General features: G+C 37.1%; 7 protein-coding genes and 1 long non-coding RNA gene across 12 annotated transcripts in view; 4 read left to right on the top strand and 4 right to left on the bottom strand.

The window, feature by feature from the left end:
• Positions 1–11301: 11301 nt before the first annotated feature.
• On the top strand, positions 11302–16944 carry LOC136253653 (solute carrier family 2, facilitated glucose transporter member 8-like). Its single transcript, XM_066046313.1, has 3 exons — positions 11302–11610; positions 14093–14317; positions 15811–16944. The coding sequence occupies exons 1-3, from the start codon at positions 11302–11304 to the stop codon at positions 16849–16851; spliced, it is 1575 nt and encodes a 524-aa protein (XP_065902385.1). The 3' UTR covers positions 16852–16944.
• Positions 16945–20522: 3578 nt separating this feature from the next.
• Positions 20523–31106, top strand: LOC136254163 (ATP-binding cassette sub-family C member 4-like). 3 transcript variants are annotated; one of them, XM_066046839.1, is made up of 30 exons: positions 20523–20623; positions 20672–20728; positions 22379–22488; positions 23454–23571; positions 23636–23926; positions 24098–24187; positions 24239–24402; positions 24650–24775; positions 24829–25078; positions 25199–25390; positions 25447–25494; positions 25540–25584; positions 25639–25830; positions 25880–25974; positions 26023–26109; positions 26868–26964; positions 27026–27397; positions 27454–27588; positions 27639–27676; positions 28292–28542; positions 28669–28748; positions 28802–28952; positions 29001–29231; positions 29377–29477; positions 29865–30065; positions 30117–30272; positions 30321–30410; positions 30471–30643; positions 30697–30802; positions 30858–31106. In XM_066046839.1, the coding sequence occupies exons 1-30, from the start codon at positions 20609–20611 to the stop codon at positions 31032–31034; spliced, it is 4239 nt and encodes a 1412-aa protein (XP_065902911.1). In that variant the 5' UTR covers positions 20523–20608; the 3' UTR covers positions 31035–31106. The 3 variants fall into 3 exon arrangements, with proteins under 3 accessions (XP_065902911.1, XP_065902913.1, XP_065902912.1); XM_066046841.1 differs by having other exon boundaries at positions 20532–20623; positions 20672–20765; XM_066046840.1 differs by lacking the exons at positions 20523–20623; positions 20672–20728 and adding an exon at positions 22081–22226.
• Positions 31107–31911: 805 nt separating this feature from the next.
• Positions 31912–33061, bottom strand: LOC136252906 (uncharacterized). Its single transcript, XM_066045498.1, has one exon. The coding sequence runs from the start codon at positions 32935–32937 to the stop codon at positions 32077–32079; it is 861 nt and encodes a 286-aa protein (XP_065901570.1). The 5' UTR covers positions 32938–33061; the 3' UTR covers positions 31912–32076.
• Positions 33062–33201: 140 nt separating this feature from the next.
• Positions 33202–37324, top strand: LOC136254442 (uncharacterized). Of its 3 annotated transcripts, none has more exons than XR_010700483.1 (3): positions 33202–33302; positions 36781–37027; positions 37127–37324. It is a non-coding gene; the product is annotated as an uncharacterized lncRNA (long non-coding RNA). The 3 variants fall into 3 exon arrangements; XR_010700484.1 differs by lacking the exon at positions 33202–33302 and adding an exon at positions 35198–35284; XR_010700485.1 differs by lacking the exon at positions 33202–33302 and adding an exon at positions 35786–35852.
• A 1529-nt stretch (positions 37325–38853) lies between these two features.
• LOC136254166 (solute carrier family 2, facilitated glucose transporter member 8-like) lies at positions 38854–45404 on the top strand. The gene is made up of 3 exons (XM_066046843.1): positions 38854–39192; positions 42653–42877; positions 44162–45404. The coding sequence occupies exons 1-3, from the start codon at positions 38920–38922 to the stop codon at positions 45200–45202; spliced, it is 1539 nt and encodes a 512-aa protein (XP_065902915.1). The 5' UTR covers positions 38854–38919; the 3' UTR covers positions 45203–45404.
• LOC136254167 (nicotinamide N-methyltransferase-like) lies at positions 45175–49015 on the bottom strand. The gene is made up of 2 exons (XM_066046844.1): positions 48909–49015; positions 45175–46480 (listed from the first exon to the last, which is right to left on the bottom strand). The coding sequence occupies exon 2, from the start codon at positions 46474–46476 to the stop codon at positions 45670–45672; it is 807 nt and encodes a 268-aa protein (XP_065902916.1). The 5' UTR covers positions 46477–46480; positions 48909–49015; the 3' UTR covers positions 45175–45669.
• A 3026-nt stretch (positions 49016–52041) lies between these two features.
• Positions 52042–57277, bottom strand: LOC136254177 (small ribosomal subunit protein uS17-like). The gene is made up of 4 exons (XM_066046854.1): positions 57117–57277; positions 56927–57058; positions 53447–53652; positions 52042–52247 (listed from the first exon to the last, which is right to left on the bottom strand). The coding sequence occupies exons 1-4, from the start codon at positions 57126–57128 to the stop codon at positions 52124–52126; spliced, it is 474 nt and encodes a 157-aa protein (XP_065902926.1). The 5' UTR covers positions 57129–57277; the 3' UTR covers positions 52042–52123.
• A 13005-nt stretch (positions 57278–70282) lies between these two features.
• LOC136254176 (E3 ubiquitin-protein ligase TRIM71-like) overlaps positions 70283–71920 on the bottom strand; it is a 17691-nt gene continuing 16053 nt past the window's right edge. The window contains exon 2 of the mRNA XM_066046853.1: positions 70283–71309. Within this exon, the coding sequence (XP_065902925.1) occupies positions 70466–71309 (844 nt within the window). The 3' untranslated portion in view covers positions 70283–70465. The remainder of the gene's footprint in view (positions 71310–71920) is intronic.

The raw sequence follows: 71920 nt of genomic DNA on the forward strand, positions 1-71920 counted from the left end.
AACCCTTACACCTGCATAATCAAGAAAACTGGATTAGATAAGAAATAAAATAATACTTTTTCCGATTTACATATGTGGTTTCAAACAGGCATATCTTGTAAAGCATTCATCCAATTTCTTTAGAAAAACAGATTTACAGATTTTATTAATTGGCAAAGAGTAAGCTATCTAACTGTTTAACCATTAAAAAACATGAACTCACCTGCTACAAAGTGTTGAATCATTTTAGATTCTTTTGCTTTATATCGTCACCGTGCTTGTCGGACATTTAATTAATCAAGTGATACCTATACACCAACTGAATCACCACAACTTGAGGAGCAACATGATGTCGAGCAAAAGTTGATATGATGAAGTACAGCCAAGGTATTTTGTACATCGTTATGTGAAGAAGAAAGATGGAGAAATGGTTCTTCTGTACCATCAAAGTATAGTGCAAAGTTCTGGGTTGAAAGGATGCAATGAAGGATGGGCCCATTTAAACCAAAATTTAATGGTGAGTAAGATGGTGTGATTGTTTGTCATTTTTAGATAGCTTTAACAGTTCCTGTACCATGGGAGTTTGTTTCAAAAGGCATCCAAACAAACCAGTTTACTGGACAATGCATTTTCAGTGCTTGCATTTATTAAAATGACTGCAGGTTTAAGGGTTAAAAGCTTTAAAGCTACAGGTAGTTCAGTGTAAAACGCCAAACCCAAGAGTTTGTTTACAGTTGCTAATGGTCAACTGCAAACCGTAGAGCTACTGGAAATTAAAAACGTCTAATTTAAATGGCAATTAGAGTTAGTAGGAATAAGTGGAATGTGGGGAATGATAACGCTGTGTCCTACATACTTACTATGTGAAATACGTACTAGCCTCCATAGTGTTTGCCAACAGTTTACTGAATACACACCTGCAACTCATAGGGGATCCAGAGAACATAAAATCAAAATTGGTACAGCGATTTCTAATGAGAGTAGGTGAAAAGGCAACCCTGAAACTTCTAATAAATTAAGAAATTCTATTGGAAAGTTGATTGCTTCTGATTCATCAGGTACAGAATCAACTGACTTATACTCCACACACACACACACGCATGCACGCACACACGCGCGTACCACCCATTGGTCGACTATTACCCCTCAAATCTCTCAGTGTGCTTCAATGCATGCCTACTTGTCATCAGGACTTCATCAACCACAACTTTGGTCTCCAGTACTGTAAAGAGTGTAGCTCATCACCTACTAGAACGAACAGGAATGCCAATTGCTTTTGGTATTATGAACGTACTATGTAAAGTACAACCATCCATCAATAATGTTGCAGCTATTCCACTTGAAGCTGTAGCTAATGCAAATTATGTACCTTCATCCCTAAAATGAAATTGATTAGATACGTAAGTCTTACCTGTTCATGCCATCAGGGGGATAGCTACACCTGGGCAATCATTGCTGCATAGGTATTCAAGCCTTGAATCTCACGTATAATCTGCAATTCCAATGATTATTCACCACTCACAACAAAATGCTGTTTTGTACTTTTGGCATTAATACTAGTGCAACATACTGTAACATTATATTTAGATCACATGACCACCCCATATCACATAGTAAAGTGCCATCAGATAATATACACACCATGAAGTTGTCACATATTTCTGGATTTCTACCAGTTTTTCATGGAATTTATATGTAAAACAAAAACAATTAACCCTAGCTGATTGTACAGAAAAAAGAAGGATGATCTTGGACCTTGATGACGGCAAGCCTGAGGAAAGTAGCAAAGCTGATAAATTAGAAAATGCAAGGGAAAATTACTGTATCATGCCAATTGTTGAGCCAATTGTAATAGACAGTAATGATGATGACAGTTGTGATATGTACCTCGAATAAGCTTGTGGATGATTTGGAATCATGCAGCAGCAATGGAAAAAAATCTCCAGGTGTCAGCTCTCAGCAGTTAAGTTAGAGTACTAGTGATGTTGTTGATATAGACACTCCTTAGATATGTCTGCAAGTCCACAAGAAAGTCCCACTAAACCACCACAACTACAATCCCTATCAACATTTAATTTGATGGGAAGAAAGGAGATTAATTCACAACGGTAGTTACAAAGAGTACTGTTGGCTAGAATATTCCATAGATCAAAATGCAGCCATTTGCTATGCATGCTGTCATATTAACATCGTATGGAGGATGGTAAATCTGAAAACACTACCATCAGTTTAAAACTGAAACAGGGAACAAAGGCACACTCCTGTCTGTCTGTTACTCATATTGATGCAATAAAGTCCTGGCATGAATAGAAGGTCAGTAAGAGCACCATACACAATTAATGATTGTTTGAATTCTACAAGGTACATGCCAGGTAAATATTAGACATTATGTTAAATGTGTGGCAGAAGTTATTCTTTTGTGCTGCTATTTAGACATTGGATTAAGAGGCCATGATAAATCCTACATTTCTGCCAACAAAAGGAACTTTAGTGAAATCATCCTAACCATGACCCAATTATAAAGCAAAGGCTTGAGCATGGCCCCCAAAATGCAACTTGTGTTTCTTTAAATTGCAGTTGACATCTGCTGGTTATGAGAAAAATGGCACAACAGAAGTTCCTAAAGCTGGCACTGCTAATTGCAGACAAGTCAAAAGATATAAACAAAACAGAACAAATGGCAGTGGTAGTGAGGTATACAGATGAAACGGCTGATGAAAGGAATCTTACTTTTGTTGAAGCAAAAGATTTGACTGCTGCAGGATTATCAAGTAAATCGCTCTTTGTTCTCAAAAGTTTAAAATTAGATTCAAGCAATATACATATGATTTCACAATTTCACAAGGCTACAATGGTGCTGCAGTATTGAGTGGCCAGTGTTCTGGTGTATAATAAGAACACAAGACATGGTTCCAAGTAAAGGTGTACCGATAATCGGATTGGCTACAATATCGGCTGTCGATATTGGTAAATTTAGCCATATCGGGTATCGGAAATAAGCGTATAATTGTACGGATAAACCCGATATGAAGGCGCATTCGTATATAGCTATTTAATGCGTATAGCACGTTATAGCATGAATAAACAAGTGAAGCATGGCTTCATCGCCTGAGTCACGAGATAACTCACTTTCACCGGAACCACCTGATTTGACATCGTCATTAAGTCTAACATCATCATTAGGTGAATCATCACAGTCGGCGGACTCTGGTCAGTCGTCACGGCTCCGGCAACTCCGCCCTGTCTGGAGATCTCCAGTGTGGGCTTTCTTTGTTATTTCAGAAGATTCCAAGTATGCTAGGTGTAACAAATGCCTAGAACTGGTTGCTCGTGGTGGTAATAATGCAAAGTCTTACAACACCAGTAATCTTGTTCATCATTTAAGGTCGCATTACTCGAGAGAATATGCCCATCTTAAAAAATTAATAAAGTTATGATGTGTTACCACACGTCATAGCGTAGCTCTGCTTCTTTCGTGAGCCACGCCCACTTACATAAATTACATTCTGTAGACATATGGTAGCCATGTCCATTCATCAGTGTGTAGGTATGCACGAATCCAAGCCCACTTATGTAAATTACTGTCTATAGACATATGGTAGCCACGCCCATGTAGATATGCACGAATCTACGTCCATGATTGTCTGCAGGCTTATGTAGAGCCACGCCCACTGATCAGTTGTTATTTTATGAGTCATAATCTAGTATAATAGTGCTGTGAGTAACTCAGCAGATATTTAGTGGTCATGAGCTTGCAAAAAAACTTCACAAACAAGTATAAGAAAAAATTGGGAATTTTAAATTGAATTAGGGACAATGTATAATGCTGCAATAAAAAGTACTGAAACAAGCTGGATCGGAGTAGTACGTAATGTCCAAATACTATAAAACAATAAGAAGTGAGTATCCCTACTGTGCATTGAGTGTAGCACAGTAGGGATATTCACTTCTTATTGTTTTACAGTATTTGGACATTACGTACTACTCCGATCCAGCTTGTTTCAGTGCTTTTTATTGCAGCATTATACATTGTCCCTAATCTAATTTAAAATTTCCAATTTTTTCTTATACTTGTATAATTTGCAGTATTCGATGTTTTTCACATAATCAACAGGTGCTAAATTCAGAATTGGTACAAAACAATGTATGTACAGGTGTGTATAGCACTTGGAACTAAAGGTGTACCGATGTAGGATTTTTTACTGTCTCGATGACCGATGTATATTTTACAGATTAAGCCGATAAACATCATCCGATCCGATATATCAAGTACACATATGATGAGCGTTGACATACTGATGAACAACTTCTTATATTATGCATTTTACACTGTATAAGATGGCATATGGGTCATTCCATGCACAATCACCAAAGAATTGTAATGACCCCCCTCGGATTTTGATGAAATTTGGTGTGTATGTAGTACTTATGGTACTTATTCACCATACCAATTTTTAGCCCCCTGCACCACATGGTTTCTGATTTATGACCACAAAAATTTTGAATATTTTATGAAAAGTTGGTACGACTTGCATTACAAAATCAACTGTAGCTCACCACTGTATTAATATTTTGAAATAAAATTTTCGGTGAATAAAGATAATTAATTGATCAATTTAAAAATCCATAAATTATGGGATAGCAGCTTAATTAAACTTTTCAAAGTTGCATAAGAAACTTTGATCCTACATATTTCAAAAAGTGCTGCTTCAAATTCTTTGAATTTTTTACTGAATGATTATTGTGTCATGGTCTATTGTTGATAAAATTTTTGTGGTGGGGTCACAATGGGTTCAGGAGATATAATTAAAAATGTTGTAGCTTATAGTGAAGTATTGTAGTCTATTATTGCTTTAAGGGAGTGTACACCAGTATTAACCATTCCTAATAAGGTCATTTCAGATCTGTCTTACATAATGAAGATTTTGAAATGCAGTGTAACCTGTATTAGTGACCACCTGTATTGAAAAACCATCCTTAGTTTACGAAAGTTTAATGCATATTAATAGTCTTCGGTTAACAACCAGACACATCCTCTAATTATGAAATCAAGACCATTTGAACTCTCTAAGTTTTTTTTTTTTTTTTTTTTAAATTCCATAGCAACTTGTTGAAAGGGTTTCGGGTCAATCTGAAAACTTGTTTGGGTTTAGTTTTACCTAACCAATACTGCCTCATCGCCATCAGAGGTTGGTTTTGGGGTGATTTATCCCATGGGTAACATCTACTCCTTTGTGGTCCCTGCCATACAGTACTATTGTACTGCATGATACATCAATGTATAGAGTAAACATACTCAATAGTCTATACTGGTTGTAATAATGTATGCAGGGCTCCAATGTAAAAATTCGGCTAATCTGCTAACTGCTGTAACATGTTGGACTAATTCTCACTTGAATACAGCTGCAATGGTGATAAATTCCACTGCTTTCTTGGGTAGAAATCAATCGAAATGTCTGCAAAATCCGAGATTACAAGCTGTAATTCTCAGAAGCCTTGATCCTTTATTCCAATACTGGAGTTCAACCTTCCTCTGTGAGTAAACCTTCACCTAAAAGCATTGGTAGTTTGATTGGTGAGGTAGGTTTCCTGTCGCTGCATCATTTGAGCACGATTTTGAACTCCAAAAACAGGTTTTCATCTACGGACACCAAACGGTTGATAGTCCAACCTCACACCACAGTAGTAATCATCCATCGACAAAGAAATCACATACAATAATACACATACAATGTATGTTGTGACATCTCTAACCATCTGGGTGAGCATGATATAGGGCACAATTTACCCAAAATCACATCTTAACTACACAACTTGTCCACTCAACTGCTTAAAAATAGATATCTCGGTGTAAAACAACTGTATGATCCACAAAGTATCAGCCACATAAACTTAATTATTAGTTTCTCATCCCCACCCGCATTGCAATTTTTCTGATTTTTTTTGCACCACTGATTGCATAGTGCAGCCATTCAGCACCTTTTAAAGTTGGTACCTTGCTAGAGTAGTTGAAGACAACTACATTCTGAGTCATTTTAACTAGCTAATTCAGCTATCTAGTTAATCATACAGTACGATACTAACTGTATAGTAGGGACCACAAAGGAGTAGGCGTGGCCCACGAAATAATATCACCCAAAAATCAGCCTCGATTTTCCCTTACGACGATGAAGCAGTATTGGTGAGGTAAAACTAAGCCCAAACAAGCTTTCAGATCGACCCAAAACGCTTTCAACAAGTTGCTACGGAATTTTTTTTTATTTATTATTCAACGGAATTTTCTACTGACTGACTGAGTGAGTAACTGACTGACTGATGCCTTCAGACAAGCGTAACTCAATAACGGCTAAGGCTACAGGCTTGATTTCTTCACTGTTCGACATCACTTCAGCCCGACAGGTGACTTTTGGCATACCGCAGTACGTACAATGCATTCTTCATGGGCTTACCAGTGTCCTCCTTTGTGTCCCATTCATCTTTGCTGACAGGGAAAGGTGTCGATTTGGCACGAGCACGTGATGGCTTCCCTTCGAAATGGAAATCGTCCGTATTTTTCATTGTGGCTATTTCGATTGCAGAGGTACTTTTCAAACAGTTCTTGATTCGTACTGCTGTGTAACGGGTTGAACATAGCCTACAGCAAAGCGTAACAGATACTTCACTTTTCAGACTATAATTAATATGATTGGGGCGTGCGGCACAATTTCTTTCTTTTGGTATGCGTGGATTGTAGAGGTGCTTTTCAAACAGTTCTTGATTCGAAATGCTGTGTAACAGGTTGAACATAGCTGACAACGAAGCATAATGGATACTTCACTTTTCACACGATAATTGATATAGCTGGGGCGCGCGGTACCTTTTCAGATGCGGTATGCGTGGGTTCACCAGTCATAATAAAATTATTTACAAAAAAAGTTAACGAACAAGTACACGAAAAAATTTGGAATTTTCAACTAGAGTAGGGACCATAGCACATCGATAAAAAGTACTGAAACAAGTTGGAGTAGTCCATGATATTAAATCACTGTAAAACAATAAGAAGTGTTATATCCCTTTCGTGTACTTGTAAAAAATAAAATAAATATCTGCCCTCCTGCACTGCTATTTTGAGTACAGGAGGATGAGAAACCAATAATTAAGTTTAGGTGGCGTAACAGCAGAGTTATGTCGCTGCAATTCAGCTACAAATGCACTTAGCCTGTTCAATCAGGCTCACGTGACTAGGCTTGGGTGTGGTCAGTAATGATACACCGCCTACATTTATTTGCTTATTATTACTGGGCAGGCAATATTTGTATTGAGAGATGAATCACAGTTGTCGTAGCACTCGTAAGACATCAAATGTTTAAATGGCAGAAATTACGCGAGTTTATTAGTGCCGTTTAATTTAATTTTACATGAGGTAGCTCAACTGCTTCACTGGGCTGCTTGGGAAAGGTTAAACACTGTAACAGTGGAGACTTACTTGTCATCCATTGATAAAGAAGTCACATACAAAGTATGGTTAACCCTTAAATGTGCAAAAGCCTATATATAGGCAAATACACATGGCTGTAAACAAAGTGCTATAACTTTCGAAGCATACCTCCTATGACTAAGCAATTTACTTCATTCTACTCATAATGTAAAAGGCGTTACAATGACACCTAGGGCTTTCCCTTTCTGTGCTAAAGCATGATGTCAGAACTCGCCATGTAATCAACTTTTCATTAAATACACATGTAAAACCTTTACATACCTTATAAAATGATCCATAACTTGATAGCGGTTTTTCCAATCGACTTCCAATAAGGTTTGTTCGCTTCAGCATTAAATTTTGCATTAGGCCATACTAAGTTCACGTGATTAAACCTGCAATCGAAGTTTAACACGTGGCAAGAAGCTTGGTTGATGGATAACACTGTGTGAGGAAGTTTAGGCTATCAATTCTTTGGTTCCGTAGGCGAAAAGCAGTTATAGAAGCCCAAAATCGTGCTCAAATGATGCAGCGAAAGGAAACCTACCTTAATTACCAATCAAACTACCAATGCTTTTAGGTGAAGGTTTACTCACAGAGGAAGATTGAACTCTAGTATTGCGATAAAGGATCAAGGCTTCTGAGAGTTACAGCTCATAATCTCGATATTTCAATCAATTTCTACCCCAAGAAGGTAATGGAATTTATCACCACTGCATCTGTATTCAAGTGAGAGTTAGGCCATATGTTACAGCAGTTAAAGACCTACCAAGTCACACACATTAGGCATGTGACACATGCATTTTAAGCAAATCTCCAGCTCACACGAATGCTCACCTAAATATCCAGTATTTCCAGTTACCTGATAAGTCAAACCCACAATCGAATCTTGTATCTTATAAATGGACATGTCATAGATTTGCAAGAGTGTAAACAACCCATACAAATGCCTATGTGGTATGTCAACCACTGGGCATACCTTTTCCATAAAAGGTATAAAGTTGGTAGGCATGTGATCACACACTATGGGTTTATTTGAACTTTGTCCTCCAGCAGTAGAATGCGTGTGATGATAGGTCAGATAGGATGTGAATCGTTCCTCATAGTTGAAGTTGTTACAGTGGACGTGGAAGATGGTACGGTAGCCAGACCATTTATATGGAGTGAAGTAACTATAATATATAGTTACCGTATAGCCTAAATATTTTGAGGTACAAATTTTTCAAGGTTGAGCAATGTTGCTAAAAAATAAAATTTTCGTGGATTTGCAAACACTCCCAAAATGTATTAGACTATATGGAGGTCTGAAATGTTTCAAGGATAAAATTGTTGCTGGTAACCCTTTCTCCCTCAAAATATTTAGGCTATACAGTGGTACTAGAGTGTGAATCTCAGCAGTTGAAAGCAAGGTTGTTCTAGTCACAAGCAGCCAAGATTATGCCATACATAGCCAGCTATAGTGAATGAGAAGAGTATTACATTGAAGTGTCCTGCATACCATTTGAAGGTTCTCTGATAAGTTAGTTTTCTGATTGGTGAAATGGATTACAAGACTAAGGCAAATGAATATAATTAGCTACATCACACTACATAGCTAGCATAACATCAACCTGCATAAACAGCAGTGTACGTAGTGCTAGCTAGCTAGTTTAAAGGATTTCATACTTGCACTTTAAAATTACTGTATGTATGGTTGCCCAAATACATTGGGTAATTTCAAGCCCTCATGAATGTGGCATCACCACCATACGTTTTCGCAGTGAGGTAGGCTTGATGGCCCAGAAGAGTTGGACTTTCAGTATTTTGATCCTCTTCACTTGGAAGCTCTGCAGTTAGCAAATTATTTTGAAGTAGTAGTGGAAATCCTAATGTATGATAGTATAGTTTCGACTGGATGTACAGTGTATTATTGTTTTAGTTGTGACTGGTTGTACTGTGTATCATACATATATAGTTGTTGTGAGTTTTCGGACGCCATTTTGAGTACCAAACGAATTGAGAAAGCGTAATGGTTGCTATCACGTTACTATGATTTAAACACTACAAAGGGCGAATACTGATTGGCGGACAACTTCGCAACGAGTAATGAACTGTTACGAAATTACTACTACGTAACATTGTAATATTTCAACAGGGAGTCCACTCAACTTACTTGGTTCAACCTTGTCACAATAGCTCAAATCCAGGGTAGGCTTATCCATCTCTAGGTCTTCTCGGATCTTTTTCACCTTGGTCAGAGACGCTCGGTCAGAGATGAGCAATTTAGCGCCCCCCAAAATAATTACTCTATTTGATAAGGCCATCTTGCTTGTTTCCCGTCAGTCCGTCACCTAGTGCAGCAAAAACTGATGCAGGCGGGAGGTGATTATTGATTATTAATTATACAGTTGACTGCTCTGTCTGATTACATGACTGCTCTATCTCGATCTTGAAAGGTGGAAGATTATTCAGCCTGTTCAACAAGAGTGGAGGGACTCCAAACCCTTATAGCTACCATACTGCTATGTTTATATGTGTTTACCTTAACAGCTGAGTCATTTTGTGTCTTCCTCAATCCTAATAGTGCATTCACGTGATCAATAATCAAATAATTAAAATTTGATGCGGGCGGTGACGGGAAACAAGGAATAAAATAATGATGGTCTAATGCACCGTAAACTTCTTTGTCCAACTTACAATCGAGAACCACTTGTCAAGAACGCTTATTGTAAACAGAAGGCGTGGTCCGAGACTACAGGAAATCGTACATGAACTATATTGACTAACAGATTAGGCCACACCAAGTCAAACCTTAGTTTCTGGTCACCCGCCCGCATGGTAAACCTGAAACCCTAGTTTATGAGGACTATTATTAATATTACAGGTGCTTAAGTGCACGTGACCCAGCAAGACACTTATTTTTTACTGCAAAAGATCGATATACTCTAATAGAGCATTCAGGGATTCCAATAGAGCAGTCACACTACTCTTAACTCTAATATTAGGTATATATGCCACACTAATAAAATGTTTCTAACTATAGCTAGTTTTGTCCTTGATTATATAGCTGTTCAGATTATAACTGTTACTAATGCTTCTGTAACCAAAGTAATTTCAGTAGCATTAACTATACTAGTCCATGCAGATGGGCCATAGCTTTAACTTTATAATTCAAATGTAGTCCTCTAATGATTAGTCTAATTCCTTATCACTGAACACTACAGGGGTATGGAAAGCCGGCAACATTCGGTGAGCTTAAACTTAAACTTTTCCATAACTAAAATTAGATTGGCAAGTAGAAACCCTTATAGTTTAAACATTCCCAGATGATCACTAAAAAACAGTAGTCTGGAGCACTCAATGACTCAAAACTTTGACAGTCACTTTTCTCAAGGTTACTGAATAGAAGGCTGGAAACACATAGCTAGTGGGCTAAGACTTTACATTTGAATGAAGAATTTCTGATGTGAAAATAGAAGTTAAATTTCATTGTGTATCATGATCATTTGAACAACTTAGCTATAAGTCATAGTAATACTTTCCTGACATAGCTAATGAGACATTTATTTCACTTGGAAAGCATAAGTAGCTACATGAGCAAAACATTTCCTATAGTATATTCTAAATAAATAAATAAATATATACTTAAATGCTATACATCAGTGTATAGCTAGCCATGATCCATCAACAACTTTCCTAGTGCATTTTTTGCCGAAGCACAACTACTTATGTTGTTGGTTAAGTATAAAATCAACATGAATTTGCTAAATTGAGCAAATAATAATACCATACAGTATATTGTCACAGTAGAGTCTATAGTCCTGAAGTCCTGATCATCCGCCCGCCCGCATCCATTTGTAGGCTTGGGAGTGACCAGAAACTAAGGTATGACTTGGAGTGGCCTTAAGGATATTGAACTACAAAAACTGACCACAGAACTGGAGATGAGCTCGGCAATGAGTGCTACTTCAGGAGATGAGCAAGAGTCTACGGAGCTTTATGAAAGACTGCCCTCGGGAAAGCCTACTCCTCATCATACTCGCATTTGGCCTGCTACGTACGTCTGCATTGTCGCTGCGTGTGGATTTCTCCTATTTGGTCTTAGTAAAGGCTTCAATTCACCGGTGTTGAGCGAGCTTAAGAGCAGGACGGGATACACCTCGCTTCATAGGACACTGGATCAAGATCTATTTAATGTATGTTACTCTCTGTAATAGTTTTGGTGTTGTTGATTGATTGATTGATTGATTGATTGATTGATTTATATATATTTAACCTCCGAGCAATCGGCTACAGCCGTTCTTCCTTGCCCGGAGGGACACATTACAATACATAAATAATACTCACAAAACTAAACAAAGCAAGGTATATTTGTCGGGGATTATACAGTGTGGGTATCCATGGTACTCTTTGTATTAGGCCACAGATTTCTTCCAGTTGGTACACTTGCAACCAGAATCAAGAAATAATTTTGCCGTGATCACTTGATTTCACAAAAACCTTGATTCTTGATTGTCAACCATAAAAGCTCTAACAGTTATTTGGGCCATGTTTTCTGGACTCCCTTGATTACCACTTTGTGGATGTCTTGATTGCTTGATTCACTGTAAAATTGTCCCTTGATTGCTTGATTAAATCTTATTCCTGGTTGTAAGTGTTTCAACAGACAGTATAGAAGTGACTGAATCTCATGCATGCACTATTTGCATGAGATTTCTCATGTTTGCTCTATTAGAGTAAGTAGGACTTGTGCAACTGATAATTAATAGTCGTTCTTTCCAAGTGTTGTTAATCTTGTGCCTATAGAAAGCCTCCCATATGACAGAGCATGAAATGTGTTTGCTTAAAATGATAGCAAAACCAAACAAACTAGTTTAATTGTTTCTCATTCCTGTATGTCTGCATCATTTTCATCCCACTGCCTCAAATTTCATTTAGCTGCTGTTATCTATCACATAAGTCTGTATTTTGAGACTGACCATCATTTAATGACATAGAAATGTCTCCTTGATGTTATGTTATGTTGTTATGTTATAGAAGGTTTAAGCTTGCATGCTGCTACAATGATATATCCCAGTAGAGCATTTCCCTCAATAATATTATTAATGAATGATGAAAAATGGCCTCTTGCCCACACAAGAAAATCCCAAATTTCATGGATGAGAAACAAGTAATCAAGCTAATGGCGTGTACTCAGATGTGATAGCACAATACAACATATTTGTGCTGGGAATAAGGTCATGTTGACCTTTAAAACTTCTTGTAATAATGCTGCTGATCTTAGTGTTCAGTATGGATGAGAATATACTGTACGTTGTACATGGTATCACCATTTGTTGCAGCTGTACATAATACAGACCCACTAGAAGTAACTATTTAGAACATAATGGCAGTTGCCTCAAGGAAGCACACCTGCCATTGTTTATGGTTACAAAATTTTGGTGACATCAAAACATTTGTCAACTTTTACCATACATTATAAAAATCCGTAACGTAAAATATACACGAAAATGACACCATCTATTAATACGGTGCCATAACTTCTGCATACTTTAATTTACGGAGATATGGTATGGCTCATCAAAACCCTTGATCAATGGCGAATCGAGTGATATATTGGAGTTTGTGAAGTTACGAAGAAGAAAAAGGCAGGATAGAACCTTGTATCGCCAAATTACGCATTCAGATACGTAATAAAACAGCGGGAAAACCCTGTTTTTTCGTATGTTTTATAATGTAACTCGGTATAATAATTGGTTAGACACTTACTTCGGGCGGATTCTTAATCAGCAAGTGTTGACATGTAGAATGATACCAAGTTTAGCGAATTTGGTTGAGGGTAACAGGTTGCTTTTGGGGTTTCCCACCCGCGTAATTAAATTCTCCAATATAAATTGCGTGGGGACGCATACTATGTCATAATCATTAGTAAAAAATGTTACTATGGTAATGCTAGAGCATTACTTCAGGCGAAATTGTGTAGAGCAATTCAAGGGCTTTAATTTTTTGCATAATGTCCTATAGAGATTATGGATGCTAATGATCTGCTTTTTTGCAGTTTTGTAGTAAGTACAAAATGCATGTATTTTACATAGGGCAAGAAATAATGGCTGTCAACAAGGTTTTTCAACCAACTGGTTTGTCTAAGCTAAGACTACCAAGGAGTTGATTTTTAGCTGTTATAATACATAATTCATAAGAACTAATAGTAAAACTTGATGTTATGTAAAATTTTATTTTTACCACTTCGGTTTACAATTCCCAATAGCAAGTTTTGATATGGACATTCAAAGGTTTGCTCAAACAATCCCAATAATAATATCTAACTACTTTATACCCCCATGTGCAATTTTAAAATGGTTCAAACAAATCCTTCTTATATACAATGCTTGATTCCAAAAATAGATATGAATCAATTATTGATTAACAAAATTAAGCGAGTCAAAACCATAGATACGTAAGTTTTTAGTCATTGACTGAAAAATGTACAAAGCCACCAAAGGTTTCTGAACCTTTGTCCCAGCACTAGTGCATACAGTACATATTATGTCAAGTAATCTTGTCCACACTGTTGGTTGGTTGGTGACCCTACAGTGCTTACAAAATAATATTTAATACAAGTATCAAGTATTATTTTATAAAACAAAATTTGTAATTTCCTAATGTCTTTTCTTCTAGTTTGTCTATTTGTTTGGGACTACTCTCATCACTCCATTCAGTGGATACTTGTCAGATCGTTTTGGACGTAAACTGTCCATTATTTTATGTTGTATTCCTTACACCTTTGGATGGTTGATAGTAGTTCTCACTGTGTCCACTGATGGTCCTGCATTCAGACCACTCCTCTATATTGGACGTTTTGTGGTTGGTGTTGCTGCTGGATGGACTACTGTTTGTTGTAATGTACGTAAATTATGTGTGTGTGCATGTGTGTGTGTAGTGTGTGTGTAGTGTGTGTTGTGCGTGCGTGCGTGTGTGTGCGTGCGTGCGTGCGTGTGTGTGTGTGTTTGTGTGTGTGAAAGGACTATGTTATATATGTGTACAAATTATTGAGGGATATAATTTTTGCTGATTTTGTGGTTGTCCTTTCATCCTCAAAATTATTAATTAGTTCAATGCTAGGTAGCCTGAGTAACCCATAAAAATAAAACCATGAAAATTATGATAATTTGTTTCTTCACAAAATAATTGTATACCGGACAAGTAAGTTCTTCGCTGTATACTGTAGGTCAAGAATGACTGACACTTCCAATAAAAATATTTTGGTACTCTGTTTGGTCAGCAACATTTCTTACAATTATATTAGATCTATTACAAAGTGACTGTTCTATTAGAGAGTATCGATCTAAGGAGCTACTATTGCAGTTGCAGTTTCCACTGACTGCTCTATTAGAGAGTATCAATCTATTTTCATGGAATTAAGCTCCATAGTTTGAGATATGCTAGCATTATGCTGACATAACACTCCAGCCTATTATACTTCTTATTATATGCTGGCACATTTGACACTGGCCTAATTTCAGATAGACTCATGCACTTGATTATATATAGATACATCTGTTAATGAAGACAGGTTGAATAAATCGCATTAGCCAGAACCAACTTATACGTTTCCACTGAATGTTCTATTAGAGTAGTTAGGTGACTACTCTATAGGGGATTCCATGAATTTACTAGAAACAGTATACTAACCTGCATACGCTAAAAAATTTTGAAGTTGAGGAGACTGGACGTTCAAAAATTTCCAGCTCCCTCCACTCTTCAAAGTGTGTGTGTGTGGGGGGGAGGGGGGGGGGGGGGGGGGAATTGCCTCTCTGTCCCCCTATTTCTCCACCCATGTTACTTACTTCTAAAGCACTTAATCACTTCCAACATCCTCTGATGTAGCAGTCTCAATCTCAGAGTATTAAATTTTTGTTGGAAGACATGCAGGATGATGCAGCCTGCACTTCCAATGTCAATTTGATCATTGACTCTGATCTGAAACAATAATGATATAACTATAATATATTAATCATGACAATTGGCCTCTTCACCATCATGATGCTTCTATTTTTTTTTATTTTTTTTTTATTGTTATTATTATTATTACTGCAAACTTGATAGTTTATGGGAATAATATTATATGCAAACAAAGCAATCCCATGTATGGTGTAAAATAGATTGTGATGTTCTCATTGTACAATGTGCAGTGACATGAAACTATATACCTACCATTCAAATATACTACTGTTGATTTGTAACACTGTTGATCGTCTTACTTCCTTTACTTCCATAGTAATGAATTTACATTAGCAATTAGTTATGATTATAATTAATTAAGTCTTTTGCTGTAGTTGTAATGTAACATCAACTTGTCAGTAAACTAGCCATTTTGTATTCTGTATATTCTGTAGGCATATGTTGCTGAAGCATCTCCCAGTCGCTATCGTGGTCCATTCATAGCGGTGAATGGATTGATGCTAACAGTTGGATTGTTCCTTGGCCAACTAATTGGAGTATATGTTACCTATTACTGGTTGGCTAATATCATTTTAGCACATACAGTGATTTTTGTAGTCTTCGCCATAACAATCAAAGAAACACCAAGATGGCTGCTGACTCAGGGTAGAAAATCAGAAGCTGCTAAAACTTTAGTATGGCTAAATGGACCCAATTGTAATGTTGGTGGAGAAATTCAAAAGATTGAAGATGGAATTTCATCATTAACGAAACTATCAGTATCGGAGATCTTCCAAGAGTTTAAGAAGAAATCTGTTTATCATCCAGTAATTCTGGCATGTCTTATAACATTTTTTCTTGAGTTCAGTGGGATAAATGCCATTCTATTCAACATTGAAGATATATTCAAGGAAGCACAAGTCAAGTCTCCAGGACTGACATCATCATTTGCAGTAGGAGGTGTTCAAATTATAGCAGCTATATTTGGAATACTTACAACATCCCTACTTGGCAGACGAAAATTATTAATCATCAGTTATAGTGTAGCAAGTCTAAGTCATGCAGTGATGGGTGTTTATGAATATTTAAACAATGAACCTTATTGTCATCCACCAGGTGATCCTCAGTGTAAAAGTGACCTCTACCCACTGGCTATTGTCTGTGTGGCATTGTTTATAGCTAGTTTCGCAGCTGGAATATCTGCCGCATCATTTATACTGCTAGTAGAATTGGTTCCACGTCGTGTAAGAGGAGTTGGAATTGGTTTATCCTTTCTTGTTAATGGAATCCTTGCAGCTCTTATTGCTGGAATCTATCAGAGTTATGAAATTCTGGTGAAACCTTATGGTGTGTTTTGGACTTTCAGTTTAACATGCTTTATTTGTGTTCTATTTGTGGCAATTTTTGTGCCAGAAACAAAAGGAAAAACTTTGGAAGAAATTGAACATACTTTTGATAACAGAAGGCAACAACGTCACTTAGTTTCTATTAGTTGATTTAAAAATGATTATACTGTCAACTCTAAAACAAGTTCTGCTTTATCCGTATTATATGATTATATCCAAAATTTATTAATTGCACAGTATAGTTTCTGCAGTATATGAGATGCTCGATAACCTGCAATTCTGTAAAAAAAAATCTTATCCATGTGCTGTGGACATAGGTCATTTCATATTTATTTGTAAGATTGAATGCATATTTAAGAACAGATGCCAGCCACTCACAACAGTATGTTATAGTTTTATGAATTGTCTAGTGTTGCAGACTGATTTAAAAGACATTAATTATATAATCCATAACCCTGACATTCAGTCTTGCATAATATGACAGCTGTTGTGGCTCACAAAGCTTTCATTTGATGGCTAAATGGACACAAAAGCATGGAGTAAAGATATTTTATGAAGATTTTAGATAGAGGTATATATCCCTGCAGGTTTAATTTACCTCTGAGCCAAATTAAAGTTTGTAATGAAAGTGGTCTTCTTTGTCTTTATTTCCCTAATTTGAAAATTGCAATTATGTAATAACTTTTAGTCATTTTCTCTGCTTGTAACCCTAGCTGATAATTGCTTCTGTATGGCACTAAAAGATTTACCCTCCCACACTTTAGCTTGATAGAACTATATAATGTGAGGTTTGTATACAAGGACAGATTTAGGACACTGCATGCATGCATGTGCACTTTTGAAGATCTAAGCAGTCTGGGTAAACGTGGTACTCTAATGAAACAGTCATGCAGATGTGTAAGTATATTGTGAGAAGGCTGAAACCTAAAAATGAATTAGTGGAGTATTAGTTAGTTAAATGTCAGCAAAAACTGAGTAGCTATAGGTATACCATATAGATTCCAAAGAGATGCTTCAGAATGAACACTAAGTTATATCAGAAGTCCTTCCCATAATTATTGTAATTAAGTGATTTTTAAGGTGGGCATGCACCCCTGGTGAATGGTGAAAATAAATTGAAAACTCTTTGGGAATGGTTGTAACATAAATTGATATTGCCAACCACAGTTAGCAATTATTAAAAGTTTTAGCATCATTCAAGTTATAAAAATCATGCAACTTCAATTCTTGCCTATACGTACAGCCCTTTGAAATTGAACTTTAATCTTAATAAGTCATCCTGCTGCAAGCATCCTCTGTATGACTAACCACTATCTATAGACTGACAATCACTATTAGAATTAAGTGACTAGTCATGTCATTTTCTTTACACTATATAAATTTTGTTGCGAAATCTTTGTCGCTAGCATCCCATCCATTGTGAAATTCTAGATCACATGTATCATGCATATAGAGCCTGTTCTTCATACTACTTTATTTTACTACTTCATGCAGGCTAAGTTGGGCACTAGATAGAGCTATATATGCAAAGAATACCTTATTGTACTTTACTTGCATCAGTATGCAGGATATTTTGGTCATTTAAGTGATTTACTAAACATCGAGTAGAGGAAGTGCTGGCAACTTAAGACATAGTATAGTTATTTTTTGCCAGTATAGGTCAAGAATTAATGGATGGTCAACCTTTCTTAGGTTCATATAATGCTATTAGCATGCCACACATGCAGCAACTTGTCAATGAGCAATAGTTATAAACTGATGAATATGCATGCTTGCAATTGAGTTTAACTAGGGTTTGAATTTTTGAACAAGCTAATGCACATTCTTACTCATCTACTAGTATATCAACTACAACCAGGGCTAACCGTTTTTTAAAGCTCACACATTTCTACGCTAGAACAAACTGTTGCAGTTGCTCTTTTTACCAAGGACAATTCCCGACTGGAATAATTTAGATATGATGGATCTAGACAGTTTATAGCTATAGATTGGAGACTTCTAAGGATCAGTTACATTATTTAATTACTTGTTTATTTTACACATAAGCATTTTACTCTTAAAGGTCTTTGCTACTTAGCTACCAAATAAATTATTCTATGACAAGTTTGTACAACAAATTAATGCATGTGAGTCCTTGGACACATGTGTACAGTCCTAAGAAACAACCTGCATGTGTGCGCATAGATATAAAAATAATACATGCAATTACAAAGATTTCTAGCCAATGGTATTTTCTCAGAGGCTATAGGATACTTTGATAGGTAGCATCCGGCATCTAAACATAGTTTAGGTAGAGGTGGAAATTTCAGAAAATTTCCAATGGAGGTCAGTAATGGCCAAGTGCTGAAATTTCAATGGTCCCATAATAACTGGAGATGTGCAAATTCTGCAAATAATTGCAAATATTCAACTTTCAATTGCTTTTTATTGATTCCATACTGATTGTAAATGATCGACATAGTCTAATGAACATGTCAATGCCAGCATATAGCAACACACTCGGCAACACATGAACAATGGACTTGCGAGTTGTGGTGATATGAAGTTGTCAGAATGGATGTTGGGATGGTATAGCTTGAGGTGCTTCACAGGCCCGGTGGTTACAAGTCAGCATATACGTGAACAAATGGATAGCTAATATTATAGTATGTTGTCTATCCTGTCTGTTGTCTATCATGGAGCACCTGATTGTGACGACAGTGTAGCACTGCTGAGTCAATGAAAGAGGGCAACCATTCATGACATGAACTGTTGCAGGTCAGGTGGAATCACTTGGCATCAAACTGACCACTACCGACCACCTCTGAAGGTTGACAGCAGTGCGTGGGTAGAGTATTGGAGGCAGCACTAAGCTCATAGGAGAAATGATAATTGACCAGGGGTGAAATCCTGCCAGAAGTCTATTCCAGGTCTTGCAGAAGCTTTCCAATTCACCAAACATGGATTGAACAAAGAGTGCCTGCAAGTTATCTTCGCATATTTTATTTTTAATAGTGGAGACTTAAACAAAATGCAATAATTTAATATAGTTATATGTCAGGTGGTTTTTGACTTTAAGGTACGGCAGGAATAGAGCAGATGGTAAGGCAGATAACTGCTTCTGGGCTGATTCTTCTGCTTCAAGTTAAGATGGACAGGAGTACTCATTATCGTTTAATATTTGCAAAGCAACATTTCCAAAAAGGATAGTTGCATGCAGAACTGGGGATCAGAAACTCTAATTTCTACCCATACAATGGCTTTTTTTCAGAATGGGAGATCAAATATAGGCAGCTAAGCTTAAAATTCCATTTTAATCATCACATGAAGCATTAGTATTATTTCATTGTACTGTGGACAGCCAGTAATTACTGATGAGTCCAGGGGGATCAGCCCCAACTAGAAAAAATCAAATACACAAATACACTACTTACATACATGCAATAACAAATAATATTATGTAGCTACTTAGCTATACTATAGTTGGTGTCATGTACCGGCAAAATCGGTTTTCTTTTTGCGTCCTGGACAATGCTTCATAGGCAGTGGATACTGAATCAAAAGTCGGTTCAATAAGCCGGGCCGGATCGCTATTGAACCGACAGTATTCACAGTAAAACTTAGACAAAAGGGTCACCAAACGAAAAAAAAACACAAAACTCATCTGGGGCTCGAACCCTGGACTGAACCCTGGACTGAACCCCACCCTAACCCTAACGCTAATGCTACTTTTCGCGTCCCCTAAAGTCGAATGCTAGGGGAAACTACTGGACGCGAAAATAAAAATCTTTCGGACCAAAAAAACGCGAATGTTTCTTTCACGCGGATTTAGTCTACTCGTTTAGCGCACGCGCTTCATTAACGGGGTAACGACTATGCTCCAAGTGGCTGTATGCTTTGACTGGGGGGTTTTGGCGGAGGTCGAGGGATGAGAGTTCCAACGGTAAAACCATAAGAATCTTAATAGTTCTCATGGAAGATAATAACACAGAAACAGAGTCGTTCACTCGTGGGAGTGAACCTCGGATTGAACTTTCGAAAGATCCACGTAAGAAAGCAAATTTGATATCAAAGCTGCTCTTTAGGTACAATATTAGTACTTTACATACATATATGTGTACATTCATATGAATTAAGGCCGCTTGTTCGTATGCTCAGTGACTACAAAAAAAATAAAAATTAATTAATTTCCTTATGCAGAACTTCAGACAGTTAATCATTTTAAAAAGAGTCATCATTTATAAATTTGGTATATAAAGCCTAAATGCAAGCCCTGTGACCTGTACAGCAATCGGAGCCTTGCACTGAGCACAAACTGGAGTGGACAACTGGCATGAATACACATATTGCAGACCATCCCATCTCATTGCGTAGGAAAGACTGCTGGTCACTCAAGGGGTTAATTAAATGAGTGGATTGATTCTCTACTTCATGAGCTCATTGTTGGTATTTACATCTCTTCTCCCTATCATGATGTCAGAGGGAGAAAAGCCATCATGACAACAACATCCTATCATAACTTCCTTGTGTAGTGACTCAAAGGTCAAGGGTGCTTAGCTAGTTATCAAATTAGAAATGACAAATTTCCTAACAAAAAATAATATTGTTCCAGTAGCCTACATTCAACGAATGAGTACAAACTTTAGCCTTTGTGGAGAAGCCTCCTCATGACACCATGCATGCCTCCTCATAGCTTATATAGCATAGATTGTACACTATAGATATATCAACGTATTTTGTATCAATTGTACGTTGAAGCCATGATACATATCAATATGTTTTTACACTTTTGCATTTTGGAAAAGAAAAATGGTTTCATTAAAAAGTAACAAACGTCTATGTTTATACTCCGCTTTGTATCATGTGATATACGTATCGCTGTATCATGATACAAAGGAGATGATATATTGATATATCTAAATACTGTATTGTTGCAATTCTAGTAATGAGCATCTATCAAGGCGTGCATAATCAAAGGTCGATAAGTGGGACTTCTCTGATATATTGCCTGATAATGATTGGTTGTACTGTTCAGAATGCGTGAGTAATTTACCACTGAAAGCAGGCTATTAACCTGCAAATATGCCTGGCAGTTCTATATAGGACTGTGAGTCAATCAAAGTGTTTTATAACTGTCCAATATAGAACAGATGCATTCTGTGTGGCTTTTATAGAACAATTTTTTGCTTTGATCCTCCCATGCAAGGTTCTTTATATGTATGATCAGATTCATAGCAAACTTAGTACATTCATGTTTATGTTCTTTATTTGTGCTGAATTTCAAGGCAATCAAGTTATGCATTTACATTTTTTACGAAGTGAAGAAGGAAAATCTTACCCCCATTAACCCCTTAAGAAGAAGTAAAAAGTTGACATACGTATTGGCTACCTATATTTCAGAAATGGCTGAATTTAATCAAATTGGTGTAAGGCCTTCACTACCTGGTGGACAGCTATATTGTAAATATGATATGCTTTGGAGTTTGGACTAGGGACCATGGAGCTACGTGAAAATCATATTCTTTCTTCCTGTGGATGTACACACGGTATGGCATACCAGCTTACTTGTTTGATAAGTAATTTTAGTGTGTTATGCTATAAACTTGAGCGTGTATGTGTTCCGTAATGAGTTGCCATGGTAGTCTCATTCATGAAAGGGAAGGACTATCAAATTATGACATTGTTTACTTTCTACTAGCTGGCTAGACAAACTGATCTGGATGGGATACAGAAGGGAGTGACACAAGATGATCTGTACTCTATGCCTGAATATGTCAAATCACAAAAATTGCTGGAGCATTTCAACAAGTGAGAGTGATATTAACACTAGTCATGGAGTAGCCATTCAATACCAGCTAATACAAAGTGTATATAACACAATGTGTACCTTAATATAAGATTGTAAGTTTTAAACTACCCAACTCCTTACTGTTTTTGTGACAGGCTTATGTATCAGTTGCGTTTTAAATCAATGTTTGTCAAATTCTTTTCAGGTGCATTTGTGTACATGCGTATATTATGTGCACGCGTGTGTGTGTGTGAGTGAGTGTGTGTGTGCGTGTGTGCGTGCGTGCGTGTGTGCGTGCATGTGTGTGTGCGTGCATGTGTGTGTGTGCGTGTGGAGGCAGCATAGCCAAGTGGTTAGGGCATTATCCTGGTGATCGAAAGGTCCCAGGTTCAATTCCCGGTTACAACACTTTAGTGTTGTTGTTTCCTTGAGCAAGAAACTTTACCCAGTCCACCCAGCTGTTATATGGGGGAGCTGGTAGCCTGGTGTCAACTGGGGAAGCAGCCCACCTAGCTGTAACATCAATGGGTACCTGGTGTAAACTGGGGAAGCAAATGCCCAACTGTCCTTGTCCCACTTAGTGGTGTTGGGGTCTCACTGTGGAACTTTAGGTTCCGCGACCTCTCTCCATGAGACCTGGACAGTCCTCCTGTGGGTTACTAGCCCTGCCCTAGGAGGATTTGCCTGCACAAGGCTCAAGTTCCTGAGTAGTGCACAGGCATCCCAGTGCTGGTTTGCTGGGCAGCAGTAGCTGTGTTTCGCATGGCTGCTGCTGCTGTAGGCTTTGCTTTGTGTGTTTCCAGATGTACGTATGTGTGAGCTGTGTACAAGTTTTCATGTGTAAATTAGTGCTCAGTATTTTGCAGCCAAGGGTGCATGTAGCTGGAAAACATTTAGTGCTCTCATGAAACTTTATTATTAGAATTGCTGAAAACTCTATTACACTTGTGTTTTCAATGGTATATGTCACTACTGGTTATTACAGGTATTGGAACAGGGAACTGAAACGTACAGAAAAGGAATTGAAACCTCGATTGTGGTTTGCATTATTCCAAACTTTCAAATGGATTCTGATACTGCATGGAGTCCTATACTATCTAATGGTATATTTTTGTAGCATTATACACTGAGTGGTACATATGTTATAATGTAATACTCTTTTTGCAGTTCCTACCACCTATAGGACAGGCAATACTTGTTGGTTATTTGTCAAACTATTTCTGTGAAAAGAATAGTTTAGAAGAGGAGCTGTCTCTGTTGAGAGCTGGTAATAATTCTGAGCTGGTTGTCCAAAAAGAAGAAGACATAAGAGTGGCCACAAGAAATGCTTACCTTTACGCAGCAGGGATAATGATGATTGCATGTTATGCATTATTCATTTATGCATGGACTTTTTATATTGCATATCAAATTGGAATGATGCATAGGATCACATTGACTGCAGCCATTTACTCAAAGGTACAGAAAAAATCTTAAAATGTTTAATCTACTTAAGGGGATTTTAGTTAACATGGTGTGTGTTCTATATAGCATAGTAAGTGCATATGGTACCTGAATGAAATTCTGTATATAAAATAATTGCTTTTATCTGTAAACCTTTTGGACAGTGATATATATTTTCTTTGGTAGGTTATTAGACTGTCACAATCTACTATTGGTCAGTTATCTATTGGACATATCATAAATCTTTCTTCCAACGATGTTCAGCAATTTGACTTGGTAGGGATTGAACATTTTGGTGCTTATGTATTCTTCATGTACACGTTGTAGGGGTTTGAACTGTTTCCTGAAGTTGTAGTGGTTCCTGTTTACTTTCCTGTTGTTGCCTACTTGTTGTGGAGGGAAGTTGGTCCAAGTTGCCTAGTTGCCTTAGCAGTTGTTGTCCTTCAACCACCAGTTCAGTATATATCACTACGTTTGTATGCCAAGTGGAGGTGTGTGTATACAGTATGTGGATGTATGTAAATAGCATGTACATGTTAGAGTACCCAAGCCATTACTAAATGCTTAATACAAATGATACAGTTTAGTGTTTGAGGAGTGGGGTGGGGCATTAACCAGTACTAGTTAAAACTAATTGTATTTAGCAGCTACGTACGTCCATAAGTGCCGGTGCTTATGTGCTCTGGTGTGTATACTGTTATAGTTTTATTGCCCTCACACTTGTTCATTTGTGTGTAGGTTAAAGGCAGCTAAAGTGACAGACAATAGAGTGAGGGTGATGAATGAGATCATCAGTGGTATGAGACTGATCAAGATGTATGCCTGGGAGTGGGCATTCCATGAATATGTGAAGAAGATCAGAAAGTTAGGTCAATGCTGTGTTACCTGCTCGATCATTTTTGTTGATGTTTTGTTAGAAAAGAGAGTAGAATTATTACCCAGGGAAGTCTAATCCATGCTTTTAACACAGCCTTCTTGTATGTGTCTATGGTTGTACTAAATTTTGTGACCTTCTCAACATACACTGGATCAGGAAATGACCTCACACCAAGAAAAGTGTTCTCGGCTTTAATTTTGTTTTCGTTTATGAAACTTTTTTTCATTGAATTTATGGTGATCTGTCTGCTACACTACACTGAAATGTATGTGGCTCTTCAAAGGATAGAGGTACGTACATAACAGATTATCATTTTCTAAGCAAAAATGTACAATATACTTTTCAAATGCCAGTTGAGTAGTATTATTTTGTCATAGCTTGCTATCATATATTTTTTTGCACAATTGTAGAAACTACTTCTGATGCCAGAGCTTGACAATCAGTTGGCAATTGAAGAACGTAGTTCAGTTAATAAGTTACATAAACAATCTGATGATAAACTGGCTACTGAAGAGGCCACCACTGATAGTGTAGTTGGTACAGTGTCATATGGATCATCTCCCAGGATTGTAGTCAGTAATATATCAGCATCTTGGACACACGTGAGTGACTATTTAATTTGTAGTGTGTGTGTGTGTGATTGTTAGAGTGTTTATAGGACAGGGAGAAACTTGTATTGAACAGTATTTCTTTCACTGTTGACAAAGTAAGGGACAGTATACAAATTATTATTAAGCATGTTTTGGTCTAGTCAAACAGGTTACTAGCAGTGGTTGGTCCAGTTGGATCAGGAAAGGTGACATTTTATACTGTAGTTGACTCTAACTGATCTCCATATCACCCACTATAGTCATCAATACTACAGTGTCTACTGAGAGAACTAAAAGCATTGGATGGGTCAGTAGACATTGAGGGTAGTGTATCTTATGCTAGTCAGGACCCATGGATATTTTCTGGAACATTAAAAGAGAATATAATATTTGGAGAACTGTACGATGAAGTTTGGTATAAGAGAGTAGTAGAGTGTTGTTCTCTTGTTAAAGTATGTCCATGCTCATCACAAATCGCTACATATGTTAACCATTTTGTAGGACATTGATGAGATGCCATTTGGTGATGAGACCCTGATAGGAGAACGGGGAGTGAACCTTAGTGGTGGTCAGAAGGCTAGAGTGAACCTTGCCAGGTGTGTGGGTATGCAAGAAGCAGTGATGGTGTGATGTGTTGTGTGTAGGGCAGTGTACAGGGACAATGACATCATGTTGTTGGATGATCCTCTGAGTGCAGTAGATGCTGCAGTGAGCAGACATCTGTTTGACAGGTGGTTACATATAATAGATGTTGTATTTTATGCTGTAATTCCTGTATGTACATTTAAGAATTTCTTAAACTAAATTTTTAAGTCTAGGATTGCTCTTATCTGAATTTGAAACGTTTTCTGAGTGTTGTCTTCATTTAACATGTTGATGGTAATTTCTATTAGTAGTTAGATGCTGTAGCTACTGTATGATATGCAAAAAACATTAACTACATAGTTGGTGGGAAAATGTGGACAATTCCCATTTACAAAATGTAGGTAAGCCATTGTGCTACTGCGAATCAACACCTTGGGCTGTCAGTAAAAAGGAATGGGACACAAAGGAGGACAAAGGTAAATCCATGATGCTTCCAGTATATGTACTGCGATATGCTGAAAGGCACCTGATGGGCTGAAGCAACGTCAAACAGTGAAGAAATCAAGCCTGTAGCCTCAGCCGTTATCAAGTTACGCTTGTCCGAAGGCATCAGGCAGGCAGGCAGTTAGTCAGTAGAAAATTCCATTGAATAAATACTTCAGAGCAAGGGTGATATATTTGGCAAGAAAAACCCAAATGTCCATAATCCCTAATATACAGTACTACTGGACTGTATAATAATGTAATGTATGTTGTGGTTGTTCTATTAGAGTATATTTGACTTAAATCTAAAAGGGTATTTCATATTTCTTTGTTTTAAGGATCCACCACTAATGTTATACTAATCCACGGTTGATTGCTGCTTAATAGTTAACACTATGACAGTACACTGATTGTGTTACAGGTGCATATGTGGATTACTTGCTGACAAGATAGTTGTGTTAGTCACTCATCAGTTACAATATGCTCAACATGCTAACTCCATACTAGTTCTTAAGAAGGTTAGTGATAAACCAAACTATTAATTGTAGTTGTGAAAGTATTTCAAATTTTCATCTTAAGGGTTGTGTACAAGGATATGGTAATTATGACCAGTTAACATCAAGTGGTGTTGACCCTACTGAACTGTTTGATGATATAGAAGATAATAACAAATCTTTGAATGATATGGTCGTACTAGATGTAGTAGTAGAAGAGTGTGAAGATACAACAGGGCTAGACCAAGTACCAGCTAATAGCAGAAGTCAAGAACACTTGCACCTTTTACCTGTGGAGAGAGCTAGAAGACGTGTTAAAGTAGGACTTTCAAGGAGCTCTCCTAATCTGAGTGTTGATCATGTTAAGTTAGAGGAAGCATTGCTATACACAACACCATCCTTGTATTCTCTTGTTTCTATCCATGATGATGTGAACGTTAAGAAAATTCAAACAGAGGTGACTTTATCTATTTAATAAATGTTTAGTGTAATTTGTGTTATATTTACATGTAGAGCAAGTATAACACAGTACCAGAAGAGGAGAGAGCTCATGGAACAATCTCTAACAAGACTTACTTCACTTATGTTAGAGAAGGAGGGAACATATTCTTAGCCATTCTCCTTATTGCAGTGTATTTAGTATCTGAGGTACAGCATTATCAGATTACTGACTGTATCCTAACCAATCATTATTACAGGGTAGTATTGTTACTGCAAACTGGTGGATATCCCATTGGTAAGACTACACAAATGTATGTGTGTGAAATTATGTGTGGGTATGCATACTGTATTATGTATGTATAAAGCATGTGTGCATGCATGCGTACGCGCATGTGGTTGTGTGAGGCAGTACGTACGTATAACTATAAGTGGCTAGACTACTGGCCTGGTAATCAACAAGTTCCATACCTGGTTGCTGTTATTATTTCCTTGAGCAAGAAACTTTAATCACATTGCTCTAGCCTACCCAGTGTTTAAATGGGCATGAAAGCAGCTCACCCAGCTGTAATATTAATGGTTACCTAGTGTTAACTGGGGAACCAAATGTCAACTGTCCATGTCTCATCGGATAAAGGTCCAGGTGGGACTGCAGCTACCCACACCTTCATCTGTGAGACATGTTCCTGTGGGTCACTACTACTAGGAAGATTTACCTGTGCATACTTGCAGTACCTAGTAGTGCACAGGTGTCCTATAGTGCTGGTTCACTGGGTAGGCGTAGTCAGTAGCTGAAGACTTTGCTTTGCTTTAGCTTTTGTGTGTGCGTGCGTGTGTAAAGCTTCATGGTTAGGTATAATTTACATGTTTATTATTTCTCTATCTGTATAATACGTATAACCATGGTTTCCAGGGCTAGTGAAGGTGAATCCTGTTCAGCACAGCTTGCTAATATTTCATTTAATGCCACTTCTGATTTTGACCTCACCACTCATCAAAGAATTGGGATATATGGAGGAATTGTAGCATTTGTAGTAGTGGCAACAGTAATCAAAGCAGGATTTTCTTTTGTGACTTCTCTGAATTCATCACGTAACCTGCACAACAAAATGTTCAAGGCTATTCTACGAGCTCCCATATTGTTCTTTGATACTAACCCAGTTGGTAAGCAGTGATTTGTGGTGTAATTGTTTGGTACTGTCTGCACCAATTTGACAAGGTTTTAAGATTGCAGTTTGTGTCCTCCTACATAATTTCATTACTGTTCATTGGTCACTAATCTCCTGGCAGGTCGGGTGTTAAACAGATTTTCTTCAGATATTGGACTAATGGATAGCCTTCTACCATACATGTTCCTACAGTTCTTCACTGTTAGTTACTTTAATTGAATTGGAATGATATAGATGATTTGTTGACTTTACAGTTGCTGCTGATGATTTTTTCTTACATGCTAATAGCATGTGTAGCCAACCATTGGCTGTCTATTCCTGCTGTTGTTATCATTGTGTCACTCACGTTTCTACGTTATTATTTCTTACATGCATCGCGAGGTGTACAGAGGCTTGAAGCACTTGGTAAAGTTAACTTGACACTTTTACACTGTACCAACTTGTGTTTTACAGCTCGTAGTCCACTGTATTCACACATTTCAGCCACAATTCAGGGATTAACTACCATCAGAGCTTATAAAGAGCAAACAAGATTTATGAACAAGTTACATTTTTATTCAGATGAACACAGTAAGGCATGGTATACGAAGCTGTCTGCTGCTCAGTGGTTTGGAATAAGACTGGACATGATTGGAGTAGTGTTTGTTACACTTGTAATGTTTTGCTCTATTCCACTTGCCGACAGTGAGTATTCACTTTCTGTATGCAGTATGTGTATAGATATTTTATATACATGTTATGTGTGTACAATGCATGTTGATATGTCTGTATCATATACACTAGCAGACTGGCAGGTAATATACTGTACATATTACCATTTATATTGTAGGTCTTGATCCAGCACTGGTGGGACTATCAATGGCATATGCTGTAGACCTCACTGGTCTAGTACAATATACTATACGTATTAGTGCTGAAGTGGAGGACTTGGTAATATTAATGTAGTGCAGTGAAACCTTTAAATACCACTATTTTACCATACATCAGTATCAAAGGTATAGCCAGAAAGAAGACAGGGAAGCATGTCTGGTAAAGGGTATTGTGACTGCTCTATTAGATTATTAACTCAATTCTCCTTTACCGAAGCAGTTGCTTGTTATGATTTTTAGCTGACTGCTCTATTAGAGTATTAAATTTACTACATTCAAGAATTATTTTTGAGTATGCACAAAAGACCCAATATAGCTCTGCTATTGTGAAGTATAAGTATATTAATGGTCTACATGTGCCATCAAAGGAAATGTATGAGTGTAGCAGTGAGCATGTTTGCATGTAGAGTGTATATAAGAGATATGATTACATGTATTTTGTAATTAGTTGGTATCAGTTGAGAGAGTTATGGGGTACAGTAAACTGGAATCTGAGGCAGAGTTGATGTCCATTCAGAAGGACAAAACACCTCCACTGGCGTGGCCAGAAAATGGAGCCATTAAGTTGGATAAACTCAAGTTCAGATATGCTGCAGATTATCCCTATGTGTTGAAATCTGTGTCAGTAACAATGCAACCTAGTGAAAAGGTCGGAATAAATGGTTTTATAGGTTTAATATAGACAGTGTGTTGTTTACAGGTTGGTATTGTGGGTAGGACTGGAGCTGGCAAATCTTCATTGTTGGCAGCATTGTTCAGATTAGCAGAACCAGAAGGAGTGTTTGAAATTGATGGAATACAAATAACAGACATAGGGCTACATGATCTTCGTAAAAATATATCAATTATTCCACAGGTGATCTGTTGTGTGTATTGTAGTGAGATTTATGTGTGTATGACACAGGACCCAGTATTGTTTAGTGGAACTGTGAGGTATAACTTGGACCCATTTAGAGAACATGACAATGACAAGCTATGGGATGCCTTGAAAGAGGTACAGTACAATTGAAATGACTTAACTACTTTATACATCAAGTAACTGTATCTACCACAGGTACAACTTGAGCATGTGATTTTAGGCTTAGAGGAAGGATTAGATGCTGAAGTGTCTGAAGGTGGTTCTAACTTCAGTGTAGGCCAACGACAGTTGATATGCTTAGCTAGAGCATTGTTGAGGAGAAATAAGATTCTTGTTATCGATGAAGCAACTGCAAATGTTGACCTAATGTGAGTGAATACAATCTTGAGGAAACTTAATGATATATGTGCTGTGTTCACAGAACGGATGGTATAATTCAAGAAATGATTCGTAGCAAGTTTACGCATTGTACTATCCTCACTATTGCCCATCGACTAGAAACAATAATAGATTCTGATAGAATACTGGTTTGTCATGTTTTCACTACAGTGCATAAGGTAATTAAGGGGCATTCCTTCACAGGTTTTATCTTCTGGGAAAGTGAGTGAATTTGATGCACCATACAACCTACTACAGACACCACATTCAGTGTTTAGTTCAATGGTAGAAAGAACTGGTTCATTAGAATCAGCAAGATTGAAGAAAATAGCATTTCGTATAAACGAGGAAAAGTTAAAATCTGGAAATACATGTATTTAATATATTTAATTGTGTACATTAAGTTTGAATTTATACTTTAAAAAGAATGTTATCAGCTTTATTTTAATGTCATATGTACCTACAGGTAGGCTGAGGTAGCAGAGAGTGAATCGAATCAATGATACTTGCTAATTGCTGCTGATCTGTGCGTGTGTGTTACCTTTGTCGTAGCTGACATTAGTACAGTCCTGTTTTATTTTTTAAACGGTAATAATATTAGCATACAGCAGTTGCTAGGCATTAAGTCTCTAGGCTTTTGTTGTTGTTCGTGCTCGGCATTAAGTTTCTCTGTGGTCAGCTACTGTTGCCCAATTTACCAACCAGTGCATATACATCCAGCTGTATAATATGTACATGTAGTCAGGGACTACGTCTTCAAACTTTATGGGCTGTACATGTAGCTAGCTATAGGTGTGGTGCTTGATTAACTTCATTATCCAAAATTATTATGTAGCAGTATAGTCATTCCCATACATGGTAGGAAAATAATATGCTTCACATTTTGGTGTATACGTAGAGTAATTGAAATGGCTACTGGTAAAGGGGGTTAGGTGCCATTTTAATTTAGGTGACGGGCATTAAACAGCCCGGAATTTTTAGGACATATAATTGAATTATTGTATTTTGCTATAAATTAATTTGAGACTGCCATGAGCTTTAAAGTGCTGAAAAGAATTCAAACTGATGAGTGTTAATTCAGTTGGCATGGTTCAACTATATATATATAATCAAAATAGCTATAATTATATGTATATAGCTATATATTCAAATATTAGCCAACTATCATGAGGCCTATACCATCATAATTATGGGGCTCATGCATATAATTATTATATTGCTAATGAACTTGCATGCAAAGTTACAGATTTTTTTCAGCAACTGATTAAATCATTATTACATATGGCATGGTATAAGTACAATAGTAACTAACAAACACACACAACAGCAATAGCTAGCTACATAATGAACCGGTTGTAAACACAACAAAAAAAAGTATTGTATACACGACTTGCATGCATGCATTTACAAAATTTAAGCACTTTTATAAAGGTGATGGCTTAATACAATCTTTCCACATTTCCATGTACTGCACATGACATTCCTCAATACACTTTACTACTTCACTTGGTAGTTCATGTAATGGAACTTGTTTTTGCTCCTCTGGCTTAATTTTAATAAATCCAGTTGACTGATAAAGATTTACATTCCATTTATCTGCCTCTGCGGGTCCAGTGGCGGTGTAAGTAAATGGACTGGTAAAGCCTTTTCCCCAAGATGTCATGTTTGGATCAAATGTGATGCCTATAGCCTCACAATAGCTCTTCATTGTCTCGTCAGGATAAGCCTGCAGATCGGCTGCATCAACCACAATAGGAGTGACTCCTTTTTTCTCCTTCACAAATTGATAAAACTTGTATAGTTCATGCAGTCCTCCATCTGGTGCAGGCATTATACATGGTTGTGGCTTTGGTGCCTTGTAGTTAGAATAAAGCACTTTCTCTGGTTCTCGTATTAAGAAGGTGTGATTGAAGTCAGCGAATTTCCCACTGATCACACCCTCCCACATTGATTCTGGCAGGCAGTATGCAAATTCCTTACTAAACACCAACTCCACACCAGGATGGTCAGCTGCAAGAATATTTTTCATCATTTCGTAAGTGAGATCTTTGACCTCAGTTACTCCTTCTGCGTACAGTCCGGGTGGTATTTCTGAGTCCTTTTCGAGCTTGTGAAGTTGCTTATTTTGACGTACCGGACCAAAATGGTGAGCACCGAAAAACAGTTCTTGGAAATGCTTCGTCTTGTTCAATGTTGCAATGGAACGATAAAACACACTGGAGAGACTTCTAGGTGCTGCCCAGAGTATAACCCTCTTCTTTCGAAGGCTATCGCTGTCATTCATGTTTTTCAATTCCCCCAGGCTCAGCTTTTCCTATTTAGCTAACTAAGTTGAGAATTTGATCCATTCATCCATGATTCATCTGACCTTTCACGAACATGTGTGCCTTAATTCACGCCTCTTTTAATAACAGGAAGTGACATCACTGACTTGTCAACATTAAAAAAATATTATTATTTTATAATACTGTAATAGCTAACTTTACAGCAAATATGATATATAACGAAGTTGCTACAGATCTGACCAGTCGCATGGTTAGAATCCCAGCAGTCACGTGATCTTTGTACTTCATAATTCTCCCTGAGGCGTTTTCTACAAGTGTACTCGTGCTCCTAGGTGAGGAAGGAACTCAACTAATAGGATATGAGGTATGGGAGTAACCTTGCCGGTCAGTAGATAGGTGTGCAGATCTGCACGTTTGTTCCTGGGTGCATTGGGGGTTACTGTGAACAGTCAGCCGGATATACAGTTTGATTACTTAACTTGGCTTGGCTACAGTATCAGAGATCCTTGTGGTGCATAGAGGATGCATGGTTGTGTCAATATCTATTGTGAGGAGTTCTTCTAAGCAGCAGTCTCTCTAGTGTGGTGTGGATAGACTGCTTTTTTGTCAATCACTGAGGCCATACCTATTGGATTGTATCTCGGATTGTATGTTGCACGGGCCCGACAGACTGTGACCTGAAATGATAATGATAATCACTTGATATAGGATCACATATGCAAAGATGGTCAATCTTGTGTGTGTGAGTGAAAATCAGCTATTGGGATAATTCCTCTGGGGATTAAAGCTCTTCAAAAGGTCAAGCTTTAATGGTGAAGATACTCTAAGTAAAGTAGTTCTTAGTACTCAAGAGGTTTATATGGTACTGCAGAACACCTATATGGTTCATGCAACGTTTTTTGTAGTTGTGGATCTTTTTGTATGGTAAATTTCAGTAATAACATTTGGATTTTCTATTACTGAGTGATGTACTACTTATTATTATCATTATCAAATTGACCTACCTACCCAAATTTTCTTGAGATTTTTCCTGCGCAACATAAGATCCAGTAGGTATGGCCTGAGTATATCTCAACATCCACCATCAATCCTTATCTTTACTCTTTTTTCATTAATTCACCTTACCTAACCAATATCAATCCATTTTGTGTTGCCCTCAAACAATTTCTTTTTGAACTGTTGTTTTGTATTGTTTTGTGTTAGTGTATTGTCCTAGTACCTTTCTGTTTACTTGTATTGCTTTTGTATTAGTGTATTGTTCTTGTATCTTTTGTTCTGTTGTTTGTATGTACTTGTGGGGAGCACATTTGCAGGCCCAGCCCCTGGTTATTTGACAATAATATTAATATAACTAGGAGTATGGAACAGTTTAAATCCCATGCACACTAGTCTAGCTCTCAGATTTACTGTGTGTCTCACGATTTCACTATCAAGTTCAAGGTCTCACAAGCAGTAGCTCTAAACTCAAGGCTTTTCAGTTAAGCTTTCTAATTCTCATGGAGCATCACTGTTAGTTACCTAGTGTCTAAACTGAAGTCTGCAGCAATGCAACGAGCCAAGGAGTGTTATACACAACACTCCTGAACAGACTAGTCTCTCATGCCAGATGGTTTGTGTGGGGGTGAAAAATAAACCGCTGGAATGTGAGACTACGAACAGACATCTAACTTACACAAAGTTGCTGTGTCATTTCTTTCCAAGGGATATCCCCGGATGTGATTGTGGTACAACTATAAATGTCAGGCAATAAATAGAGATGCAATCACATGATTATAAGCAGGAAAACGGTGGGGATTGAGACAAAGCCGTGAAATATTGGCCTTGAACCTAGGGATGGGCGGTATTGTATTTTTGAAGAACAGTACAGTATTAAGAAAAATACCTCGGTATCACTAAATACCTTTTATATTTTACACTCTTATTAAAAACATGGGTAAGCTATGATTTATACCCACATTGTGTTGTTAGTCTTTTAAAAGGAACAAATGAAACAACAACTAACAATATTATTGTGCACAAAGTAAGTTTTGAAGTATCCCAAAACCATTGTGAATACCTCAACACACAAAGCTCTGTGCTTGTCCACAGTGTAAACATGTTTGTATGGTACTTGACTTTATGTACGTATGGTCACCACTAAACCATCAAAAATTATTATTACTACATCAAATTCGGTATTCGGTATTATTAGAAAACCACTTCGGTATCTGAAAAATACTTTTATTAACTACTAATACCTATATACCTCCCAACCCTACAGTTGAACCTTTTACTTAATGCTACTGAAATGAACATGCAGTGACTGGACTTGGTCAGAACTCAAGAGGCGAGCCTACTTCATTGAAGGTGAAAGTACTTATATAGCTAGAGTGACACCATGAGCACCTGCTCACCCTGCTATACAGTATGTTTTAAGTATGTAGCATGTATTTCATTCATTAGTCTCTAGGTATAAATTAATACTTCTCAATCCATACCATCATGTGATATTGTAAGCACCTTGTGCTTTCAAGTTATTAGGGATTGGATAAGACTTAAGAAGATTGGATTGGCTTATAGTTTGAACATAGCTATTTAACTGGAGAAGTGAGAAGTCTCCTGCGCACACTTGCTGTAGGTCTAGAAATCCATGCATACGTAGATAAATGATTCACTCGTTTTAAATGTTATATTGATACCCATAATATGAAGATGGGCATGTGTATGTGTTGCTGGCCTTGTCACAGTTCCAGGAATAGATTGAGGCTATGTTACCTGCTGTCCCTACTTAACTGTACAGATACAGCAATCTATTCTGGACATCAAGGCAGAGTCTCAAGGTTTTTCTATTTCCTAGGTTGGCAGGCCTGCTAGTCCTGTCTAGGTATGTAGTACTTGGTGAAAAGATGAGTTCTCAACTACCAACCACTTGTGTGTAAGTCCACGTGTTTACAAATTAAGGTTTCTATCACTGAATGAGTATAGCAACAAACTTGTTGTTGTGCCATAGTAGTCTTGTTACAATGGAATAAGCACAAATGCCGCATGCTTGAAAATGGGAAGTTTTGTAACTAGGTGGGTTCTGCTGAGACAGTTACATATTGCAGTGTGATGCACATACTATACTTGTACATGCAACATACATCACATGACGTGTACTATGAGTAAATAAATTTACTAAATGCATGAGTATGTGGAAATGTAGCAGTGGTGAGACCGTGCTAGTTGTTTCATGGGTTCCACTAACCCACCATTTCGTAAATTGAAAACTTTTAAATACATATAGAGTTGAACTACTTTGCAAGAGCCTTGTATTCTTTCCTATGCATTTTACTGCTTACAAATATCGTCTCATAACACACTAGGCTGCAAACAAGCTTGTGCCATTTCATCAAGACCACAATTGCCTGTATTTTGTAGTTTTGTACTGCTTTTAGACTGATTGCTATACAAATATTTTAATTTATTTGCTGACCTACCAATGTTGTATTTGAGATATTTCCTGTAAACAATTGATTAAGTTGAAGTGGCCACTGAGAAAGTACACATCATTGGCTATGTAAATAATACTTGAAGTAGTAATAAGGTTCACACAGTACACACACATCTATTTGGTGGCTGTTAAGGACAGACAATTTATCTGTCAAGCTACTGTGAAACCATGGAGTTGCTTTTAACTATGCTTAACATTCTACTGGTAGCACACACAATCCTCCAAACACTACAATTCCAAACAGTGCTTTTATTTATTTTGTTTGAATCTGTACAACAAACTGGAAACATATACATAAATCTAATATTTGTCACTGAAATCAAGCCTAGCTGTATGTTTGTATAACTTAGCATTTTTGTTTATCTTTTAGTTGTTTCTTAGCACTATCAAGATTCACCTTGATTAGACTATCCTGACTGTTCCAGGGCTATGTAGACATTCATTCTGGACAAGTACTACACAAAACAACATAAAATACGTAGTAAGCATGTAAACTGCATTACAACTTGTACATGTAACTAATACAGGCAACATCACGGTCCAAAGCTAGATAACCTCTTGTCTACCACAGCTATGTGTCGTGAGAGTTGATTTGCTGAAGAAGATTGACAAATGATGTATTATTTATGTGTAGTTGTGTATGTGTAGTGATAGAATACTGGTTTGTCATGTTTTCACTACAGTGCGTAAGGTAATTAAGGGGCATTCCTTCACAGGTTTTATCTTCTGGGAAAGTTGAGTGAATTTGATACACCATACAACCTACTGCAGATACCACATTTAGTGTTTAGTTCAATGGTAGAAAGAAGTGGTCAATTAGAATCAGCAAGATTGAAGAAAATAGCATTTCGTATAAACGAGGAAAAGTTAAAATCTGGAAATACATGTATCAATTGTGTATAACTAACTATATACATCAGCTTTATATTTAAATTTTAATTATTATCACATACACCAACAGGTAACAGAGAGGATCGATTTAATAATAATAATATATGCTAATTACCACTCTGCATGTGTGTGTTAGCCTCATGATAATGATATACCTTTGTCATAGCTGACATCAGTGTATTCCTATTTTCAAATGCTCTTATACTGTAATAATATTGGCATACAGCAGTTGCTAGAGCATGGGTAAATTGGATGTGTGTGGAAGACTCCCTTTTGCAAATCCAGTCACGTTAAGTTTCAAATTTTGGTGTAGAATGTAGATCTAAAGTTATGTACAATATAATACACATTCAAACCTGTCAAGGTGAAGAGGACTCATGCAACTGCACATGCACAATTTTAGTTTCAATCATCATGCATAGCCTATGAACCTGTACATGTAAAAGTGACCATGAAAGTTTACTGCAGTCTATTAATGCATACGCATTATCATTCAGAAATAAGTTATATGTTGATCTGTTTCATACAAAAAACACAAGCTTTCTAAACCAATGTTCTTTTACACACAACAACTAGCAGTCAAAGAGGTTTGGACAAATAGTGAAGAACAGCTTTATGGTGTGCAAATCCACTCTTTTTGGTCTCCTCAGAATTATTAACAACATCCTCAATCCTGTCAATACGAAGTCCACTGGGAGCAGTTTGGCCTGCTAAGAACTGTTCTTCATAAAAGAAAGTAGGGTGTGCCGGGTGCAAGGTTGAAACCTTCCAAATATCTTGCCCATTACTCAACTGGCTTGCATCCTCAATTAAATACGCTGCTCCATCTTTATCTAAAGCAACACATGCCTTCGGATTTCCCTTAATCCCTTTAAATGCTTCTGTTATCTGTTGTACTGAAGGATTTTTAGGAAGCCCAGCTAAAGCTTGCGTAATTTCCTGTTTCACAATTGTTTCGTCTGCATCATCTGCCACATGTAGCTTGTGACTTCCAGGATGAATTGCTACTAAGGCTTTCCCACCAGGTTTAAGGACGCGATAAATCTCCTGGTAATGCTTGTCCAATGCTTCCAATGACAAATGACAGGTAACGTACATACTAAAGGCAACATCGAATGTGTTACCATCATATGGCATTCTGTTAGCATCTCCAACGCGAATGTCAACTCCAGTAAACTGTGCTGTGACTTTCCTAGCTTCTTGTACCAGATCTTCTTGTATGTCAAACCCATTAACACTTTTGGCTCCTGATTTAGCCGCTTGATAGCACCAAAACCCTGGCCCACATCCAACATCTAGGATATTCTTTCCACGAGCTTCCGCTTCCATGAAACGTATCACGGTTGGCAGTAGAAAAGCGTGCACTGCTTCCATCTTCTTGAAATCAAACATTTTATGATGCTCATGGTGCGGCACATTGGCATCGTCAGTGTTCTCCGTGGCCATTTCTTTGATTGTTCTGAGGCGAGTTCGTAGAAGCGCAGGGGTATACTATCTCTGGTAGAACTCAGCGAGTTTTAGACCTACACTGAACGAAATTGATTTTCACAGGCGCTATCATTAGTAGCGCTTATTATAAGTAATCGCCTTTTTCAGCTCTGCGGCTTGCTCTACGTGGATGGAAGTAAGCAGTGAAGGGGAGCTGACTACAGGAGAGAAATTACGTGATTATTCCACGGATTTGAGGGATGCTATCACACAGGGAGATGCGAAGGCAGATGACAAAAGAACAGTCCGTATTTGGTCGGCCACGTACGCGTGTACTGTAGCCGCCTTAGGGTTCTTAGTGCTGGGATACTCACTGGGCTACAATTCACCAGTGTCAAGTCATCTCAAGCACAAGAAGGGGTACGTGTCACTTAGGAGAACTCTGGATCAAGATTTGTTTGCTGTAAGTGGGTGTGGTCATATGCATTTATGCCTATTATTCTACGTTGTTTGGAGAGTAACAAGGATACATAAACTGTAATGTCTGTCAGGTTTTGGGCTGTTTATGCAAGTTAGCAATCTGGCTTGACCCAATGATAGATGGTTGTACAGCAAGGGGTTGGTGCTTCCATTTTCATCCTCGGTCATATTAAAAGTCAAGAAATTTCTTACTGGTCATAGGAAAATATGTTGTTTGTAAAGTGTATATCACAATCAATACTTTCAGAGTCACTATATATAAATGTGATTTTACGGAAATATAAAAATCTTTGTGCAATTTTTCGTGAAAGTCAGGCTTATTTTGACATAGACCGCTTTGACTAAGGATGAGGATCATAGTGCAAGATATATTAGAGTGCCACTCCCTTGCACAATATACCCCTATGGCCACTTGATCATGACCTTTTTGGTTTACCTGTTGAAAATTGTTAGCTACTGTGTTTGTTGTGTATGTATATACATAACTTAAATAGGTGCAGCATAGTTTAATAATTTGTGACCCGCTGAGTGAAAACCCAACTTAATTGCATAATTCTGTTTTTGAGATAAATGCCATTGAAATACATTGAGTAAAAAACCTGTGCTACATAAATAATTTTATGCACATTTTAATCACTTCAATACACAGTGAAGGAAGACTCAAATTGAATTATCTAATATACCAATGAATTCACCTCTTCATGGATAGTTAGAATAGAATATCTTTGTTTCGTTTCTGTACCATGAAGCAGACATGAATTACGTGTGTTTGTTTATGTTGCGGTAAAATGTAACTTTATCGTCGCTGCTTTTAAGCTTGAACAGCCTTCTTGCTTGACAAATGAGTACCTGTAATTTTTTTCCCATGTAGGCACTGTATAAATCAACTGTTTTGCTCTTCTTGTTGTCTATCACTATAACTACAAAACCACTTACCAGAAAAGGCTAAAACTTTAACAGCCCATTGGTTTTTCCCTCTAGACAACAAAAAGTTATAAAGTTCAAAGAAAATTCAAACAAGTTGGGTTTTCACTCAGCGGGTCGCATTTTATCTGCAATGGTATTCTCTAGTAACCATCTGTACCAATACGTAGCTACACCTCTGTATAATTGTAAGGTACAAGTTCAGGTTGTCAGAGGTTGTTTATCCTTTCTAGAGGCTGGGCCAATTCTGTTCTGGTAAGACCACTTCCAGCCAGATCAATAATATTATTGTGTTTGACAAACTTGATTATAGATTGTTTGAATATGTACATGTGACCGTGTCTGGAAAAACTGGCCTTATTGCCTCAGGGGCGTACCCAGGGAGGTTTCCAGGGAGTTCAGAAAACCCCTTTGGAGTTTTAACACTAATATGCAATGGCACTGTATCCAAATTTAGCTATTGGAAGCACAGTCTGGATATAAGTAGAATTCTAGAAAAACGGGAACAGGACGGCAGTGAAAAGCAGGAACAGAAAACACCTGATAAAGGTCATCATGTGAATAATACAGGATGGACTTTACATCACAATCTTTCTTTGCAGCATTGTTGGTAGCATTGTTTTTGTGTGGAAAATTCAGTTTTTAAAATTCAAAATATTTCTGAAATTATAATTAGTTTTGTAAAAATTCTGAAAAAAGTGTTTTAGTTATAGTAATACTAAAACAACATTAATTGTTGGACCCTTCCGCTATAACGTTCAAAACACTCTAATAGAGTAGTCACCTGTATTAAAATGCTCTAATAGGGCAGTCAAGACTGTTTTGTTCATGCAGTGTCTCACCAGGAAGATGCACTAAAAGTCTGGTAATTCATGTCGTAGATATAGACTAGCTAAGTTATCAATACTGAAAGTTAGCTACTCCATGAGCATTAATTTTAAATTATTCAATGCAGTGCTATCATTAGGTACTGATGAAGAGATTCACAAAGTATTCTAGTTAACTGACAGTACCTATAACAGGCTTCGGAAACTGCATCTACATGCTGCTTCCAGATAAGAAGTCATATGATGGGAGTATGCATGCAGCAGTATGCTTGTCAAGCTGAAGTGGGTATCCGCATGACTCATTGGCACCATCTACACATACTGCAGCTGCGACATATCCCATCATATGATTTTTCCTGAGGTGCATGTATAACTTCCCAAATTTATGCAGGCACTGTCAGCTAATTAGAATAGCTACGTAATAAACTGTGTAATGGTTGAATTGTTTATAGGGAGTATCTAACTTTCAGTGTTGATGCTAGTCTATGTATATATACCTAATATATAACAACTATAGTTCATCAATTACCAGACTTTCAATGCATCTCCCTGGTGAGGTAGTGCATAAACCAAACATTCTTGGCTGTTCCATTGGAGTATTTTAATGCAGGTGACTGCTCTATTAGAGTGTTTTGAACATTTTAGTGGAAGGATCCAACAATACTGCAAAGAACTATTGTGCTATAAAGCTCAACCTGTATATTCACATGATGATCTTATCAAGCAGTTTCCACTAGTTGTTCCTGTTTCAGCTTTCCATTCCCGTCCTGTTCCCATTTTCCTAGAATTTTACTTACTCGCACAGTCACATATATGTGTCCAGTTTGATGCTTTTCTCACAAATTGTACAACATCTCCATTTTTTGTGTGTCTACTGAAACATTGAGAAATTGAAACATCACAATCATGGAACAAGGCACATTTTAAACCTTTTTCTTAGGTAAGTAATAGTTTCTCACATAAAAGCAACACTTATAGCATTGACAACATGTTGGTGAAAATATGTTGATGAAAAGATCGAGACAGTATAAACTATCATAACAGTCACTTAGCTGTAGTAAACCCCTTTTCAAAATTCCTGCGTATGCCCCTGCGCCTCTTTACAAGTGTTGAGAGATGCTAGTTTTAAGCATTTAGGGTGCTGCAGCTTGCCAATGGTTGAAGCTCTTACATGTGCTGAATTTTCGCATGACTGTCTTACACCAATCAAGAGAATCCACTATACAGCTAAGTTTGTCACCAGTTTTTTACTCAAGGTTGACTGTATCAGGCAAGCTCCAATAAGGGTGGTGTGGAGGGTAAGGAGAGAGGTTGTTTATAAAAATAAAAGAGGAATGCATAGCATAAGGATTAGTTTCATGTATGGCTCAAAACTGGTACAATAAAAGGAAAATTACAGCACAGGACATCACAGAGCTGTACAGCCACATCCCCAGGTTGACCAGAGCTCCATCAAGCCTCCAGACCACATAGTAAGGCTCGCTAATGGGCTTGGGAAAAGCAACCAGCAATAGCAGACCACTCAAGCCTGGCTGATTTTGACAGTGAAATTTGATAGTGTAGTCATATAGCTTTGTGTTCATGGTGAAAAATCAAACCTGTTGTCATGGGTGACAAGACCGGTTTTCCCAGATCCAGTCACCTACATTTTGCTATGGTAGTTGTATGAATGTATGTGTGACATTTTTATAGTTTTCCTTTTTGATTGGGTCTACTATCCTTACGCCGTTCAGTGGATATTTGACAGATCGTTTTGGACGTAAACTGTCAATTGTTTTATGTTGTATTCCTCACACCTTTGGATGGTTGATAGTAGTTCTCACTGTGTCCACTGATGGTCCTGCATTCAGACCACTCCTCTATATTGGACGTTTTATAGTTGGTGTTGCTTTTGGATGGTCCTCATTATGTCTTACCGTAAGTGTACTCTAATATATATACCTATTGCAAGTGTGTACTGTCTTGTAAGCATTTTTGTTACACATGGGCCACAGCTCTTGTGTGATATTCTATCTCTCATTGTATTATAACACCAAAGAACTTCATGGAATTGAAATTTATTGACAGTAGTATAATATGTCATGACCTGATATTAAATAAAACATTTTGAAACCAGTTGACTAACAGTAATAATCGGTCAGCATAAGCATGGAGTGTGTAACAAGTTACTATCATTCTACAGATGTAAAACAGAATGAAAGACTGACAACAGCATAAGCAAAATTTTAATACCTGCTGTTTATTGATTGGTGAATCCATGTAAAGGGTGAACAGCGATTGTGCGTGGTCAGGTAAATAGTGTGTTGTGTAGGTTTGTACAGTTTTTTAAAATAAAAATTTATCCCACAATCGCAACTAAACGTACTAAGTTCAGTATACCATATCATAGTGAAGGGCAGGTGATACAACTTCAAAAGGTTCTGGAATTTCTAGCTACATAAATTTATAATATGACAAACAATGCACTCGATGAGTATTGCACACTGAAATTTGCCTACTAATAGTGTTGCGTTACATGCATATGCAATAGTACATACTGTGTGACATTGAAAGGTTAGTCTAGATGTGGTGTTCAACTTTACCTCATTCCATTTTGTCATCACCCTCTTACAGTTTTTTTTATGATGCATGGGAACTTATCCTAATACAACACTCAATATAAATAAAAGACTTGATAGAAATTCTTATGATGCAGCAATACAATCTAGAGTTTTAAGAACTTATTGTGAAGACACAGGTTTTGCTAACCACTAAGGGTTGTGATAGAAATTTGAAGCTTGTTTCTGGTTGGTATGTTCTAGTAAAAATTTAATCTTTGGGATTGCTACCATAAAACCTTAGCCAATCATCCAAACCTGTATTATATTGCATTGTATATGATCAATTGATTTTGTACTACAATATGAATCACTACATGTTCAAGGATCCACTGTACTTAACCACACATCTACACACACACACAGCTACATACAAGTTATAATTTTTGTGTATGACGAAAAGTCAGGCTTTTTCTGCAATGATCACTTGACTTCCACACAGAAATTGTCCTATTTGTGTGTGTGTGTATGAAATCCTAGTCCTGATGAATATTGAGGATTAAGTTTTCACAAGCAGCAAATTGCAACGACAAAATTTTGTCCCTAAAAAATTTGTTCTTATACAGTATTTGCTATTCACCTTTACTGGAAATTTTTTTTACAGCTATATGTTGCAGAACTCTCTCCTAGTCGTTATCGTAGTGCTTTTGTATCATTAAATCAAGTGTCATTAATAGTTGGAATGTTTGCTGCTCAAGTTATTGGAGTCTACATCACCTACTATTGGCTAGCAATAATACCACTAGTCTTCATGGCAGTTTATGTGCCCTTTGTCATCACCATCAAGGAAACACCAAGATGGCTGTTGACACAGAGTAGGAAATCAGAAGCTGCTAAAGTTTTGATGTGGCTTAATGGACCTCAGAGTAATGTCGGTAAAGAAATACAGGAGATCGAAGAAGAGATTTCAGTTGGGAAGCTTTCACTGCTGGAGATTGTCCGAGAGTTTAAATTCAAGTCCATTTATCACCCTGTAATCTTAGCATGTTTTGTGATGTGTTTTCTTCAGCTTAGTGGCATTACTGCAATCATTTTTAATGTTGAAGACATATTCAAACAAGCAAAAGTGAAATCCCCAGGACTGACATCATCGTTTGCTACAGGAGGTGTCCAAATTCTTACAGCATTTATTGGTGTGTTTGTAGCATCTCTGCTTGGCAGACGAAAATTATTAATCATCAGTTACAGTGTAGCAAGTCTAAGTCATGCAGTGATGGGTGTTTATGAATATTTAAACAATGAACCTTATTGTCATCCACCAGATGATCCTCAGTGTAAAAGTGACCTCTACCCACTGGCTATTGTGTGTGTGGCATTGTACGTTGCCGCTTACTCAAGCGGAATATCACCTGCATCATTCTTACTTCTAGCAGAACTAGTCCCATTACGTGTAAGAGGTGTAGGAATTGGCCTGGCCTTACTAGTAAATGGAATGCTGTCAGCTATTATTGCTGGACTGTTTAACAGTTTTGAAGTTGCAGTTAAACCTTGGGGTGTATTTTGGACATTTAGTATCACTTGTTTCATTGGAATTTTATTTGTGGCAATATTTCTTCCAGAAACTAAAGGAAAATCTTTGGAAGAAATTGAAAGTTATTTTGACAATAGAAGATTGGGGTATAGACAGATATATTCCATACAATAATAATTGCACTGTATATTGTGCACTTAATATTATTTATTATGTTTAACTTTGTCATTTTTATATTACTTGTATATATATACACAGAGTTGGTATTAATATACATTAGCTCAAAGCAGTTTTTAAAAATATTTATGTGAATGTTTGTACAGTACTACTAATGGTGTTTTTTATATTCATCTTGAAAACGATGCCACACACGATACATCATGGTGTAAACATAGAGATCAAAAATTATTATATAAACTTTATTTATGTTCGTATGTGATGTCTTCACAATTCTGCATGACATCATTAAACTAAAATAAATGTACGTGTAAATTGACGTCGCCTATGGATATTTCAACTCAACACACTAGCTATACAATACACTCACAATTGCAGGCTGTGTATCTTTAGCTGTGTGTCACTATACTATAATCAGTTTCAGTCAGAAGTGAAGAATGTTACAACAATCTGGATGTATGTAATCAGTGACATTTCTTTTGGGCAACAAAGAAGCCAACTGATGGGGTGTCACGATCAATACCTCTTTCGGATAACGGTATTTCTCTGGAATTCATATAGCGTATCACAAACCCAGCCTTTTCCAAGGACTTCTTTATAATGTCTAAGCTGAGATATAAGGGAAATGGATGCTTGATACCATTCAGTATAGACCAGGTGCACTCAATACCTGACAGTAAGGCAAGAAAACCATTGGGTGTTAACATATCATAAAATTTTCTTAGAGTAGAATCGTAAAGTTCCAGTGATTTGCTGTGCTCTAGACAATAGCTTGTAGTGATTATGTTTACTGGAAATGTAATTGTTGGAACAATGGCATCATCAGTATTTATGTCACAATAAACTATGTCTTTCAAAATCTTTCGAAGTCTCTCTTGACGTTCAGCTACTGGATTATGTCCACTCTGACCTTCCAGTTTATTCACAACATAGTTGAAATATGGTGTCCAGTCATAGGCATTAGGGTCATTGTTTCTCCACATCTTTACTTCGTCACGACAAGATTGGACATAGTCAGAATGGTATATCTCAGCAACATATGGAGCAGCACTGATGAATGTGTGGACGCAGGGACCTCCCCCAATCTCTAATAGTTTGGCAGTGGAGTGATCCCATTCTGTATGAAACTGTTGATAAAACTTGTGGAAGTAGTCAATAGGAAATGTTGGGACAATCATTGTTTGGCCCTCATCAAAAAGGTTGGCAGGATATCGGGTGGTGAGATATTGTTGGGCATTGTACAAAATCTCCATGTTATCATCATCACCCATGTTGCTATGTTAGGCAAAACATCCCACAGTAAGTACACACAGTAAAAAAAAAAAAAAAAAATTAGCATGTTAATAGCATGCCATACAATGAAGTGTGCATATTCAACACACCTGATTTTAGACAACAGTGCCCCATATTGTACCACATGGCTATACTTAATTATAGATGGCTTGCCTTTTAAGGTATGGTCATTTTAATCGTAACCTTTTCATACTCTACGAATTTTGCTTGCCAAAAATGTATTGTGGTGACAAACATTTCAGTTAAGTTTAGTGTGCTAGTGCTAGCTAGTGGCGATTAGTACGTATTAGTATATCCAGTGAAGGGATGATTCCTATATCCTATGATTTCAGAGTTAAAGGGGCAAAACTCACTGAAAATAACCTTTGTGAGGCTTCACCACTACTAATAATGGTCGATTAAAGTGTAGTATTGTAGAATGTTCTGTACTGTTTACTAAAATGTTTTGGAAATGAAGTTTGTGTCAATACTGTATAGCCTTATTATGATGGGCAATGTTTTTGAGGTTGAGCAATGTAAAGAAAATTTTTCTGTGGATTTGCAAACAATTCCATAATACATGGAGGTTTTTCAAGGATAAAATTTTCACTGTGTATGGTAGCAGCTAGAGGTGTAACTGAAGCAGTCAAAATATAGCACTTATACTGTATATCTACCATCAGTGTGTTAACCCCAAAACCTTCAAAAAGGCAAAAATTTCCCTCTCAAAATATTTGTACTTTGACCAACATTATAATGAGGAGTGAAATGGAAAACACATTACACAGGGGACATGACTTACAAAGTCATACATGGGAGGTAACAAGAGTACTTAATACTAGGGAGTATATGAACCGTTATACATGCTGGCCAACTAGGCCAGTACAGTACAAATTGCTACCCCAAGTCTGATTCACTAACAACTATGTTAATACTCAAACTGTAACTATACTGCAAACGCTGTTGTCAATTAAGTGTAAACGTACAATAAAACGCAACTGAACGGTATTGGCACAACGAATAATCTTGGGACTGTTTACCTACCTACGTATATTCAGTGGGAAGGTTGGACATGCATATGAGTGAGACGTTCAACAAATTAAACTGATGCACGTCAACAATTCTACTCAAATGTGCACATGGGAAAACTGATTGATAGGATAATAGCAATAACATACTGTGTTCCTTGCTGTCTTCTTCAATTGAAACTGCCATCATTTTAGCTTAGAATACAGAAAAAATACTTACACAGTGATGACTCCAGGCGTGGTTCTAGGGGGTTCACCGGTTTCTGGAAACCATTCAGCTTTTTAAAGCAGAAAAAATAATTAAAACTTCAACAAAGGTAAGTCTAAAATACTAAAGATAGCTTATCAAGTAAACTTTAGTGATTAAACTACATACATTACTTTTCTCTGCCACATAATAATCCAAAATTGATCCTCCCATGTCTTAAATAGTGATAATTGCCTCTAAAATATAATTATCGTTAGAGCTGTTGTTATAGCTTCTGCAACCATTGGATAAGGCATTAATTCTTTGGAATGGTAAGAATCAAGTTCCCATTTTTAGGTGTGATTTTATCTATAGTTAACTAAATAGACTATAATAGGTGTGGGCCCCACCCCTGACAGCTTTTCTACCATAAAATTGGAAACCAGACAGCAAAATTTTCTAATACCTCCCCTGAGTGATTTGATCCTCACAACAGGCATGCAAATGCATCACAACATATGATATATATTCACATGCTTTAATCTGGAACTTCTGTATTTAATGTAAGCGATCAACTGGCAACAAAAGGTTTTAATATTATTGACTCTTGGTGGTGGGTGGGGTCTGACACCATTAAAAATTGTCTGTAAGATTCTGAATCTTACCACTTTTGCAAAGATTCTGGATTCCAAACCAAGATTCCAGATTCTAAATTTTGAAATTTACATAGTTAGCTACACACACAATAACACTTTGTATGTACTTAGCTGTCCTCCAGGCTAATTGGATCACTGGCAAGGGCAGAAATGAAGGTTAAAGTTTAGCTATTGCCCGCACAAACATGTCAAGACATGTGCACAGTGCTCACAAGACTATATAATATAAACAAGACAGTACACAAGACAATTTACGGTATAATTTACAGTAAGAAATATATGGAAATGATTGGAGTTATTGAGATTTCACTTTATCAGAGATCGTCGATTCTTGACCAAGATTCCACTTTCCATCACTCATATTTGATTTTGGTAAATTTTAGGTTAGCAGGGATACTGTAGACAGTTAAAAATGATCATACAGACCACCACATGGTAGGGAAACTTTTGAATGTGAAATACCAGGGTTCGAGCCAGGGTTAGAGTTCATGCAGTTTTGGTAATAGCAATGCTTTGAAGTCAAGTGTCTCATAACTACCACAACTACTCTATAGCTTTACCTTGCTTTCTACTCGATGCTCCAGGAAGGCTTGTCCCTCGTCGGCTTTGCTCTTACACCTGCTATTACACACTCAAGCTTTACTATGAGCATTATTTAGAATATCAATGGTGAGCATTATTTAGCAAAAAAGGAAAAGCCTTTGTTCTCATCATCGTGCGGGTGGTTCAAGATTCAATATGGTACTATACGTAGATATTATGCCTATCAGGTTGTTATATGTGTTGCCTCTTTTCCCTGATGCAGTCCGCGGTATTCAACTTTCACAGCCTACTCATTGTGATCCTGCTGTTAATTTGTACCTGCGCCTACTTCAGAGCGTTGTTTCCTAAAGTGATTGACGCGAGAAAAACAGGGTATGAACCACGTCAGTTTGTGTGTAACTTATTATGTGGGCCTATGCCCCATTATATCGGGGTAGACTATAATATTGCAGCACATACACAGTCGTAAACGTTATAGAGGGCTAAATAATGGAAAGACAGTGTTTAGTTTACTCCAATGACCACTGTACTGCAACTGCGGTCATCGGTAATAAGACTAATTTTAAACTGCTGGACAATAGTCACATTAATTTATTGTGGTGAAGCTTCTTTTTGAGTGTGTGTAATACATAGCAGAAATAAATGGGGTAGGTCAGCGGTAAATTTCTAAGTAAGTATATGATCTTGACTAACTTTGATCGTAATCACATATTGTCAGAACTTTCAACCTTCCTTGCCCAATATAATGTTAATATTAAGAGCGAAGATTTTTTCTGTATGTGTGTTGTGTTACTTAATTTACTATGTGTTCTCACCTACAGTCTACTAGGTGTCTTCTGGAAGTGTGCCAGAATTGGTATGTGTGTGCTGCATCCATTACATAACATGTGTGTATCATCTTGTATTTGAATAATTGTGTACAAAGGTTGTACCGGAGAGGTTGGTCATGATGGTACCATCATACAATATACGGTAGTACTGTCAAAACATGTCGTACAGGCATACTTTTAACGTTGAACTAATGTGACCTGTGTTTTGGAAAGAACGATAGTTCTTCGTGACACTATTCCTCATAGGATTAATGGTTTAGTATTTTATCCACAAATTTATTTTCAAGAAGTGTGGTCAAAATTTACGAGTTTAATCTCAGTGCCTTCGAAATAGTGATTTCAATACACACCAATTCTTTATACAGTACCTAATCTTACTGGTGGTTGTTTGTAAGAAAAATATCAGACTCCCGAGGTGACGAAAAAACATTTCGCACTCTGATAAATAAGTTTGTGGTTGTATTAATTTAGCTTCTGTATTTGAACACAATTATAAATTTTGGACAGGGATCTGGGTAAACAGGTTATACTGAAGGTTTATTATATTGTATTAACCGTATAAGTACGTAATGTGTTGAGATGCAACTTTAGCTCAATCACAAGATTCATAACCAACTTTTACTGACTGACCTCTGCTGTCATGTCATCCATTATAATTGTTGTGTGTACACTTTACAGGAGAGAGGCTCAGTCCTTATGTGTCCATTTGTTGTTTCATGATGGGAATCAGTTTACTGTTCTGCACTTAACATTTCATCATTTTGTGCTGTATGTATTGTAAGATAGTTTTGTGTCACATGCCACTACCAATACATGTCCATAAATTATTATTCTTTTATAGTTTTAGCAGTGATGGGTAGAATAGTTTAATACAGTTAGAACTAGTAAAGACATCCTGAAATATGGATACGTTGTCCGTAGTCCCATTTTTAGAAATGTGAATACATTTTGATCTAGTGTTGGGCAATCGTCAGAGATTTATTTCATATTGTTGTCATGATAGTTGGCTTCTACACAATCGTGATAGATGTACTGCTTGTAAATTACTGTATAACAGCTCTAATTTGTAAATCATGTACTAATTTCTTCACCAGTAAGGAGCAGTAATAGTTGTAAACTGCAGACAAAGGCAACATGTTTGATAAGGTGTCAAATAGATTGTACGTGTACTGCTCTCATTTAACAGTGAGGAGCCTTGAAGCTTGTTAACATCAACCGTCAGATAATTGCACTATTGCCCAGCACACTTGATCCACGAATCAGGACAAATACATACCTAGTAGGTCATCACTAGCGACACATCATGACTGTACTAGGGATTGTCGTGCAACAACTGGGTTTGTTATTGAGTAATGTACACACTTCAGGACACACCACTTTTAGTTAAAGTCCCAAAGTATTTAATCACTTCTTTAGTCTTGAGTTTGACCTCGACGAGTTGTGTCAGTTCACAAGCTCCGCATTGTATAGGTAGAGTTCAACAGAAATACAAGGTGTGACTGTCAGGAACCAGTACAGTGGAACCTCTTCTAACCAAATTAAGGACACAACAGAAAAAAGCCTCCATAATATTACCAAGAGTTCATTATATAGAGAGGAAGGGTTATGAACTCGTTATTACAGAGTTTGGACCCAACAGGTTTAGGTTCCATACATTTTAACCTCAGCTCTGATAAAGGAAAACCATCGAAATTTCTTGGTCCCAAAGCTTTCGTTATAGTTATCGAGATTCCACTGTGCATTATTTAGTACTCTATATCAACAGGGATATGTGAACATGGATAACTAAACCCTGTATGATGCATGTACAGTGATGTCGTGCAACACCCAATAATGTGTCATTAACGCAATGAGCTCATGAAACCAGCCAACCTTACAAGTAGGTGTATTTGGGATCATGGTCACTATGAGGTGGCCTTGTTTATTTAATGAGGTCATGGACATTACCCCGGTAGCTGCTATTTTTGGTGGTGCAAAGCAGGGAGTGAATGTACTCTTTGACGTTTGACACCACTGTACAAGTTATATGCTACCAAGACTTCATAATTTTTCCACCAACAATATGGCAGTTTTACCCCCTCCATTATAGCGCTTGCAAAGAATTAAGATTATTTACTTTCCATACACAAAACAAAAGCAACCTATGATACAGGTACTTTATCCAAATTAGCAAGAAATAAAAATTGTGCCCAAAAGCATTTTGCTGTATTGTACCAAGTAAGCCAAACCATCTGTTTGTCAAAAGATTCTATGCCACCCCAACACTATATATTCTATGTCATGCAGGAGTTATCAATTAGCAGTACCATTGTGTGTACGCTTGAGGGCAACTTGTTAATAATTCATATTTATTTAAACACAAGTGAACGGATGGTAGTGTTCAATATTAGCAGTCATTCTTTTCAAAACTTTTGGAACTGCTTCTTGCCCGACTTCTGCTTCTGTACCTTGAGCACGTTAAACCTGACTGTCTTGCTGAGTGGCCTACACTGGCCAACCACTACTACATCTCCTAGTTCTATATCCCTGTAACAATAAGGGTGGGCAATAATTAGCACTATCTACAAAACTTGTACATAAAGAATACAAACACAAGCCCATGTGCACATGAAATATTGTATCAGTACTGAAAATATTTCACGTGAGCTGAATATAGTCTCTGTACACAAAGTAGAGTAAGTGGCATGATACATATTTCAGTTCTACTTAATTGTTGTTTGCAATGGTGTTGGAAAAATTCAGCTGTTATGAGCAGTTAGACTTATAGTAATGATAATGTATGGTAGTTATGATTTTTTCATGTCAACAGTAATAGCAAGGGTTAATAAGAGAGGAGAGTGTCTAACGCTTAATAGGCCTGTAATAGATGATTGCGCAGAAGTTAAATTGCTTTCTTTCCGCGTAACGTATAAACTTCTAGTATTTGTTCGTTTCCTTACCACAATTAGTTTAGCTGCACCGTGATGAATCCTTGAGAATATTAGAAGACTGAACTAAAGACTGAGCTGTATGTACAGGGAACAGTTCTCCTTCAATTGAAGAATGGTCAAAGGTAGGGTAACATGGTGACGCAGTGAAAATTTGAAGCGATACTCCGCCTTTGGTTCAGTGTTTATTGGTTTCTCAGACGCTCTCCCCCAGAGTTATCTTCGAGGTTAACAGCCACACTTCTTTACGCAACAGAGCGATGCTCTTCGTGGTGAACTTGAACATCGAATTGAACGCACGCCCTTGTGGTTATATGCGAAAATATACTAGCCAGTCTGTATGTTACGCGGAAAAGAAGCCGTTTAACTTCTGCGCAATCATCTATTACAGGACTATACGGTGTTAGACACTCTCCTCTCTTATTATTAACTCTTGGTAATAGTGATTAAAATTATTTCAATACAATTGTTTTTGTACTTTCAACTAGTAGTATGACTATGTTTATTTTTTTGTTAGCACTTTAGTGCATGTGGTCTTGTCCTACCCCCTGCATAAGTCACTTGCCATTTGGCAACCCACCCTGCAAAACCTCACAATTGTTCACTCACTCACATGGCCCTACCCCCCCCTGCAAAAGCAAGCTCACTTCAGCCAAAAGTGTTTGGATGTTGACTTGAATGTGTTATCAAGAAACAATATAGTAAGCCATTCTTACAAGGGATATACAATTAATCTAGTGCAGACCAAAAATATTTAAGTGTAGTGTTGCAGTGCATATCACACAGTTTGAGTCTCACCTGAAACATGGAGACAAGTGTGCTGACAAGTTCTTGTGCCGCTTCTCAAATCTGTTGTACTTGGGGATGTAGTGAAGGTAATCTCTCCTGATGACTATCGTTCTCTTCATCTTCATGGAGGCTACTACTCCAGTCAGGATACGACCTCTGATGCTCACATCTCCAGTGAATGGACACTTCTTATCAACGTAGGTCCCCTCACTGGCCTGAAACAAAGAATAATGTTTACAGTCAATCTGTACAACATTGAGAAATAACACACAAATGGAAAACAAACATGTACATGGTGACAGCTTTTCGCTGTTTGCCTGCTATTGCACTTGTTAGAAACTGGTAAAACTTCTATTGAGAGAATTTGAAGTAAAATATTGATTTGTACAGTGGAATTCTACATCCATTAATTTCATCTAAAGATACAAGCCATTTTTGTTACACGACACTTAGCTACTTGTGGTCATGTCACTCATTACAATCTCATAAAAATTAATCGTTGTAAAGATTGTTCTAGTAGAAGTGAATGAGAAATAACAACTGGTGACCATTATTTTTACTGGTACTAACTCATCATGACCCTCAGCTATGCTAAGCAAACTCAACAATGTGTCCACTAAGTCAGACATTACAAACAGATCTGCAACATTCACAAAATGGTATGTAACTTGCTCTACATCATAAGTACTGCAAAGTAGGGACGGTGAATGTGTGGGCGTAGCCTGTGATATATATAACCCAAAAACCTGCCCCGATTTTTCCTCACAACATCATGACAGTATTGGCCGGGTAAAATTAAGCCCAAGTGTCTTTAGATCAACCCGAAATGTTTCTGTCAAGTTGCTACAGAATTTTAAAAAAAAATATTCAACAGAATTCTGCCTGACTGACGCCTTCAGTCAAGCGTAGTGGAAACCTGGCTACAGCTACAGCCCTAATTCTTTCACAGAAATGTTTCTAGTTCGCTTAAGAAAAAACCTTTGCTATATTGATAAACATACAATGAGTGCGCTATTGTGTTACCTTTTATCCTTCTTTACCATGGCCATCAGTCAAGCTGATAGTGATAATAGACTACAGTAGGGCTTCCATGTATGGGTGTACATTGCATCAAACTATTCGAATACACGTGGAATTGCACCAAACTATTTGAACACATGTGGCTCAGTGGTCTTCAAAGCTGGTATAGTAAAAAAAGTTTGGCGGCAATAAAGTTTGGCGAAAACCCACTATTGCAAAATTGGCAAAAAAAACTTTGGCAAATGGCACTTCACCTGAAATTTTTTTATAATACATAGCTATCACGTACTGTATACACGCAAGTGTGAATGATTAAACTACTCGCCAATTAAGGGGTGTAGCAGCCGTTTCGATCGCGATGATCGAGTCTTTATCCCTCACAGTAAGGGAGGACGACTTGCAATGGAAATGGCTGCCACACCCCAAGTATTAATCGCTTGCACGTAGCGATGTTGCATTCGAGTGGTAGCTATCATACAACTGGCAAAGTTGCTTGTGTTTCTAAACACCGAGCTAAATGCATTTCTTTGCTGTGACCAACACTATGTTTAGTTATGTGAATTAGTGCTCTGCGATATATCGGTAATACCGTTTATCGTGATAAATTATTGTAACCGATTATCATACCGTGACAGCGTTTGATAACCGATATATCGAAATACCGGTATATCGATGAATACTGGTATAGGATTGCTTTTAACCCAGCCTTTGGTGTTTAATTATCCAATTTGTTGATGGTTTAGTAGACATTCCCTAAACAAAACTTGAGGTTGTCACATTACAACACATGCTTACTTGTACTGAACTATATAGTTTTGGTTTTTGGGATGATACTATGCCCAAGAAATGATGCAATAGTTACAATAACAAGCTAACTATATACCGATATACCGCGATATTTTCCTGTTACTAATACCGTGTATTCAAATTTCAATACCGCCGAGCTCTAATGTGAATCCAACTCACTACAGTTTAGCAACCTATATAGTGGTGTGTTATACTAGTTGATTACTTGCATAATATGTAGTGCTGTGATTAACTCTATAATAATATTGCGACTGGTTTCCAGGGTATTTTAGTAGTCATGAGCTTGCAAAAAAAGTTCACAAACAAGTATAAGAAAAAATTAGGAATTTTAAATTGGATCGGAGTAGTAAGTTAAATAAAAAACACTGGATCGGAGTAGTACATAATGTCCAAATAAAACAATAATAAGTGAATATCCCTACTAAAGGACTGCCCATATTGGGTTCAAGCATTAAACTAAAGGACCCATCACAGTACCAACATAACCACGCATCTAAACAATCAAGTGAGTAAAATATAGTTACAGAACCACCTTTCTTTGTATCAGCAGTAGCCTGTATGTATATTAGGAGGGGATACTTGACCTACAAATATCAGAGCACAGGACTTTAAACTGGTCCCTTGTTTGATTCACTGGTGTTATCCACTACTAATACAGCAACAGTATGTGGCCACATGCACAATAAAACACCATGTCAAAGACTGATAAAGTCAAAATTTTGGTCTGGAAATCCTTATATTACAAACAGCCTATGAAATTGCAGGACATGATTAAAAACATGTAAAAGACTCGTAAAAATAACTATACTGTACTAGCCAAAACATGGGTATATATATATCAAACCAAAAAAACTTACTACACAAAACAATATAGCAAGATTTCATAACAGGAGTCTCTCCCTTACTTGTATTACAAACTCTCGACAATATGTCATAATACAAGTCTCCAAATTGACAAGAAATACATTTACTGTACAAAGCGTACTTGAAGGAGTTTCTCCCTTACTTGTATTACAAATTCTCGACAATACGTCATATAACACAAGCCTCAACATGCACAAGAAATGCATTTTAATGTACAAAGCATGCTTGAAACACTATAGTAATAGCACAGTTACTCTTGTTAGTGGTGCAAACAAGCTTAAGATACATTTGATATTCTTTCCAGCAGCTATATGTATAGTGAGCTATTATATAGACCTTTTCATATTTCTTCCTATCTGTTCCGTTACAGTCATGCCCCCTGCACTTGAGAAACCAAGTACATAGTAAACCTTTTGATAAATGCATGAATTCATTTTCATACACACACATACTACTGGTACTTTGTTGCTAATACACAACCAAGGAGTTTATTAGCAACAAAGTACCAGTAGTGTGTGCGTGTGTGTGTGTGCGTGCGTGTGTGGTAGGGACAACGGTAGCGTGTGTTTGAGTAATGCCATATGTAGTGCAACTAAATTGTCATCAAATAGGCCACAATCTTTATAAAACAGCAAGAAACTATGCTGAAAAACGTGTATAGTAACACAACTGTTATGTACAGGTATAAAACCAATCACCATAACTTACATTAGGTGAGCATTTATTAGAAACATTACTGATTAAAACATATTGTCGCTAAATAACTTCAAAAAGATGCAAACACAAGTGGTAGCTTACTTCTCTAGGCGTTTTGAACCCTAATCCAACGTTCCTCACGAATCGAACATCTTTCTTCCCAGATGACGCCTTGCCAATGATCCGCTTCTTGTTGTTAAACACGCCCCGCTGCTTTTGGAATGCTTTCTCCGTCTACAAAGACAACAAATTGGCATGTATGATCCACCGTACGACCTGCTTTTAACCCTACCTGCTCAGACATCTTAGACACGTGTAAAGGACAGTCTCAGGCGCATGCGTATAAGATAACGTGATGGCCCTTCGAAGGCTAGCAGCTTGGCGACTTGTTTGTCTATCAAATGTGGTGAGTTAATGTGTCTTTGCACCTGTGACTGTAATAACACAGTTGTATAACGTGCACAACGTAATGTCTAATGATTTCTATTTAATGCCCACTGTGCTTTTGTAGCGGATAATGTCCAATGGCAGTAATGTTGGTGGTTCTGCGGTGAGAGAAAACAAGAGTAAGACAGGTGAGTGGTACTGGGAACATTTATACAGTGAAACCTCATTAATAGGGCCACCCAAAATAAGTAGTGGTCCCATTACTAAGGTAGCTCTATTACCGAGCTCGTTAATGTCATAAAGGAAGCGGCGTCATTATGAGGCTGTTCAACAAATCAACTGTTAACATTTGTGTAGTGTTTGAGCAATGCGTATGCAAACTTCTAAAACTACAATTGATCCTACTGTCATTGATATCTATGTCTTTACAACAAAACAATTCCACCTATGTACCCATTAAAATGCCCCCATTATCTAAGTAGGTTAGAGACCATGCCCTTGTAACTTCTTGTTTTAAAACTGAGAAGTTTTAAAATCCTTGTGGTAGGTCTCTAACCTAGAATATTTAAGAGGATTTGTGTCTATCGTGCAAAGCAAAAATTTGGCTGCAAAGATACTTCTAGTATCTTAAATGGTAATTGGTGAATACCCCTCAGTATGGAGCATTTTCAACACGTGATCTTCATTAAAGCTTCACTTACGCGTCCACCATATAGGTGAACCACTGTACTGGTGAACCGTGTAATAGTTCGCTCAGTGTATCATGTTTACAGTATTTTTCTGGCGGTGAAGAGAAGTCGTACTAGAAGTGGAAGAGAAGTACACCTCTGGTAATTCTTTACAAGGTTGATTAGTAACTGCACGAAGGGGTGGACTAAAAACAGAGCCGTTCAACAGGGAATTTCTCTTAAAGGCTATTCCGGACAAGTTTCGTTACTCTGTTTGCTGTTGTTACTAAAGGTATTAGCTACTGGCTGGAGTACCACCCGGGATTTAACTCAGCAGATCCACTGTAGCTGAGTTCGAGCTACTGAGTGTGAATGGTTCAGGCTCAGCCTGATTTTTAGTGAGACATGAGCTCTGTATGTCTTTGTAAATGTTAATACTAATTGTTCCATGATAGAAAATGCTTAGCTATGATGTTCTATGATTCTTTGGTCCATTGTATATGTAGTCAGCTGTCACCTAGAAATACTCAGTGCATGTATTGCAATTGGGATTGCCAAAAGGAAGATTCTGGGAGGTGTCTTTCACAGACCTTGCAATCAATGCTATACTTTTAGGTATTACTGCTGAGGTGATGAGACTGATTATGTTAAAAGTGTCTTTATGTTTGATGACTTATTACAGTGGTCCTTCCTTTATACGGCCATATCTGAACTGTTGAAATGATAGTTTTGTTAGAATAAGTGTGCATTCTATTAGACTAATTGAACAGTTCTGTACAGAAATGAATGAACTTCAATTTCAGTTCAATTATCTGAACACACTCTGGGTTCGGATAATAGATGGGTCACCATACTAATCATCTCTGTCCCTCAGATGTATACAAGTGCAAAAACTTACAAGTACAATAATCATACACTAAACGCAAGAACTTCATGAAAGTTATAATTTTGGGTGATCCACTTCACAACTGTAAAATGGTCTCAGTGGTGGTTAATACAATAAATCTTTCTGACATGATTGTCATAACTATGGCTTATCCAGTGTATGTGTTATAGATGTGAGAAGTTAAAACTACATTCATGTAGTGCTGATGGGACACATAGACAGACATGACAACATTTAATCAGAAATGATCGATTCCCCTGATGTGGGTACTGTTTACATCATTAAATTGCAGATAGCTAGTTTTCTGCTAAACAGTGCATGTTGTCCAAGGATATGGCTGTTTTTTTTTTTTCTATAACAAAACAACAAATCTTACAAACAACACAAATGTGTGGACTGATCCATCTGTTGTATAAAAATACATATAGATTTTCTGGACATCTACTATCTAGTCTACTACTCTAATTTTGCATGTAGTTGATCATGACACTTGAGTTTGCATGCAGGTGTGCAGAAGATCTTCACACAACTCTATTTGTTTGTGTGCAGCATTCGCCATGGAGAAACAACTACTATATTTGTAAATTGTCCAATAAGACCAAGTGTCTAGTCATACCACCACGGCATAACTATCAAGAACAAAACACATGTGGCACTCAGTAAAATCCGGTTTATCAAGATCTGCATTTGCTGGGCATATTTCAGTAGTCATAATTATAGCTGTCTTATCTTCATGTTAGTTCTGACAACCCAAGCCTATCCAACACCTAGTAAGCCATACTAAGTGCTGTACCTGGGTGTTGTTATTGCTGGACAACAACCTAAAATGGGCACAGCATACAGGTATGAACATGATCACTGCAAAGGCACTGCTGGTCTGTACATCTTCCGTGAGACAGAGTTGATCACAATTTTGAAATTCAAACACAGATTGCTAACAGCTGCACTATCTTTAGCTTCTATTGCTTTCATAAAATTAGAGGCTGAAGGAAGGCAATGAGCTCTAAAAATTGCATCATCTCTGTAGATCATTTCCCATTGTTGGTCTCATGTCTTTTATTATAAGTACACAGAAAAATTTGGAATTTTCAACTAGAGTAGGGGCCACAACACATCAATTAAAGTACTGAAACAAGCTGGAGTAGTGCACGATATTAAATCATAGTAAATCAATAAGAAGTGTTATATCCCTACTGTGCTCAAGGTGCATCAAATAATTATAGGTTTATGGTCTGAATTAGATGGTTAATCAACTAGACACCAAACCATTTGGTGTTTAGGATAATTAGAACCATAAACCATGGTTTAATTAAAATCATAAACCATGGCCATAAACAAGTGGCCTATGGTTTATGGTTTACTGATTGGCATTGCTTGTGGGTCAGTTGGTATTATGGTTTTAATTAAATCATTTCTATAGGATAATTAGCTACTTTCAGTAGCTCAGTGCATTCAGGTGAAAAACCCTTACATCAAAGAATGCACTTTGCTGCCTATCCCAAAATCTCCTTGCATCTACATTGACTCTGGCATCATCACATCTGTTGGCAGTGACTGGTGTAACAATTGTTTTGGTTTAGTTTTTCAATTTAATCCTTTTATTTATGGTTTCCAAATAATTAAAGTTGCATGAGTGTAAAAAATTTGAGTAACAGGTCACAATGGTTAGAACTACATGTAGCATATTGTACATGCTATTTGCAGTTCTGTTAGCCAAAGAGGAATGGACAAAATTCCTAATCTGTCAATAATCATCCAACATAAACCATGGCCATAAACAAGTGGCCATTTGGTTTATGGTTTATGGTTTATGGTTTTAATTAGACCAGTTTTATTTACTCTCAACTAGCCAAGCTATATAGTTAAAACAATATGAAGTGTTATATCCCTACTGTGCTCAACCACAGTAGGGATATAACACTTCTTATTGTTTTACTGTGATTTAATATCGTGCACTACTCCAGCTTGTTTCAGTACTTTTTATCGATTTGTTGTGTGGTCCCAGTATGTTCATGTTGAGCTGAATCCTGAAAAACAGCTAAAAATTAAAAGTGGATTTTTTCTCAGCAGAGTTAACATTTCTGCCAACCAGATGATTATTGGTAACAGCAAAGGTGTCAACAACAGACACGTACAGTTTGCCTCCATTACAAGTTCGGGAAAGGGCTGTAATGGACCCTATACTTATATGGCTTCCCCATAGGAAATGTATTGTGAAAATTTTGATTGGCTGTAAATATTATGTCAAACATTCGAACCACAAGATTTTGAAATGTTTTTAGCGGGTCAAGCAGTACTACAAATGAACCAAATTTCAAGATCGTGTGTAATTGCATCCATGAGTTATTAAATGTTTTTGAGGATTCAGCTCAACGTGAACATACTATAGTTGAAAATTCCAAATTTTTCTGTGTACTTGTTTGTTAACTGTTTTTTTGTGAAATAATTATTATGACTGGTGAACCCACGCTTACTGCATCTGAAATGGTGCCGAGTGCCCCAATTATCGTCTGAAAGTGAAGTATCCATTGCGCTTCGTTGTCAGCTATATTCAACCCATTATGCAGCATTTCGAATCAAGAACTGTTCGAAAAGCACCTCTGCAATCCACGCATACCTGAAGAAATGGTGCCACGCGCCCCAGTTATATCATAATTATCGTCTGAAAAGTGAAGTATCCATTACGCTTCGTTGTCGGTTATGTTCAACCTCATTATTCAGTAGTACGAATCGAGAACTGTTTGAAAAGCGCCTCTGCTATCAAATAGCTACTATGACAAATACGGACGATTGCCATTATGAAGGGAAGCCATCACGTGCTATCGCCACATCGACACTTTTTGCTGTCAGTAAAGATGAATGGGACACTAGTAAGTCCATGAAGAATTCATTGTACGTACTGCGGTATGCCAAAAGGCACCTGTCGGGCCGAAGCAACATCGAACAGTGAAAAACTCAAGCCCATAGCCTTAGCTGTTATCGAGTTACACTTGTCTGAAAGCATCAGTAAGTTACACAGTCAGTTACTCAGTCAGTTACTCAGTCAGTTACTCAGTCATCAGTCAGTCACTAGAAAATTCCGTTAAATCGATAATTTTTAAAATTCCATAGCAATTTGTTGAATGCGTTTCGGGTTGATCTGAAAGCTTGTTTGGGCCTAACCAATATTGCCTCATCGTTGTGAGGGGAAACTGAGGCTGTTTTTTTTTTGGGTGATATTCTTTCGTGGGCCACACCTACCCCTTTGTGGTCCCTACTATACACTACTATCATAGTGTATGATAAAGTTGTGATCTGTTTGGTAATTTCTGTTGATCTTGTACAGAAAGGATCCAAAGTTCTTTGCCTATTGTATATATAAAACAGATGAAGATCAGCTAATACACTAAACCAGCTTTGCTATATTAGGACAAGGCCCTAACCAAACCTACTGGCTTTAATGTTAATGACATGGGCTGAGTTACTCATGTACCACAGACTAATTTTTTTTTTCAATTAACTAAACACACTGTACGTACATAGTACTGGGTATGTTCGAACATTGCACATTGTGTACTGTATTATTATTATCCATGGAGCACGCAGTACACAATGTTCGAACAGCCAAAAACTCAGTAAACAGCTAGGCTATAGCGTGATGCGTAACAACCTATATTGTGCCAGTACTGCACGCTGTGAGTGAGTGATAACAGCTAGATTACTTTATGTAATAGTTAGACACTCGCAATAGATGTCTTTGATGATTTAAAAACCTGAGGTGACGTCAGTAGTTACTGAGGCATAGCCGAGGTAATTATTGATGTCGCTGATGGTTTTTAAATCCTCGAAGATGTCTATTACAAGTGTCTAAGCGTTTTAGACAATGGCGTAGAAGCTGTGAGTTTATTTATTTATTTATTATTGATACTGTGCAGACCTCCATTAGGGAGTATAAAGCACAGATACACACAAGAAAACATACACAAGCACAAAGCATACAGCATTTTAGTCTATAGCTGGGTTAATACAAAAATAGTCTACAACTCTTTTCTTAAAGTCAGGCTGTTCCATATTATTAATAGTGGCAGGAAAAAATGAGTGAGAATAAATGTAAGTGAGCTGACACCTGTCTGAATCTTTGAGAGTGCCCTCTTGTACATGTAGTTATTGACATAGGAAGGTGGTGACTGGGAATGGAAATTTCTTTATGCAAAATTTTAAAAAGCATGATAACCCGTGAGATTTCTTGCCTACATTCCAAAGACGTCCATCCAAGTGAGTTCAACATGTTACAAATCTTGCAGCTCTACGCTGCACTGATTCAACTAAATTAATGTTTGTATTCATAAATGGTGACCACACAACACTAGAATATTCCACAACTGGTCTTACCATAGATTTATAACAGGCTTCTTTCACCCTAGCTGGGCAAGAACCAATGTTTCTTTGTAAAAAACCTTTAACTTGGTTAGCTTTATTAACAATTTTCTTAATATGTTCATTAAATGTTAAATGCTCATCCAAAATAACTCCCAAATACTTTGCATTAGACACTGACCTCACCTCCTCACCATTCATATAATAACATCTTGAGGGATTTTGTTTGTTTGTAATGCACAGTGGCTCACATTTGGATAAATTAAATGCCATTTGTCATGTTTTTTCCCATTGTGTTAGTGAATGCAGGTCTTGTTGTAAAATATTGTGGTCTGCAGCAGAATGTATAGCGAGTTAGTATAGAGTTCCCATTGTAAACACCAAGGGCATTTCAACAAGCAAAATATGTGAGGTCATGCAAGCCATGGAGCGTGAATAAAGATTTGTAAAGTCGATAAAAACTGAGTGTATTTGAGGCATTATAGATATGTGTGAATGTCAGCAAATCTGAATAGCCAGTGCCAGCATGGCTGTCTAGGTGTACAGAGCGCCTTAATAACCAGCTACCACGATGGTCTACTGGGGTAGCCACTGAGTATAATTTCTTTCTTACAATGGGCTCATAATCACATGGTGTTTACTGATGTGCTAAATTATAAATGTCCACAAGAGGTTAATTGCATTTCTGTGGGCCACATTGTGGTTGTGAACAACTGACCTATCCAGTCAGGTGTCTTACCACACTGATAACCAGGTTTCTTTGTAAATAAGAGACCTCACACATCAAAGGAAACACTGCATGCCATTGTCTAATTATTGTTAGTCTAATTATTGTTAGTCTAATTATTGTTACCAGGATCTTTAACACTTGTATGGTCCATTACACATCACATGTGGCAGCATTGCTGAAGTAATCCCAGCATGCAGCTCACTTCTTTTTAGGGTTTGTATCCATTCTCATGTGATTATTCGAATACATAATAATTAGTTGTAGTGCATAAACAAATGTTCTGAAATTCGAATGTTCATTAGTTTAGGAAAATTTCAATACAAATTCATAACATTCGAATCCTGTAGGCAGCGCCGTGCAGCTGAAAGTAGCACAAGACATGCGCCAGATGTCAAGTCGTTTACATGGATGAAACTTGTACTTCGCTACTACACGGTGCCAGCTCGCTTGCCCGCCAGGTGTAAGATTGATTATAGTGATAAAACTATACTACTTTGCTACTGTTTACACTCACTTTACTGTCTATAACAAAGAGTACTTCAACAGTGCATAGAATCAATAGTAAATTTTAAAAACCTTTGATTGTGGGTTTTAAATATTAGAAGCATTCAAACAATCCGCAGTTTTTCATTCAAACATTCGAATGCTCAATTCTAGTTGATATATTACTTTGGTCGATTAGTCGCTTTAATAGATTAATTGTGAGAGTCCTAATTTTCATACATATGTAGCTCTGATCCCTTAACTGATTGGAACTAATTTTGCTGTAGAGCTGTCCACCACGTAGGAGAGTACACATATCAAATTTGAAGGAATCACGTCAACCATTTCCAAGATATGAGCTGTGTTTTTTTCTTTTTTTGCATACTTTGCAAAATCCTCCGTAAAACACAATTGCGAAAACTGACACACTTAAAGGGACTATTAGATAATTAATTAACCCTTTATGGACCACAGTAATTTATGCAGTGCCTACCCTGAAAACTCGTAAATTTTATACACATTCTATTATTTAGTAAGTTTGTAGCAGTAACAGAACCCCAGGAAGTAGTGAAGGTTAATGCATTATATGGGAACTTGCATATCAATAACATATAGCACTATCTAATTTGTAAGCGTGTAGAACTTACCATTTTGAAACAACAAAGTAACTTCTTAACATCGGTGACAATCTGTCCTTCGTGACACAATCATTTAAAACGTCTTGTTTTGTTCCAATTAAAATGCACCATCTGAGGTCTTGTATATCATTTTATTCTAGAGAGGACTCTAAACATTTATTTCAATTCAATCGGATAATCAGAGAGGAAGTTATGGAGCAAATTCTACAAAGTTAGTTTTCTTTTTGTGTAAACATAATGTAGCTTTAGATACAGTATTTAAAGTTGGTTTTTGTATTTTATGAATTGATCTAAACTACTGAAAGATTATTCTACGATGATTAATCCACCTACGTATAGACCGATTTTCAGCTCATTCCTATCAGCGGTTTGCCTAGTAGGTGTGACAACTAAATGTTTTTAGAGCTGCCACCAAAAACCAGACTAACAAATTGCTGAATCCTTATAATTTCAATTTAAGTAACTTAACAACTAAAATATCTACGTCCTGTGGAAGCAAATTTTAATGTTACTATTTGTGAAGATGTTTTAGTGAACTTTTAGTACTTGTTTGAATGAAGCAAAGTTTTTTTAAGGCATGTATCTCCATCAGTGGTAAGAGACGTGCCAAAAATGCTCCCACAGGCCCTAGATAATTTACTATACAGTATTGCTATGCTCCAGAAATGCCCATAGAGCCTACAGCTTTACAGCTTTTGCTGTATTTGGCAGCAGAAAACCATGGTAGTGACAGCTGGAGCATGAGTAATGTACATACATATGGGCTAGCTTACCTGTACTGCTACAACAATGTGTAGTGCTCCACATGCCTCAAATTATACTTACTACATGAAATACGGGGTTCACGCTTTACGCTTTTCACACTGCTAGACTGGTTTTATAGCATTCTCAAAAAGTATCGATTGGCATTCAAAAATTTGAATGGTTGCCCATGAGTATACTGTAACCTTAATAGCACGTGTGTATTTAAGCCAAAAACTATACCTTGATGAATGTCCCAGTTCATGGTGAATAGAATGACACAAGTCCCAACTCTGTAGTGGAGGCCACTTTTAATTAATCCGTTGTGTAATATACATAATACTGTGTGAAGCTGTGTCAGTATGGTAGGAGATCGCTTGTACACCTGTAACTTGTTATCTCGTCTACAAACTGTGTCACTTTGATGCTGTGTCTTCAGAAGAGACCACTTCTGGTAGGTTGTATAATCTCCCAAATACGTAATATCCAGCGTTAGTGTGTGATCATTGTGATCAATGGTCTCTTTTGTCAACAACACAGCATCACGTAGTATTATTCTATAAATTACACAATAGACTACATGTGGTTTCCTCTGATGAACAACATCAACGATTCACCGTACAATAAGGTAGTATGAGTGTACTGCCTTCTTTGGCCACTGGGAACAAGATGATGCTGATGAATAGTCAAGTTGTGCAGTATTTTGAAGTCATTGTATTATAAGAAAATGTGTGTGTAATGATAGGACTTTCTTTTATGTAGAAATTTTTGCAAAGTGCCTACTGTATGTAACTTGTAACCTATGATCAAACTTGTAAAGCTAGCTACCAAGATACTGATCACATCATAGGCTGGAGAAATATTCATATCAGGGAGCACAATAGTTGACCATGTGTATCTAAAGTTGCCCAGCCATAGTTCTTTCAATCATTTAATGTAGACTGGTACTCCGTTACGCTTTTTCATAACTTTTTAAATGTATCTGGAGCACAAATACTTTGGTTACTATAAGAAATGGCGTACCATGACCTATCATACATCAAAGGACATGTGTGTTTTGCATCATTGAAACCAAAAGTGGCAAGTATTTTAAATGTACACACAAGCCTATTAGTCCCTGTTTACAAGACCTGTTATCTTGGCTGTTCAGTAAAGAGGAAAGTAATAATAAGTGAGATTGTAATAGCAGAGGCTCAGTTCTTTCGTTTAGTACTTAAAATGGTCACTCCGTGCCATTGCATGTACAGCCGTTGCCAGTTTGGTGGTCAACCATTGAAGACTTACACTAGCTAACTATAGCTGGAATTAATCAGCAATGTGTAAATATTACATACTATGCTATTAATAATAGATTGTAGTTTGTAATAGATCTAATGCTTACAGATAAAATTAAAGAAGTTATTGTGATTTTGTATTTCATAATTAGTGAAATATTCTTTGTTTAGATGCTGAGGAAGTGCATGCTGTTCAAACAAACCAGTTTAAACATGTGTACAGACAAACATAGATAGATAGGCACACACGCACACACACGCACGCACGCACGCACGCACACACACACACATGCACGCACACACACACACACACGTTTTTACAATTTCAGTTAACCAAGCATGTTCACACAGCCAGCCGCAGCTGGTCATGAGTGCACATCGGTATAAAAGATTTTATGATTTAGCATTGTAGAGTTCAGTAACTAGGCATCACTGAATAATTGTTTTTGTGATGTGGTCATGATTCTAGCAGCACCTTTCAACCATGTGATAAAAAATGGCTCAGGCGTTCCCAATTTCAGTAACTTATCCAATATAATGGTCGGGCATAGGCCATTTTCCAACCAAGTAATGCTAATGGTGTTTCATCGTTTACTATCAATGCAGACGTTGATTGGCCATTTGTGCCAATCAAAATTTTCACAGCTAATTCTTAATTATTAGATATGTTATGATAGTTATATTGTCACGTTGTTACCTTTCATTATCATTCCTGTTTAATCGCTGCATAAAGTCTTCGTACCGTGGAAGGATCTACATGACACTCATACGTAAGCTAGAGCGTTGCACCTTGTGATTATCACCATATGGCGAGTACCACATGAGTGGTGTTTCCCAGGAAAAGAATAGGAAGTAATATATTTGTTGTGGAGATATTAATGTTAAGACACGCTGTAGAGAGTGAAACAAAAGTGTTTTGCATGTAATAAGTTTCAATCTAATGCCAATCAATCTGCATACCATATATAGACCACAGGAACTACGTACTGATAGCTAACATATTCATCTATGATTTTGATTGTACAAGATAATTTTTGTCACGAAATATTTTTGCATGAAAATAAAGCAAATAACGGTATAACCCCCAGCCGTTAAGGACGCGTACAGTTAGCTAAGACAATGCTGCACCTTTAATAGTTAATTGGTGCCATAATCATTTTCAAGTATCGAGTGGTAGCCAATTTTGAATAGTCGCCATATCGATTTTTGGAATAAATGCTGTGGCATTTATATATCAGACAAATCCCTCGTGGCAATTGGTATAACTACAGGGCTCGAAATAACATTTGACAATCAGCTGATTTCCAGTCAATATTGTGCAATGACTGATTAATTTTATTGTTGTCTGGACATTGTGACTAGATAATTCAGACAGAATGCTGGAGAGCAGCCTTACAAAGGCAGCAATATTTAATTAAGCTGTTTGTTTATGGTTTGTGGCCACAAGCTTTTACCTCAAGCCAAAATAGTGATGTTTGAACACCAACCTACTTGTACTTGTCAGCTGTACATGAATGTGCAAAATATATTTAAAACCATACAGTCACATGTTTATAGCTAGCTGTATGCTTTATCAAAATACTAAACAAACTAGTAGATTAAAAATTATAAATTTAAAAATGAAGTAGGGATCCGAGCGATAAAAGTAGTGAAACAAGAGATTAACAATGGTAGCTATTACAGCATAGCTCGGTGGGAAATCCCTACTTTGGCATTGGACACAAAACTAATTGCTATATCATGCCAAAGTAGGGATTTCCCACCGAGCTATGCTGTAATAGCTACCATTGTTCATCTCTTGTTTCACTACTTTTTATCGCTTGGATCCCTACTTCATTTTTAAATTTATAATTTTTAATGTACTAGTAAAGTATATAAGATCATAGCAAGAGTAAATAATGGAAGAGAGAGTATCCAACTGCCATATACTGCATCAAAAATGAGCACGTCAACTCTTCCATTATTTACTCTTGATCATAGCTACATAGTTAAGCTATATACACTGCCTCATGAACACTGTAACTGCTTTATTAGAGTATCTCAATCTTGTATGCAATTTTTATTGAAAGGAGGGGGGCACATGCCCCCTGTACTGAAAGCTTAACACTGGGTACCAGTACATTTTTATGTTTTGACAGGACAAAATCTGTGTTGTACTGGCAGCTTGACAGTGCACTCAAAAAAATTACCGGGAGCCTTGATCTATTACTTACACAGCTGTAATCGTTTCAAATGGATTCTTCTATTAACATTATGGCTTAGCTGGGTTCGTACCAAAACCAACACATTACCAATATAACACTCAAAATTGACTTGATTAATACTTGTGATATTGGTGCCAATAATATTTGATTCTGTATTTGCTTGGTTAATTGCTGCTCTTTCAATGGTAGCCACATTTGTAATGCTACAATTGATTTTAGAATTTTAAGCTTAAATGTTGTTTTCTAGCGGTCAAATTTAAATAGTTGCTTTGTTAAGCTAATAAATGTCATGGCATTTAACCAAGTAAATATGGTATATGTACATCTCCTATATGTGTAGTGTAATTCTTACACTTTGTTACAGTACAGGCTATTGAGTGGTGCTCGTACTATGTTAAACCATGTCATTTACTATTTCAAAGGTGATAACACTACCTACAAAGTGCCAGAGTACTTCAGTTACAATGAGAACTCCTTTTATGATTTTGAGTGTGAACTTGACAAATACAGACTGGAGCAACCAACTGCAAGCAGCCAGAACAATACATAAACCATCTTTATAAGTAACACCACTTGTGATCTGTGCGTATGTGGAAGTGTGTAATGTATTACAAAGTACATGTACACCAGTGTACAGTGTGATAAGCCATTCTGGGTCTTCCTTATTTTTAAGAGATGCAATGATATGAGATATTCCACGACAACTGGTAATACATAGTTTTATCAAGCTGATAAACAAAGCCAATCCAATATAGTAGCATAAGACCTTCTCACTAACAAAGTGACAGTGTGGGTCTTTAGTTAATTGCAACAGTTGACATTACATAAACAGGTGTTGTATCTTCTGCTTGTTCATGTTACTGATCCAATATCAATATACAAAAACAAGGCTGACAACTGATTCAATTATCAGTACACTTCTACTTGTTTTCATACCACTGAAGTTGCTTTTAAAAACTTACGTACTACACACTACATATTATACTCTTTGTATTTGTGATACTATAGCTTGCCTTAATTTTTCACTTGTATTGACTCACTAACTGAAAGTTCCTTCTATAGTTGTATCTTTCACAGTGCTACTTGTAATATTTAAGTCATTCTTACTGTTACTTTTATCAACACATTTATTATACAATAACAGGTTGATATCATGAAAGATCATTATTAATGTTACACACACTGGCTATATGTGACATACATAGGGGAAAACTACCAAAATATTTAATTAGTGTGTGTACTAAACCTGTAATATTACTAAACCATGTTGGATGTCAAGTGGTAATAACTTGAAGACGATGATTACCAGACTCTGTAACAAAGATAGTACCAACACTGTTGACTGCTATACCACGGATGTCACTGAATTGTCCTCTTTGACTTCCTAGTGTTCCAAACTTAGTAATCAACTGGTGGGTGGGGCTGAACACTGTGAGGCTGTTATCATCACCACCTCTAGTTATTATATAATCATCAGGAGTAAGACAAATGGGAAATGGTTTGTTACGATTGATCTTCTTAATAAAGTGACCATCTTCACTAAACACAATTATTCCTCCACTACTCCAGTCAGTCACATACACTTGGTCACTGCTGTCCAGGGCAATATAACATGGATCCTGAAACTGTCCTGGATTAGATCCTTTGGAGCCAAATTTGAATAAAAATTTATTATTGTTATCAAAAAGCTGAATTCTACAGTTACTATTGTCCACCACATATAGTAAACCTTTACTATTAAATGTTAGTCCTCGAGGATTAGTGAATTGGCCATCTTCACTGCCAAGGGAGCCAAACTTTGATAGGTAGTCTCCTTGTAGAGTAAACTTCTTCACCACATGATCATTATGCTCACTGACTGCTATTACATTGTGACCTACAGCTACACCTACAGGACAGTTCAGTTTACTATCTCCACTTCCTTGACCAAATGATCTGTACTTCATATCTTTATTTAGTATCAATACATCTTTATTGTCTCTGTCTACCACAACAACATCATCATTAGTAGTGGTGGTAATATCCCAAGGACACTGAAACTTCTTCCCTCCATATTGTCTGATCAGTTGACAATTTTGTACTTCAATTTTAGTGTAGTCTCTCAATGTTGTTGTCACTCTAAAACAATACACAATTGTGTTAGTCAATAATATTATTTGTAATACAAACTTATATGGAGCAAAATAATTATTTTTTCAATGGATGTACGTGCATATACTACACAATTGTGACCAAATTTTGGGAAACTGTTGGATGTTTGCACATAGATTGGAAATAAATTATGTGAAGCTTTAGTGTTAAAAGCTACTTCAGCAAACTGTTTACTAGCTACTGTGAAATAACAGCCTAGTGGTATGGCTGTAGTGCAACTGTACAGTGTATCAGTGTGGCTGTCCATTAATGGTGATACATCAACTTCTATGGTGTGTGAAAAATTTAGTAACATGATGTATTTGCTTGATGCAACAACATGTGGTTATAGTGTTATGGGAACACATGTACAGTCTCTGATTAGTATGGCATAGCCAGACTGTTATGGAACGAGGCTATATATGCCAAATTAGTCTCTGATGTGGTGAAAAGTTTGGTTATGCACCAGTAAAATAATTAGAGAAGTTATGTTTGAGTACTGGTTGAATGCAGAGGAGATCCTGCATGGACTCCAGGCTGTGTGGCTACTCCTAGACTGCAAGCTGTCCGGATCAAGTCACCACCTGGCCAGGGATTTT

This window comes from Dysidea avara, chromosome 4, assembly GCF_963678975.1.
Source record: "Dysidea avara chromosome 4, odDysAvar1.4, whole genome shotgun sequence".
Classification (NCBI taxonomy): domain Eukaryota; kingdom Metazoa; phylum Porifera; class Demospongiae; order Dictyoceratida; family Dysideidae; genus Dysidea; species Dysidea avara.

Bases quoted from the DNA above. Each gene is read 5' to 3' on its own strand.
- LOC136254166 (XM_066046843.1), top strand. From the start codon at position 38,920: ATGGAAGTAAGCAGTGAAGGGGAGCTGACTACAGGAGAGAAATTACGT. The intron at 39,193-42,652 runs GTAAGTGGGTGT...ACATTTTTATAG, and splicing joins TGGATCAAGATTTGTTTGCT to TTTTCCTTTTTGATTGGGTC. The intron at 42,878-44,161 runs GTAAGTGTACTC...TTTTTTTTACAG, and splicing joins GGTCCTCATTATGTCTTACC to CTATATGTTGCAGAACTCTC.
- LOC136254163 (XM_066046839.1), top strand. The intron at 23,572-23,635 runs GTATATTTTTGT...CTCTTTTTGCAG, and splicing joins GAGTCCTATACTATCTAATG to TTCCTACCACCTATAGGACA. The intron at 28,953-29,000 runs GTAAAGTTAACT...TGTGTTTTACAG, and splicing joins ACAGAGGCTTGAAGCACTTG to CTCGTAGTCCACTGTATTCA.
- LOC136253653 (XM_066046313.1), top strand. From the start codon at position 11,302: ATGACTTGGAGTGGCCTTAAGGATATTGAACTACAAAAACTGACCACA. The intron at 11,611-14,092 runs GTATGTTACTCT...CTTTTCTTCTAG, and splicing joins TGGATCAAGATCTATTTAAT to TTTGTCTATTTGTTTGGGAC. The intron at 14,318-15,810 runs GTACGTAAATTA...TATATTCTGTAG, and splicing joins GGACTACTGTTTGTTGTAAT to GCATATGTTGCTGAAGCATC.
- LOC136254177 (XM_066046854.1), bottom strand. The intron at 53,653-56,926 runs GTAAGCTACCAC...TCTTTGTTTCAG, and splicing joins GGTTCAAAACGCCTAGAGAA to GCCAGTGAGGGGACCTACGT. The intron at 52,248-53,446 runs GTGAGACTCAAA...TTATTGTTACAG, and splicing joins CACTTGTCTCCATGTTTCAG to GGATATAGAACTAGGAGATG.
- LOC136254167 (XM_066046844.1), bottom strand. From the start codon at position 46,476: ATGGGTGATGATGATAACATGGAGATTTTGTACAATGCCCAACAATAT.
- LOC136252906 (XM_066045498.1), bottom strand. From the start codon at position 32,937: ATGAATGACAGCGATAGCCTTCGAAAGAAGAGGGTTATACTCTGGGCA.